This window comes from Bubalus kerabau, chromosome 6, assembly GCF_029407905.1.
Source record: "Bubalus kerabau isolate K-KA32 ecotype Philippines breed swamp buffalo chromosome 6, PCC_UOA_SB_1v2, whole genome shotgun sequence".
Lineage (NCBI taxonomy): Eukaryota > Metazoa > Chordata > Mammalia > Artiodactyla > Bovidae > Bubalus > Bubalus kerabau.
The window spans coordinates 26,506,883-26,578,637 of NC_073629.1; the positions used below are offsets into that span (position 1 = coordinate 26,506,883).

The 71,755-nt window shown below is 47.2% G+C and overlaps 1 protein-coding gene and 1 long non-coding RNA gene across 3 annotated transcripts; both read right to left on the reverse strand.

Annotated features, from left to right (window-relative positions):
• Window positions 1-3,578: 3,578 nt before the first annotated feature.
• LOC129654872 (uncharacterized) lies at window positions 3,579-8,464 on the reverse strand. Its single transcript, XR_008715632.1, has 2 exons — window positions 8,354-8,464; window positions 3,579-3,860 (listed from the first exon to the last, which is right to left on the reverse strand). It is a non-coding gene; the product is annotated as an uncharacterized LOC129654872 (long non-coding RNA).
• Window positions 8,465-30,317: 21,853 nt separating this feature from the next.
• Window positions 30,318-54,591, reverse strand: TENT5C (terminal nucleotidyltransferase 5C). Of its 2 annotated transcripts, none has more exons than XM_055584609.1 (2): window positions 54,570-54,591; window positions 30,318-35,865 (listed from the first exon to the last, which is right to left on the reverse strand). In XM_055584609.1, the coding sequence occupies exon 2, from the start codon at window positions 35,837-35,839 to the stop codon at window positions 34,664-34,666; it is 1,176 nt and encodes a 391-aa protein (XP_055440584.1). In that variant the 5' UTR covers window positions 35,840-35,865; window positions 54,570-54,591; the 3' UTR covers window positions 30,318-34,663. The 2 variants fall into 2 exon arrangements, with proteins under 2 accessions (XP_055440584.1, XP_055440583.1); XM_055584608.1 differs by lacking the exon at window positions 54,570-54,591 and adding an exon at window positions 53,961-54,061.
• Window positions 54,592-71,755: the final 17,164 nt, after the last annotated feature.

A 71,755-nucleotide genomic window follows, 5' to 3' on the forward strand; every position in this document is an offset into this window, starting at 1 on the left:
ATTATTTCAGAACAAGAAATGTTTTTTAAAAAGCCCCAACAGTTACACAGAAAAAAAAATCAAAATCCTGAAAAAAAAAAAAAAAAGGTTATATGTATTGTGTGGGTGGTTTTCTTCCTTTTTTCTGAATTTTTTCATTTCCATGTCATAATGCAGGGGAAATACCCACTGCATTTTTAAGGAAGAAATCCTAGATTTTCTCAGCTGGGCCTGTGCCCCTCCTGCCCCAGGCACGGTGGCTGGTGGTTGTCAGGGCCCCACCGTTGCTCTTTCTCTTATTTATCTCTGCCATCTGCCTCCAGACAGCATACTCCCTGAGGCAGGGGCTGGGTCTCATCACCTTTGTGCATCTCTCTCTCCATCTTGTGCCCAGACCAGGGCTTCATACAAGTGTGCTCAGTATTCAGCAATACGTGCTGAACCAAAAAACTCCCCTGGATCCTAGGGATCCAGAACCAATGTCAAGGTGTGTGGAGGCACCATTACTTTCAAAAGGTTCACAGTCTCCAGACGGGTATTTGTGCATAACCCAACCCAGCAAACCTCTGTGCAGGGTGGCGAGAGGATGGTGGGCATAGAGAGGAAGAGCCAGCTGAGCCTTGGTTGCAGGGAGGGCTTCATGGAGGTGGTGACACTCGGCTCTGCCAAAGGGTGAAGAGTCAGCTGGCCACTCAGAAGGGCATTTTCCAGACAAAACCTTGGACAAAAACTTGGGGAAGTAGAAGACCCTGGGAGGCAGTGCACAGACATCTGAATCCATCGTTTTCATCCTGGGATATTTTAATTGGAACTATTTCTAATCAGAATTACATAAACACTAATGACTTTTTGTTAAGAAAGTATTTTCCAGCATAAACTCTATTGAGCCAAGTTATTTTCTTTGTCAATTTTTCTACCATCACACACACGTGTTCAGTCGTGTCCGACTCTGTGACCCCATGGACTGTAGACCATCAGGCTCCTCTATCCAAGGGATTATCCAGTCAAGAATACTGGAGTGGATTGCCATTTCTTACTCCAGAGGTGCTTCCTGACCTCGGGATCAAACCCGAGTCTCTTGCATCTCTTGCATTGGCAGGCAGCTTCTTTACTACCAGTGCCACATACTCAGCAATTAAATAGTTTCTGATTTTTCCTTATTTTTATTCTACCAGAATACTTTTTGCCATCTCCTCTATTTTTTCCCTTCTGCATTTGAACAGAAAAGGTTTCATTTATTCATTAGTCTACTTTGTTCATATCAAGTTGTACTGATTACTGATTAAAGCTTTTGCCATTATGAAGATATATATGCCTCTATTTCTATAAGCTTTGACTTTGCTGGGTCAAAATGTATATAAATAAATATGGCCTAGGATTGTTAAAATGTTATTAATTTTTTGACTAAAAACCGATTTTACCAAGTATTATACAATATTTGCCATGTTTGGTTTTATTTTGGTTAGGTTTTTTCCTGCCAGAAATATTTATTATAAATTGAACATTTTTGAGTCTTAGATTCTCCACAACAAAACTGAATGAATTTGTGAGACACACAGAGAGACAGACGAAGAGAACAATCACACAGGGGTGAGACTGAGAGACGAGCAAGGCTACAGCGTTGCTGGTGGCCTGCCTGCCAAACGCAGGCGCAGGGAGGAGGGCTCACTCTCTCCTTTTGTTTAGAGGATGAACCTCAGTTCCCTTTCAAGGAGGACAAGGACATCCAGCCTCCCTGCAAATGATCATTCACAAAGTGAAGTGCATGATAAGAAATCACTAGACGTGTGAAAAGACAGAAAAATGCAACACTGTGAACAAAAGGAAGAGTGGTGAATAGTTCCCAGTGGACATTTTCAAATGGGGGGGGAAAGGCATCATTGTATATTTCAGAAGGACCACTCAGGTAGCCACTGAGAAAGGACTGGCCCAGGACTGGCCCAGTGCATCCTGTGAGCAGAATATCCTAATGGCTCTGAAGGATGATGATGAAGATACAGACGAGGCCCTGCCTATCTGTGAGTTTTGTGTTTGCATTACAATGACGAAATGTCAGAGCTGAAAACATCTTAGATGGCATTTTATCTACCCCTCACATTACATATAGGGGAAGCAGGACTCAGGGAGGTTAAGTGATTTCCCTAAGATCCCACAGCCTTTTCAAAGATGAACCTGGATTAGAACCCACACCCCATAATTTTCCCATATCACATGGCCTCCCTACAACTACCTTGTGCTAAAACAGGCTCTCCGAGATGACTCATGTGTGTTCTCCAAGTGATAAGTCCCAGCCATAGATAGCACCAAAGTGTCATTTCTTCTTTCTTCTTCCACACAGAATAGGCAGGTTTCCCTTAAGCCATCACATAGAGACCTAAAGTCACCATAAACCTAATATGGTGACGCTAATGCCAGTTACTCAGAGAAGGCGATGGCACCCCACTCCAGCACTCTCGCCTGGAAAATCCCATGGGCGGAGGAGCCTGGTGGGCTGCAGTCCATGCGGTCTTGAAGAGTCGGACACAACTGAACAACTTCACTTTCACTTCTCACTTTCATGCACTGGAGAAGGACATGGCAGCCCACTCCGGTGTTCTTTCCTGGAGAATCCCAGGGACGGGGGAGCCTGGTGGGTTGCTGTCTATGGGGTCGCACAGAGTTGGACATGACTGAAGTGACTTAGCAGCAGCAGCAGCAATTCCAGTTACTACTTTCAGTACGTAGTTGAGATCTGAGGCTTCAGATACTAGAATTTCTAGAAATGGATGTGCTCAAAGTTCACATTAGAGGCAGGAACTATGGCTTTGACTCACTATGGTGCCCAGTTCATGGAATCCAGGGGAAAGGAGCATACATTCCATGACCTCAGCTTGCGCTCGCAAATGACATTGTTGGAAACACTCAGCAGCAACTGAAGGATGGCAGTGGATGGATCATGGCCCCTTCCTGATCCTGAGCATAGACACGAGGCATCCACAGTGGCACTACAGATGTTTTCCTTCCCAAGACAGCTGCCCGTCACACAACTGCTCTAGTCCAATCTCTCAGGAAGTGCTTTCCAAGTGCTTGACAAGTCTGACAGTAAAATGGGCTTGCTCTTGCAGAAGTAAATGCCTTCCTTGTCCCTAGGGCTGGTCAAGCCTGGGCTGCACAGTCCAACTGGGTCTTACAATCCTTCCCTGAGGGTTTGGACTGGGAACTTGGTGCTGGGACTTGGTGCTGGTGTGCTAAGAGGACCAGAGCAGCTCTGTTGGGAGTTGGTCATGACCTCTAAGGCTCCTTCCTACTCTACAATGGACAGAATTCTCCTACTGGTTACAGAAGGAAAGAGGCTATCCTTTACCAAGGACCCTCTGGGTCGTGTAGGTGGCTTTGGTTTTATGCACATCTAATTTAGTCCTAAGGGCTTCCCTGGTGGCTCAACTGTAAAGAATTCACCTACCAATGCAGGAGACGTGGGTTTGATCCCTGGGTCAGGAAGATCCCCTGGAGGAGGGCATGGCAACCCTCTCCAGCATTCTTGCCTGGAAAAAAATCCCAGGGAGAGAGGAACCTGACAGGCTACAGTCCACAGGGTTGCAAAAAGAGTTGGACACCACTTAGTGACTAAACAACAACAAATTTAATCCTAAACACAATGCTGCAAAGAAGACATCCTCATAGGCAGTTTTCATTAGTCAGGAAACCTAGGCTCCAGAGATCTAGTCTTTGCCCAAGCTCATGCAGCTCATCACCCACATCCTGAAGGCGGTGTCCTGTCTGCCACGTCACACTGCCTCCAAAACTACAACTCCGGACGCACACCTGGGGAAGCTTTCGGGTTCCTGTGAGTCTGTAATTGAGTGTTCTCATGACATGCACTCAATGTAATGGGAGGAGGTCTGGAAAAACAAAAATATGTTCATGAGATGTAGCAGCTGACACTTGGGTATTTCTGATCCACATGTTGTGGGGTATTCAAATCTTTACAAACCAACCAGAAAAAAAGTTGAGGGGGGTATGTGTGGTTGTGGTTTTGTGTGTGTCCACTCAGACATGGACCATCAGCACGTGTGTGAACAGTTTGGGAAGCACGTTTCCACAGGTGAACAGTTCATTTATTTCATTTCTCAAAGCACAGAAAATGAAACCAAACCAAAAAAACACCTGCTTTTGTTTACAAGATGGTCTTCAAAGATCTATGTGACTTGCAATTTTAACTTTTTTTCCCTTTGGGGTTTCGAATCATTTATTTAATCGTTAAAAGTTACATGAAGTGGCATATTCTCAGTTCTTAGAAACCAGTCTCAAGGAAACACACATCATGACTTACCCAAGGGAGTAGTAATTAAACTCTTGCTGGTCAGGTTCTCTGGAAATTCTTATCTAGGGTTTGCATGCATGTGTTGAGGCCAGGAAAATCAGACCGGCCCAGCAGGCTTAGTGAGGGCCTGGTAGAAGGGAGGGGAGGAGAGACAGGCTGGTAGATTTCAAGCCAGAAGACCTGCATTCTTTATCTGCTTTCTTCTGGAACTGCAAGAACCCAGCAGGACCCAGGGGCAAGCAGCTTATTTTTAGAAAGTGCTTCAAGTCCTCCGCCAGCATATGCAGGCATGAACAGAAGAGCTTTCTGGTCCAATCAAGAGGCTGCCAGCATCCCCAGAGGGAATAGAGAGTGGGAAGAAGGGGCCACCTGGTCAGGACTGGCAGCCTGGGGCCTCTGGCTGAGGATGCTCTCCTGCTACTGCTTGGCCACTGGTAAGCAGGCTTTGGACCTGGCGCAGAATTCCAACTCCCCCAGCAGGGAGGTGTCCTGGTAGAGAGGGCGCCTGAGTTCTGACCTCCCCCACCCATTCCAGGGCACACAGAACATCCTCAGCCTGCAGCATACTGCTCAGCCCATGGTGGACACCCAACAGGCAATCGTTCCTTTTGACCTGCAGAGCCATCAGAGGAAGCGTGGATATCCTAGTCACTTAAGAGGAGAGAAGTTCTAAGTGGATTCTGTTTCGTTCAACCTTTAATGAAGACGCACAGCACACATGGGTCCAGGGAGCAGAGAGACACAACCGAGTTGTGGAGGTGGTGAGGCGGTGGTCCACCCATGAGAGTCGTCAGTAACTCAGCACAGCCCTTTTCCTGCGGAACTAGAAGCAGCCTACGGGCTCTCTCAGCAAAGCCACTACATGGGATGAGGACTGGCCCTCAAGAGGGGACCTATCTGCCATCCTGATAGTGGTGTGTGCTCTGGCCCAGCTTCTGTGAAAGTTTGGAAAACAAGGCATGAACAAAAGCTCCTGAACTCTAGAAACTCATAACTGGGGGAAAAACAAACACCTGGGGGGCTGAGGGGCCCCTTCCTGCCTGCCTCCCTGACTTGGGCCACCTGCTGCCTGGTGTTGAAAATGAGATGCTTTTCAGCTCAGGAAACCAAGCATGCCCACAGAACCACAGGAGACACTGGGGGTCTACCGCAGAGTCCCCCATCCCCCATGATGGGGTTCTGCTCCTTCGAGGCAAGCTCCCTTTCTCCTATCAGGACCCCAAGCCTCTCCTCTGGGGACCCTGTCACTCTGGGCTGCAGGCCGTGCCACTTCCCCACTCCAGGCAGGCCCCCCTTTGCCTCAGTGCCCACCTTCTCCCGCCCTCACACTAGAAGTGACCAGGTTGCAGTGGCCTTCCTGAAAGCCGCTGGATGCGAGAGTGCTTAGGAAACCCGCACCGAGCTGCTCCAGGGACTGCCTTTGAGCCGTTCTTTGCGTTGGTATAGCTCGGCTTCCCCGGAGGCTGTGGTGTGCTGGAACACTGTGCCCTCAGCAGTCTCTTCAGTTCCTCCAGTGCGCATTTCAGGGCCCAGGGCCATGTGCACACAGCCAGCAGCCTGGGGAGACCCTTGCCCAGGGCATCCTCACAGGGGATCCTACATGAGGAGCAGGGAACCTGGAGCATGCGTACAAGGAGAAGACAGTGTTGTAATATCTGCATTTATGCTGTGCTCAGCACAGCCCCAGGCGCTTTTTATTACCTTTGTCATCATCCTCAAACATGCAGGAAGCCCCTGCCTGGGGCACATGGCTTATGTTATGTGGCAGCTACAGTCCTGTGGGAGAGGCTATTCACATAAAGTGACAAATGCCATCCAACAGCTTCTGTGCTCAGAGCTGGATCAATAGGACAGACACGCACAAGCCCACCCAAGTTCTGGTAAGCATATCAACAAAAATAAAGTCAGAATCTGAATCAAATTCAGGAGGAGAAGGGGGTGACAGAGAATGTGATGGTTGGATGGCATCATCAACACCATGGATATGAGTTGGAGCAAACTCCAGGAGATAGTGAAGGACAGGGAAGCCTGGCGTGCTGCAGTCTACGGGGTCACAAAGAGTCGGACAGGACTGGGAGACTGAACAACTTAATCAAGTATCAGTTTAAGTATCAAATATATCATATCATACTTAATCAAGTATCATATATCAACAGTTGGTATTGCTTTCAGATTCCTTAAAAAGCTAAGTTGACTCTTTTGGACCCCGGGAGCAAAGAATTACTAGGCAAAGTTTTTCAACTTCTTTTTTTGTAAAAAGGCAGTAAATCATTTTATATTTTAAATAATGATTACTTTACAAATGTCAAGTTTTTAAGCATTTGCCTTAAAAATAACATTCTATCTATCAGAGTCTGTGATCTGGACTTTTTTTTTTTTTTTAATAATGGGAGAGATTTAGCTCAGGGGTTAAACTAAAGAAACCAATGGAAATTTGGCATATGGTTGTGTCCACATCTTTGTCAACTCACCGACTCACACAGAACATCAGCTGCATCCCCCTCTTTCTCCCAGTACAGAGACTGTGCCATTTGGACCATGGAATGGGCTGAAAAACAGTCAGGTCCATCTGCTTGTGGGAAACTCAGATGTTCCTGCTGTCTAAAAGAATCATATCCCCCCAGAGGGTCAACTCAGCCGCACACATATTCTCTACAAAGGGCCTCAGAAGCGTGTCCATTGACATGTCTTTCCCTGTGTCAATTTCACCCTGAGTAACCCCTCCTCTCACTTGGGTAATTCCCAGCCACGCTTCAGGTCTCAGCTTAAATGTCGCTTCTTCCGGGAAGTCTTCCTTGGCTCTTGATTAAGTCGCATTTCTACTTTACACATCTGATCATCATTCCTCACATTGGGAGCCTCCAGGTCTATTAGCTATATGTCCTAGAAGGGCAGGGACTTATCCACCTGTCTTGCCAAGGTTCAGCTCTGCATGAATACCACACGGCAGTTATGTTCAAAAAATATTCCATGAGTGAGGGAGTGAATGAATGATTGAGTGAGCAACAGACCTTGAGCCCTGGGTACTCTCATCACTTTTCAGGCATGAGGCTCTCCATGGGCAGATACTTGGGGGCTCTTTTCAGGCAAACATATTTTATCTCCATATCGAGCAGAAAGAAATGTGAATCTGCCACAACATCCAGCCCCAGCACTCTTGAGGGCAAACTCCAGCCCACAGAATAGACTTGTATGGATCTTCTTCCATCTATTCACATGCTGTCTGTAGCTCCTTCCACCCCATGTCGGCAGAGTCAAGTTGCTGCAACAGTGTAGGCAATGAGCTGACTGTTCACTATCCAGGCCTCTGCAGAAAGTGTGCCAAGCCTTGCTCTAGGACCACAGAGCAGATGAGGATCAGAAGAGGACGCTGGGACAAGCAGAACTGGAGCAACGGGCAGCACAGGGGTGAAGGAAGGCCTGGGGACATCAAGACCTCCTCCAGAGAGAGGGTGAAGGTGCAGTGCGGGCAGTGAGGGTGGGAGACTGTCAGGAGAAGTGGTCAGAGCCCAGGTGGAGCCTCCGAAACTCTACATGTGCTGAGAAGAGCGTGAGCTTTGCTGTAAGACAACTGGGCTGGATCCTGACATCATCGTGGTTTACTACTGACTGATCTTAAGCAGGTCACCTCACCATCTGGGCCTTTGATTTCACCTTTCAAAGAGAAACTGCTTACATCACAAGGTTTTGGTTAGAATTTGATGAAATAAGACTGATCAAGTGACTCTGAGGGCTAATACAGTGCTGAGTTTTCCCAGATCCAGGTTGGAATATGACCCTGCCTCTTTCTAACTGTGGGTCCCTAGGGAACACTCTGCCCCCGTGTGCCTGCTTCCGCGTCCCTTAGAGGAGGAGGTCACGGGTCCCAGCAGGCCACTGCTGTCAGGACAGATCGCCAGCCCACACAGATGAGTGCCTAGCACCGAACCCAGCACCAGGGGCCGGCTTCACTCTTAGCACTGAACTCGCTGGTGCAGACCTTGATCCCTGGTGGGTACTCAGAACTGTGATCCCCTCCCAGCCTTCCTCCTGCTGGTTGGCAGGACCTGGTGCCAGGGATTCATGGCTCACCCTGCTCAAAACTTGCTGTGTGACTATGGGCAGCCACAGGGCCTCTCTGAATGGCTAGAACATGTCTTATTCAGTGAAGGGGTTGGTCCAGGTTGTTTCCAAAATCTCCTGGTGATTAAAAAAAAAAAAAATCTCTTGCAAACCTTGGATGAAACATCCAGCTTCCTCAACTTCTCCCTCAGGGATTTTGACGCTGGTGGTCTGGCCTGGGACCCAAGTTGGAATCTGTCATTGAAACAAGTCCTTCAGGTGATCCTTGACATCAAGGTGGTTTGGGAAACATTGGGATCAATACGGCTTCCCTGCACACTCCAGTCCCACAGCCCACGCATGGGTGTGTAGGGTGGGGAGGGGGTGGTGAGGTGTGTCCTTGGTTAATGAAACTGTTAACTGGGCATTACATTTCAAAAAGACTTCAGATTTTGGGTTGTCAGCTTTCGAGAATTAGTCACCACAGGATCACTTTGATGCCCGGGCAGCCAGTATTGCAGAAGAGACCTGTTGGTCTCTGTTCTCTGACTCATGGCTGATTTCTTCCAGGGACCTCTGCCCTCTCCCAGAAGAGTGCTGAGCCGAGACCTGCAGCTGGAGTGTCCTGTCAGCCATTGCAGGCTTCATTTCTTCGAGTTTCTAGAAAACTCACCATCTTTGCAGCCCCTCTCAGCACAGAAGGCCGCATTTGAGGGAGGCAACCCACTCCACTATTCTTGCCTGAGAAATCCCAGGGACAGAGGAGCCTGGTGGGCTACAGTCCATGGGGTCGCCTACAGTCGGACACGACTGAAGGACTGAGCACACAAGCACCCTATAGCCCGGAAGGGAAGCCCCCAGAGGCGAAAGCCCAGTATCAAAGGCAGGAGGCAGACTGGTGGGGGTGGCAGAGAGCAAGAATTTGGAATTAGGTTATGTGGGGGTGGGGTGGGGGGAGGCCATCTGAGCACACACCTGCCCATCACAGCTGCAAGCCTAGGGGCAAGTCTCTTTGCATGTCTACAGCTTCGTCATCTATAAACACTCCTGCACAAAACTGCCATGGGGTTAAAGGGAGCCTGTTTAGAGCTCCTGGGCGAGCCCGTTGAGGTGTCGTGTGCCTGTACCATCTACACACGTCACCACTCTCTGGTCCTCTTGAAAGCTGCACCTGCATGCCACCAAGTTTCTAGTGGCTAGACCTAGTTTTTCTTAGCCCCTTAGACTGTGGAGATGCAAATAGCTGTGCACCTGGAGAGTCATTTAGGTTATGTGCCCCTCCTAGCCCTGTTTCTGACCTCAAAGCAAAGGCATCGAATGTACAGCCTTGTCTTTTGAGGCAGGACAGTCCCAAAGGGTGAGGGTAGATAAGCCATCACTTACCTGAAGAGTGGATGGGGAGGAGACAGCTGGGTGATGGGTGGGTGGGAAGAGAGTTCCAAGCAGGGAAGACTCCTCATAGACAGGCCCTGAGGTTGAAGGAACTTTACATGTTCAAGGGTATGAGAAGTACTCATTGGGGATGGGGAGATAAAAAGAAGCCGCCCACACGGGTGCTCTCCAGGGAGAGCATTGGAGCTGGGGAACAAGATATTTTTATTTTATTTGTTTTTATATAAGAGAGATTTGTTTATTTCACTGCACTGAGTCTCGGCTGTGACACCTGAGATCTTTAGTTATAGCATGTGAACTCTTAGCTGTGACATGTGGGATCTAGTTCCCTGACCAGGGATCAAACCTGGGTCCCCAGACTTCCCTGGTGATTCAGTAGGAATCTGCCTGCCAATGCAGTGGACCTGGGTTCGATCCACTGGTGTGGGAAGATCCCACGTGCCAGCTAAGCCCATGTGCCACAATTACTGAGCCCACACTCTAGAGTCCAGGCTTTGCAACAAGAGAAGCCATCACAATGAGAAGCTCGAGCGCTGCAATGAAGACCCAGCGCAGCCAAAAAGACACCTGCCCCCATTGGGAGTGCACAGTGTTAGCCACAGGACCACCAGGGAAGTCCCACAAGATAAAGATGATCTGGGGGGAACAGACTGACAGGAGCAGGGAGCAGAAACAGAGAGTTAGGTTCTGAGCCCCTTCTCAACGTGCTGTTACTTGCAGCTGTTCATTTAAGTCTCGTGACATCCTTATGAGGTGGCTGCTATTACCCCTGTTACTCTAGGCCTGGGCAGCCATGAAGGAATGGGGCTCAGAGAGGCTGTGGCTTGCCGAGAGGCCACCCAGCTGGTGAGCTGTGGAGTCAGCTGTCCAAGCCGAGGCTCTTGCCTCCTCAAGCCTTACTGCCTTTTCTGTAAATAAAACATCTGCACTTAGCGGTCCTCACCTCCCATTTACTCCTCAGCCCCCTACAATAGCGCTTTGTCCCCCTTTGGTCTCTGCATCTGCCTCTGCAGTCACAGGGATGTGCCATGTCTATGCTCTAATCCATGCCAACCTCTGATGCCGCCAACCAGCACCCCCTACTCCCCTTGGCTCCTGGGACATCACACTCTCCTGGTTCTCCTGGTTCTCCACCTGCCCCTCGACAGCCCTAAGTCCAGCTGCCTGCAGGGAACTGAATTCTACCAACGAGGTGAGCTTGAAGGTGGATTCTTCCCCAGTCAAGCCCCAGATGAGACCCCAGCCCTGGCCACCTTGACTGGACTGTAACCTTGTTAGACACCCTGAAGCAGAGGACTCAACTAAACTGTGCTCAGATTACTGACCCTTAGAAACTGTGAAATAATAATGTATGTTGTCTTAAGGTGCTAACTTTGCACTAATTTATCCAATGGCAATAGGAAATGAAGACATTTAGACTCTTCAACTCTTTAAACAAATGGAGGTGAGCTCTTTTTGCTGTAAGCAGGATGTACCCCTAACAGAAGTGCCCCAACCCCGTGGGACCAGCCCATCTCACTGGCTTCTCCCACACATCTTCCCGTATACCTACTTTTCTATCATTCCTTGAGCCTATGCTTTCTCTGCCTAGAATATCTGTCCCTTTTCTTGACCTGTGGCCTCACATTTATACCTGGACTATCTGAAATGACACCTCTTCCATGAAACCCTCTGAGATTGACCCCTGCTGGGGGATTTCACCACTATCTATTCCCTCCACCCATGTCCTGTGACTGTCTGAGCTGAGATCTCACCCACCACTCAGTGTCCTCTGTCTCATCTTATCATTGTATACCCAGGGCCTATGATGTCATAGGGATGCAATAAATGTGTGTTGAATGTATGCAGAATCCAGCCCAGCATACCTCCTTCACCACGAATACCATTGCCAGTGGGGGAGTCTGTAACCACCTTGAGTAGAAGACAAGGCCTGGCTTTCACCATAGCAGCCCACTCGAGGAGTTAGTTATCATATGATTTTTATGTAAGTGGGGAGAACTACCTTCATAGGAGAGCAGATCTGGGCGAATGAAGGGCTCTTTTGTTGTGCTTGGAGCCAGGATGGTTCAGGATGTGTAATCTGACTCCCAGTAGAGCAGAAGGTAGGGGCGGGGAACAGTGGCAAGCACCGGAGCCCAAGGGGACCACAGAGGTGACACAGACCACAGGAAACTCCAACTGGGGAAAAGCCAAGGACAAAATATCTGATGTTCATTTTGCAGTTGTCAGCATTGCTCTTGGGGAAGGCAATGGCACCCCACTCCAGTACTCTTGCCTGGAAAATCCCACAGACAGAGGAGCCTGGTGGGCTGCAGGCCATGGGGTCGCTAAGAGTCGGACACGACTGAGCGACTTCACTTTCACTTTTCACTTTCATGCATTGGAGAAGGAAATGACAACCCACTCCAGTGTTCTTGCCTGGAGAATCCCAGGGACGGGGGAGCCTGGTGGGCTGCAGTCTATGGGGTCGCACAGAGTCGGACACGACTGAAGCGACTTAGCAGCAGCAGCAGCAGCATTGCTTAGGGTAGCAAGATTTAGAAAAAAATATTTGGGGCATGTTTATCTGAAATAAAGATTTAACTGGATGTTTTGGATACTGTTTGGATATATACTTGCTGTGATATAAATACCCGTTCCTATAAATTTTCAGTCAAGTCTACAATAAATACTGTGCCTTGTATGATTACATGTTATTTGTGCATATAATTAAGTAAAAATCTTTCCCTGAAACTTTTGTTATGAATATATCTCACAGACATACTAGGTTGCAAGGTAAAACGTATTTCTGAGTTGTGATCCAGTTAGTTTGAAGGTCACCAATTCATCAAATGAACACCACAGACCATAACATGGAACATGGAAACTGGAACAGTATTCTTCTTCTTATCATCACCCAGAATGTCAGGCCACAGACGCTCAGTAAATGCATACCGCTTGAAGGAATGAAGCTAGGGGGTAAGAGAGAGGAGGAAAATAACACGTGTCAGAGCACTGATTTGGCGAGACTGAGAGCATGTATGGCCTTATCTCTGAGATTTCTGGGCACTGGGGAAGCAGAAGTCAGGCTGCAGAAGTAAATGGAGATGAGACAATGCCAGCGGAGACTGAGAGGCACTTGTCTTGCTTTGCATTGAAAACATGAACATTCAATATGTGCCCAGAAGTGATGACACAACAGCTGCTGCTGCTGCTGCTGAGTCACTTCAGTCAAGTCCGACTCTGTGCGACCCCATAGATGGGGGCCCACCAGGCTCCCCCGTCCTTGGGATTCTCCAGGCAACAACACTGGAGTGGGTTGCCATTTCCTTCTCCAATGATGAGAGTGAAAAGTGAAAGTGAAGTCACTCAGTCGTGTCCAACTCTTAGAGACCCCATGGACTGCAGTCCACCAAGCTCCTCCATCCATGGGATTTTCCAGGCAAGAGTACTGGAGTGGGGTGCCATTGCCTTCTACTGATACAAGAGAGGCACACTCTATTACTGTGCTGTCCAATAGAAGAACCACTAGTCACATGTGGCTATTTAAATGAAAATTAATTTTAAAATGCAGCTCCTTAATCACAGCTGCTGGGCTTCCCAGGTAGCACTAGTGGTAAATGATCTGCCTGCCAACGCAGGAGATGCGGGTTTGATTCCCTGAGCTGGAAGATCTCGTGGAGTAGGAAATGGCAACCCACTCCAGTATCCTTGCCTGGAAAATTCCACAGAGGAGCCTGATGGGCTACAGTCAGCCCATGGGGTCCCAAAGAGACATGACTAAGCGACTGAGCACACGTGCGCGCGCACACACACGCACACAATCACAGCCGCTAGGTGGCTGCTGCGCTGTGCCTAATCAAGTGTTAAATGGCTACCACATTGCACAGAGCAGGTAGAGAACATATCCGTCATTGCATAAAGGTCTATTGGACAGTGCTGCTCCAGAAAAACATTTGAATTCCTCATGTCCACGCTGGCTTCAATAAAATAAGCCTAAGTTAAACCAGTGCACACTCCAAAAAAAACTCCTCCTACCTGAGACATTCTCCAGAACCTGCAGAAAAACTGTTGGGATTCCATTACAATTTATACACAGTGAAATGACATCAGGTCTCAGTGAGTGTGAGTTAATTCTGGGAGAGTTCAGTGGGGACCTAACAGATGCTGCTGGACCTCAGATGCAGTCTGGGGGCAGTCTGGGCATTCCATGTCTTCGTGAAGTTTTCTCACCAAATCCAGAAAGGATCCGTGATGACTAGAAGCAGCTCACAATCTTCTGGACTAAATGAGCAGGGAAAAGGAAGGCTGGGTGTACTGATGGAAGGCATGAGGGTCTTGCTCAACAGAACAGGTTGGAGCATTCAGGCTGGGGTAGACAGAAAACAGTGAGTAAAAGGCAGTCATCACAGCCAAAGTCCAGTTCTACAAATTCAAGTGACAGAGAACCAACAAATTCTGTCTGTGATTTCCATGTGTAAATTTCATGAATTTCATATGGCAAGTTAATAACAAAAAGAAATGTGATGGAAGACGAGATGTTATTATCCATCAGAGCTGTCCACTGAGGCTCTGTTATTAGGGATCCTCCTGACTTGCTGAAGTAAGAAAGTCACTTCTGAAATTTTCAAAATAAAATTTCCAGTGATATGGGAAAATCTCTCTCTGTTTTTGAAATCACCTTGTTCCAAAAGATATTTTCCCTCTGCTCAATGTATTGGAGAAGGAAATGGCAACTCACTCCAGTGTTCTTGCCTGGAGAATCCCAGGGACAGGGGAGCCTGGTGGGCTGCCGTCTATGGGGTCGCACAGAGTCGAACACGACTGAAGCGACTTAGCAGCAGCAGCAGCTCAATGTAAAGGTTGGCTTTTCATCATAAAAAATTGTTTACTTTTGTGATTTATGACACCCGGCATTATATTCATCTTATCTCTTCCGCAATAAGATAGGAATTTGGAGGAGGCTCTAAAACCATCTCTGAACCATAGTCTGTGATGAGGCTGATAAAAGGTAAGTAACTTGTCCAAAACATGAAAATGACATGTTCAAAATCCCCTGCAAAGAAGAACATTCTATTCAATAATATAGTTGGATCGTGCAAACATTCTGTTGAATGAGAGAGCATGTTCTAAAAGAATGAAATTTTAAATTCATTTCTATCAAGTTCAAAAGCAGGCAAAACTAAACAATGGCACCTAGAGGTACATAAAGAGGTGATAAAACTATAAGGAAAAGGGGAAAAAAACTGTTACAAAGGTCAGGAGAGCAGCGCCCTTGAGGAGGAAGAATGATAAAATTCCGGGTTCTTGTGGGACTTCTGAGGGACCAGCAAGGTTTTATTGGTTAAACTGGGTGGTAGTGTAACAAATAAGAAAAAGTGAAGTATACATCTCATCTCATTGATTAAAAAAAGTACTTTTTAATAGTACAGATGAACCTATTTGCAATGCAGAAATAGAGACACAGACATAGAGAACAAATGTACGGATACCAAGGAGGGAAAAGGGAGATGGATAAGCTGGGAGATTGGGATTGAAATATACACACTACTGTTATAAAACATAACTAGTGAGAACCTGTAGTATAGCACCAGCGGGAAAAAAAGAAGGTGCAGTCTGTCTGTAGGACATACATTAAGTTAAGCTTAAAAATGCATTCCAACATATAGTAGATGCAGACAAATACTGTTTGATTTCACTTATTTGAGATTCCTAGAATAGTCAAACTCAGAGTCAGAAAGTACACTGGTAGATGCCAGGGGAGTGGCAGGGTGGGGAGGGGGAATGGGGAGCTCGAGTTTGATGGGGACAGAGTTTCAGTTGAGGCAGATGGGAAAATTTGGGACATGGATGATGGTGAGAGTTGTATAACAAGGTGAATGTACTTACTGCCACTGAGCTGTACCGTTAAATATGGTTAAAATAGGATGTTTTATATTATGTGACTTCTACCACAATTAAAAGAAAAAAATGCTAAAAAATTACTTTTTAAAAAGCTCATTCATTTGGATACACCTGTCCAGAATCAGTGGGAATTCCTGGGTGGAGCAGGTCATTTTTCTGAGAATTGAACCTTTCAAATATGGGGTGGGTGGCACGTGGGCTTTCATGGGGCTCTGCTTCTTCTGGCAGCGCCTCAGTTCCTCTTCCTCTACAGGGGTTTCGAAGTGCAGTCCTTGGGGAGCTCTGCAGGGGGGAGTCAGAGCTCCTGAAGGAGTAATCAGCACCCAAGTGAGGCTCCAAGTCCCAGACCAGCTGCAGCCCCGCTGCCCGCCTTCCAACTGCTTTACGTGTACTGGGAACCCACAAGGGACTTCAGTTTTAATATGCCTTTTGATGCTAAAAGAAAAATGTAGGAAATCCCTGGGGTATCAGTTCTCCCTTCAGTAACAGACATACTATTAAGAAATACTAAAATTATTTTTTTTAATTCTCTTTTCCAGATTATTCACGAAGAAAACTTCCTTCAGGCTTCCCTCTGGACCCTGGACCCTGAAGTCCCAGGTCCTGCTCCCTGACTCCCAACCTCCTCCACTTCCAACTGCACTCTTGCCGACTTCTGGGCTGACGAAAAGGCTGCTTCCTTGGGGTTGTTGTTCTTGTTCAGTTGTGAAGTTGTGTCTGACTCTCTGAGATCCCATGGACTGTAGCACGCCAGACTCTTCCGTCCTTCAGTTATCTCCTGGAACTTGCTCAGATTCATGTCCACTGAGCCGGTGATGCCATCCAACCATCTCATCCTCTGTTGCCCCCTTCCCCTTTTGCCTTCAATCTTTCCCAGCATCAGGGTCTTCTCCAGTGAGTCAGCTTCCTTGGGGACTGTGGGCCAATTTCAGCAATGCTGGCTCATCCAGTCTTATTTAGGAAAGGTGGGGTTCCTCAGAGGTGGAACTCCAGTCCACCCCAGTCCACATGAGGCAGGGTGCATAACCAGGCCACAGGAGAAAGGAACTGGGGATCAGTTGCAGCCACTACACTCTAGCTTTTGCAGGGCTAAGCCATGTGCTGCTAGGCCTGAGGTCGCTGCCTAGACTTGTCTTGTCGCAGGGCCTCTGGGACTTTCCAGGTGGTACAAATGGTAAAGAATCCACCTGCCAATGCAGGAGGGGCCTCTAGGAGCCTCTGGCATAAGACCTCTGGCCTCCCCTCTGACCTGCTGACTTCTAGAGCTGCTGATATAGGAGTCCTTCACCATGCAAGCTGCCCAATCCCAGCTAGAGTTAGCTGAGCACAGTGAGAACCAGTCATATGACTGCCTGGGAAGCCAGAATGCAAGGGACTGTGCTCAGAAAGGCTGCCCAGTAGGGTGGCAACTTAGGCTGGAAGCTTGCTGGGCAGCCGCACCAACCCAGCCACTTGCCATTCAGAGAACAAGCTCCCTCCAGAGCAACTCGCCCATTGTGGCTCTGAGACTACATTCAAAGTCATGAACGGGATGTGTTATGTAACCAAAGGCAACAGTTCATCTTGGCCTCACTCCAGAACTTCGTTATTAAAAAGAGCTAGGACCATTTACTGAGTTATTACTATATTTCAGTCATTCTATTAAGGGTTTTATGTACATTTCTGGGTCAATCCAAGTCAGTCCTCTCTAAATGTTAAATATTTTCCCCCATTTTAATAATATGGAAACTAGTCCATGGAGAAGCTTGGTAACTGTCAAGATTACCCAGGCAACACAGGTGAAGCCATGTCTGAATGGCCCCATCTAACCCACCCAAGTGTCAACCACCATCACCCTGCTGCATGCAAAGGGTGAGCCCATGGTTGCTGCCATCCATGGGTTTCAACATCCCCACCACCACATCACTATGGTGACATGCTTCCTCTACCATGCTGTTTCCAGTTCCCCTCTCCTTCCAGTGCCCATTATAGCCCCCTGACCTTCACTTTCTGGGGACATTCCCATGTCTTGTTTCTCTACAGGGCCCCATGCAGAGTAAATGTGGCCAATGCAGGGTCCTCACTGAGCCCCCAAGGAGCCTAATTTGGGGGACCCCAGGTCAATTCTCAAACTTCTAGACCTGCCATATGCGTGTCTACATGCATGGCTACAGTCCAATATTATATTTTGGACTACAAAGAAAGCTGAGCATGGAAGGATTGATCCTTTTTAACTGTGTTGTTGGAGAAGACTCTTGAGAGTCCCTTGGACTGCAAGGAGATCAAACCTGTCAATCCTAATGGAAATCAGTCCTGAATATTCATTGGAAGGACTGATGCTGAAGCTGAATCTCCAACACTTTGGCCACCTCATGCAAAGAACTGACTCATTGGAAAAGACCCTGATGCTGGGAAAGATTGAAGGCAGGAAGAGAAGGGGACGACAGAGGATGAGATGGTTGGATGGCATCACCGACTCGATAGACATGAGTCTGAGCAAGCTCCGAGAGTTGGTGATGGACAGGGAAGCCTGGTGTGCTACAGTCCATGGGGTCACAAAGAGTCAGACATGACTGAGCGACTGAACTGAACTGACAATCCAATATTAGATGACCTGGTGGTATTGTTGAGTTACCAAGAAAGATAAAATTGCCCTTGGTGATTTGTGAGCCTCAGATCAATACTGGATCTCCTGTGTCTGTTCCCTTAAATGGTGGCAACACTTGTACAGACCTCACCGGGTTGTTGTGAGAATTATATTAATTAATACAAGCAAAGTGCTTAAACCTGTGCCCAACTCATCATGTTAGGATTATTACTATCATTGGTATTGTCAACTTACTGCTCTCATTAAGGCAGAAAAGTACCTAGTGCATTTTAGAAATAATTCTATCAGGAAGGTAAAATTTTTGAAGGGCTGATACTCAACGGCTAATCTCTGGGTATGTGAGAACCCAGCTGGTCTGGCACTCCTATCACCTAGGGGCAGGATAACTCAGAGGCGTGGCCCCATAAGGCCACTGGAGGTGAGAGATAAAGGACCAGGGAGTCCTGGGGTTAGTTTGATCTTTCTCAAATTGCCAAAGTAAGATTCCCTAAACAGCAATGCCCCTCCATCCAGTGTCTTAAAGAGATTGAATAGCAACCACTTAGAGGAAACTTTCTATTTATTTATTTTTAAATTTTTATTTGTGTATTTATTTTTAAATTTTGGCTGTGCTGGGTCTTCACTGCAGTGCAGAGGCTCAGTAGTTACAGTTCAAGGGTTTCTTTCTAGTTGCAGCACACAGGCTTATGTGCTTCATGGCACATGGGATCTCAATCCCTGGACTGGGGATTGAACCCATGTCCCCTGCACCAGAAGGTGAATTCCTAACCACTGGACCACCAGGGAAGTCCCTGGAGTAAGCTCTTCGATCAGAAAAGCAGTATTGTTGTAATGGTCTTGCTCTCTGATGGTTTCATTGCTCCTTACCCCCATCCTTTTGCTACAGTTTCCAAAGACAGATAGCAGCCTTCTGGCCTTTGGGTGAAATCAAGCACAGCCTCAACTGCTGATTCTCTGGCTCCCACCATGGCAGGTCCCATTGGAAGAGGTGGGTGGATGACATGGGCTTCCTGGCTGGCTCCATCAAAACTGAATCCAACCTCAAGCTCAAGAGTTGTACTCAGTGGACATTATTTCTATCCTGACCAGACTGTTATGGATTCTCTGCCTATGCTGAACATGGCAGGAATAAAGATTTGTTTTTTACTAGTAATTGGTCCAATTCAAAATGAATCTTCAGACTGCCACTTTCAGCTGTTCTTACCCTCTTGCCTGAAACCAGACAAAATATGTGAGAGACACTGGGTGTCAGGCAGTGAAGGGCAGTGATTCCTAAGAGATGAGAAACCAAGGACCTGAGCCTGAGAGGGTGTCATGGGCTTTTAGGGGGTATGTTGGGTGAGGGAGAGAAGACAGCTGATTTGGGGAGAATAGAGATGAATGAGAACATTCCAGGGAGTAAAATACAATGACCGATGAACATAAACAAGTATGCCACATGCCCATGGATTTATAGAACAAATTCTATAAAGCTATTTTTGGTGATGCTCCCATTTGTAAAGGGCTCTGTGATTGTTCTGGGCCCACGTTCACGTCGACACCCACACCCACACCACCACTACAGAGCCTCGCTGGGGCTCTCCCCGCCTCCAGTCTCACCTTTGCCCCTCCCTCCACTGTACAGTGACCACAGTGATATTTGGCAAATCTGATGCTGTCCTCACTGGCTCAAACGCTTTCAGTGGTTTCCTGCAGCTTCCTTGGTCCCCAGAGCACACATAAACTCATTCCATAAGACCTAACTCCAAGGTTGAGTTATTCCCAGTCATTCCTTCCAATGAACCCTAACACTGTACCCCTCCATTTTAGTATGATCCACAGTGTGACTCTTGGGTGCCTTTTTTTTTATTAAAAAAAAGTTTTAATTTTTTTTGACATGGACCATTTTAAAAATCTTTATAATGTGTTACAATACTGCTTCTGTGTTATATTTTGTTTTTTTGCCTGTGGGATCTTAGCTCCTCAACCAGGGATCAAACCCATACCGTCTGGATTGGAAGTCTTAACCACTGGACAAGCAGGGAAGTCCCTCTTGTGTGTTTTATACAGTATTTCTCAGGAGCCCACCAGCTCCTCCCAGGCTGCTTCTCATCTGCCCTTGGACCTCCAGAGCCCAGCACGGAGCCTGGCATGGAGTAAGCACTCCTAGAGCACCTACTGAAGAGAGTTGACCCTCATGAGAAGACTGAGCTCAGAGAAAGGCCCCGGGGCACTCCCATGTGCGACATGGCCAAGGGCCCTACAGTAGGTCAGGCCTCCTCTGAGCACCCAAGTCCTTCACAGCTGTTCTGAGTCACAAAGGTCACCATGACACCAGGCTCAGCTTAGACCTGTGGGCTAAGGCCTCTACAGATGGGATGATCCAACACCTGCATTTTGCAGATGAAGAAACTGTGGCCTAGCAGGGGCCAGTGCCTGGCCTGAAGCCACATGGCCTCACATGCCAGACTAGGATGCAGTCTCCTGGGCTCCAGGCCAGTGTCCTGCCAGTTTTTGTACCAGGTTTGATGGGACCAGTGGGAAACTGGTGAGTATTTTCCACATAAAGAGAGAGCTTCACCTCCCTCATCTTCCCTTATCTCCAGCAGTAGAAGGCTAAGGACTGGAAAAATGGGAGGAGACTTGGAAGGTGATGCAAGGCCAATGGTGGAGAATCTAGAGCTTTCTAGAGGTACCAAGGCATTAGTGTAGGCTCTTCAAACAGGCTGACTTAATTGGAACAGGGCTTCCCACTGAAGTAGTGGTCAGTCGTGTCCAACTCTTTGTGACCCCATGAACTGTATAGCCCACCAGGCTCCTCTGTCCATGGAATTTTCCAGGTGAGAATACTAGAGCAGGTCGCCACTTCCTGCTCCAGGGGATCTTCCCAACCTGCGGCATCAAACGACTGTCTTTTGCATCTCCTTCATTGGCAGGGGCATCCCTTACCACTAATGCCACCTGGGAAATGCAGGCCACCAGGGGCCGTGAGGTTGCTGTAGGTGATGGGTCCTGATTTATGGACGCCCCAGCTAGTAGGACACCAGAAAGAAGCAGACTACATCTCACCTGCACATCAAGGTCTTTGCTGGAAACTCTCAGCTCAGAGGGTGTAGAAATCAAGAGAGAAGATCCTGGGTAGAGAGCAGCAGGAAATCTGTCCCTGGATTCTATGGTCTGGACTCAGGAAGGGTCAAGAGGTCAAGGAGGTGACCTTGGAGTAGTGGTGACAATTACTGAGTCCTACCAGTGAAGGTAAGACCAGGAGCCAGTCCCTAGTTGCTGGAGCACAGGACTGGCCAGCCAGGGATGGTGTGGGTTGGAGCCCCAAGGACCTCCCCAGGAACAATTTCTTTAAAAAAAAAAAAAAAATCTAAAGTTAAAATGCAAAGTATTAACAATAGTCAACTAAAACCACAAAGACAAAACCATGTTTCTGCATCTGATCTGGAAGTCTAAGAAAATGACAGGCAGGTTGGTCTCTCTTATTGAATATGGGTGGACAACTGTTTAAAATTCAAACTAATTCTGAGGGTGTGGATGTCTAGTTTATTGCTTTGATGTTTCTGGTTACCCTTTTTCTTGTTGAGAACTGTGACATGTGATCCCATGAATGAGTGTTTTCTGTACCCTGGAAGGTCATCGTAGGAGATTGGGACCCCATTTACGGCTCTTAAGGACCCGCTGGCCATCCCTGTTCTTGTGGTACATCTCCTCAACCCCGAGGGCGTGCGTGCATGTTAAGTCACTTCGTCATGTCCAACTCTCTGTGACCCTATGGACTGTAGCCTGCCAGACTCCTTTGTCCATGGGATTCTCCAGGTAAGAGAAACAGGTTGTCATGCCCTCCTCCAGGGGATCTTCCCGACCCAGGGATTGAACACACATCTCTTATGTCTCCTGCATTGGCAGGTGGGTTCTTTACCACTAGTGCCACCAGGGAAGCCCAATCCTTAGGGCTGTGGTATCCAAATGCCAAGTGATGAGAATTATCTGAGGTTGATTTTGTGGTGTGACCCCGGACCCACTGAATCAGAATCTTGGTGTGGGATCTGGGGAGCCCAATTTTTAACTAGCACTCCAGGTGATTTTACCATGCAATCTGAGGACCAAAATGAAGGCTGAAGAATTGCCCTGTTTACTGAAGAATCACCCTGTTTAAACACACAGTAGATGTGCCTACATACACAAGCTATCACTTATTAACTATCTATTTACTGTTAGGGTCTTTACTAACTTTAGCTCCTTTACACAAACCATAGCAGAGAAGCACCCCTCTTCCTACAGCCAAGGAAAGCAAAAGGCTAAATAACTGACCAAAGGACACGAAGTTGGGAAACAGTGCAAAGTCCATCCAGCTCTTCGGCCCCCACCCACCTCTCATTCTCACTGCCTGTTCCCTCTTGAATGGGAAAGACAGGCACCCAGGAGGAACTGAGCATGCGGGCTGCTGCACGTCATCATCTGCTCCACTTTCTCCTTCCCCAGGTGGTGGGGCTTTGCCCATCATGTTCCACTTAGTGAAGCCCAGCGTCTTTCAGATATTCTCTTCATGTCTTTGAGCCCTCTTGGCTGATTCTTGACAGGGCTGAGCCTGCCTCTCATCATGGCCCCTCCATCACTCTGTCCCTTGAACACCTGAATGGCTGTAGTCACACTGAAATCATTAGTGCCCTCCCATCCCCTTCTGGACTCATCAGTTTTCCCGTTTGAAACCTCCATCCTTCTTGAGGGTTTGCTAGGTCAGGCCATCCCTTCTCTGAACCTCTGATAACCCATGTGCCTGCTGCAGAAGTGTGGGCTGAGCTCCTGGGGCAGGGCGGCCTGAGCCAGATGGGACAGACCCTGCCGGACACCCAACTGAGGTCACAGTTAGCTGCACTTTCAAACAACAGCCCTAGGGACCCCAGAGAGAAGTGGTCTCTGGAGTCTGAGAGTCAGCCCCCAGGATGCCAGAATAAAGGGCTTGTTTTAGCTTCAGGAGAGCATTTTGGGATTCTAGAGGGTTATGGGCAGGAAGGATACATTTGACTCAACACTGAGGGGTACAACTTGAAAGTCTCAAGTCCTCTGAGAGAAATTATAAGGAGTAGAACCAGCCTATCTAATAGGAGTTTCAATATTTGAGGGCTCTATGAAGAACCCGGGCTTCCTTGGTGGATTAGTGGTAAAGAATCCGTCCGTCGGCCAATGCAGGGGACGCAAGTTCGATCCCTGGGTCAGGAAGATCCCCTGGAGAAGGAAACGGCAACCCACTCCAGTATTCATGCCTGGGAAATCCCATGGACAGAGTGGCCTGGCAGGCGACAGTCCATGGGGACACAAAAGAATCGGATACAACTTAGCGACGAAACAACAACAAAAGAACCACCAAGGGAGAAAGTCCAGCCTCTCTGGGAACACAGGAGAAGTTGTGATCCTCATGGGGAGTAGGAGGTATGGTGGAAGCTGGGCCAAGAGGACCACCTGGGGTCAGAGGGCACTGATGTCTATGTGGCTAGACCGCCCCCCCCATTCAAGTTCAGAGTCATGGTGACAGCAACTGACGCTGGCAGGTGCCATGGGTCATCACGATGAGACCCTGAGCAGGGAGCTCGCAAGGAGGCTGTGACAAGGGGGACAGGACTGGTGGACTGCATTTCCATCTGGTTGAGGGACATGGTTGGAAGGGGGGCAAGAAAGAAGAGTTTTTCTCCTGTGCAGCAACCTGTCATCTAGAATAAGAGCTGCCAAACTATAGCCAGGGGCTACATCTGTCTTGCTGCCTGTTTGCTTATAATAACTGGCAAATAAGAATGGATTTTTGCATTTTAAATGGTTGGGGTAAAAAAAAATGGTATTTCACGACATATGAAAATTATACAAGTTCAAATTTCAGTGTTTGGAAATAAAGTTTTATGGGAACACCGTCATACCTGTTTATCTACAGGTTATCTCCAGCTGTTTTTGTGATTAAAAAAAAAATTGAAGAGGAATAATTGTGACAGAGACTGGCCCACATAAACCTAAATGATTGCTAATTGGTGCTTTACAGAAAATGATTGCTGACGCTTCTGCTAGAAAAATCCTTGTAACATCCCCCAAAAGTTATTTATCCAATTGGTTTCCATGATGGTGGGATCAAAAACTCCCCCAAGCCAATCCCACGTGGCTGGGCAGAGTGCCCCCTCCACCTGGCTGCTGATGCTGCTAGAAGCCACTGAATGCTCTCTGAGTCGAAGAGGCCCTTGTCTGGCAGAGAAAACATAATAGTGTGTGGGGGAGAGGAAGCACACGTGTGAAATCTCCAGCTGGGAAAGCCCTGGCTCCCTCCAGCTCCATTTGTGCCACTTCCCTGGGCTGCTAGGTCCCTGTGGGGGAGCAGCCCTGATGGGGGATGAGGGGACTGGCTCTGGGGCTCAGGCAGGAGGAACATCTGAAACAGCAGCTTTGGAGAGAGGAAACACCCCTGCCATGCAAAGTCCTCTTTGTTCATCATCACCATTATTAGAAATGTGCACATCCCAGCAAAACCAGTGGGTCACACAGTTACAAAAGAGCCTACCACACTGGAGCAGGAGGGTTCTGGGCTTTTTCAGCATATAGGTTCTAATTCCTGGTACAGGGAAGTTGTTCAGTGAAAGAACAGAATGACTTCATTGTACAGTGAGTTCACCGTGGTTGTCCAGAACAGTATCTTTCATTCTCTGCTGACCCTCTGCCCAAGGGCGGGGGAAGGAGGTCTGAAGTTCCAGGGAACTGTGTGAGTTGGCAACCCCTCGGAAATGAGGCTCATTGGTTGTACAGCAGGAATTATGATGATATTGCAACCCATGGGCCAATGGGCAACAATGGGGCAGTCTGCCAGGACACAGCACTGGCTGGCACCCCAGCTTCAGTCTAGCAGCTGGGCATGGTCCACATCATCTTGGCTCCAGGTGTGAAACTGTTCAGCCCAGGTTGATCAACCCCTCAGCAGTGGTGTGGGCTGCGACACATCACTTAACATCTCTGAGCCTTGGTTCCTCATCGGCTAAGTGGGAGGTGGGATGAAGAGGGAGAGACTACCCTCACTTACCTGGCAGGGCTATCATAGCATTATCGACAGTAGAGGTGACACCCTTAACTGACCTTGTAGATTTCAATAAATTGTAGCTAGTGTTACCATTAACTTCCTGATGTCCAACAGAACCAGGGAATCTGCAGCACACGTGTTAATGCTTTCACACAGTCTCTCTTAGTGCCCCAAGCAGACTGTAAGCTCCTGGAAGGCAGAGGATATCAAGCAATAGATATCATCTAGGAACATCTGGTATTGGGCTTGGAGTTTTAAATCAGATGCTTGCTTTCCTAATTCTCAGCAACCCCAAAGCGTGTACCACCACCATCGACATCATCCTGAGGAAAGCTGGGCTGGGAGCCATGTATGAGAGCGTACAAGGAGCCGGGGAAGCATACTGAGTTTGGAGCTCTGGCCTTTCTCCTCACCTGGCGTCCCTTGCACCCTGCTAGGTATGGGCCTGGCACTCTGGCAAGAGGCTGGTAGCATAGAGCACACAGCCTCTGATTTGACATTTCCTGAAATAGAGGCTGTGGCCAAGCAGGAGCCAAACTTCTAAAGTCAAAGGCAAGGGAAGAATCCTTTTCCTTTGAGTAGTACCCGCAGTAGGATGGAAAATGAGCCCACTGGAGAGCTGCCTGTAGGACTGAGCTGTAGAGACGGGGGCTTCTCTCCCACCCCACGCTGATCATGTAAAGGCCAAAGAAACTGATCCCTCACCTTGGGGGAGGGACAAAAGGCAAGGACAATCAGGTACATGGAACCAGCCTAACAGAAGGGAAGAAGTGCGGAGGGAACCTGAAATAGCAGGGGTGGCAGAGGAGTAAGCGTCTGCCAGGAGGCTGCTTCCCCCAGCCTCCAGCTGACCCAAGCCAATGTCAAGATTCTTTCTGAAAAAATCCTTGCCTAGCTGGTGTTTATTCAAGGATAAGATGACCCAACTACCACTATATTTAGTGCATGAAAATCTACAGGTGTGTGACTCCAGGAACTGCTTCAGGTTTTGCTATTAGCTTTCTGAGTCCCCTCCCCTGTGGGTTTCTTGTGCCGTAGCTGTGGGTGAGCTGATCTCCTGACTCCTGTACACTCTGCCTGCACTCCCTCACCCCCTTCTTTGGCTTGGGGGTAGTTTAAATACTCCTCTATTGCATAACTTCTTCTTTAAGGGAAAAAGGATGCTGTTTCCATTTTAATTGCGATATTAAACTGTATGCCAACCCCAATCCAGTAGAGGCACCTTATTTCAGCTTAGTCAGTTGGCTTTATTTTTGTTTTGAACTGATCAGTTTAGTCGGTCTCTTCGGCCTCCATTTAATAACATTTACTAACCACAGACTCAGGAGGTGTGCTCTTTGCTTTCCAAACACTCCTGTTGGAAGTTGGGGTATTTGTTTTCCTCACCTCCTCCACATGCTACCCTGTAAAATACAGGTTGAAGGCCAAACAGCATATCATAGAAGGGCTAAAAGCTTGAGTCCCAAAGTTAGACACCCTATAGCCCTGTCCTGGCTCTCTCAGCTGTACGATGGTCTGGTTTCCTCTGTAAACAGAATCGTCCCCTCTGAGTTGTCGTCAGAGTCAGTGCAAATACTTAGCACAGGACACGGCGCTCAGTGACATTCCTGGAACATGGTAGCAAGCCTGCAGTAGGTCCCCCCACCGCCTGTCACCTGATTCACAAAGGAATGGTTGTCTGAGAAAAGCTGCTGGCCTGTCCAAGGAATGCCTTTCCTGCACAAGTGGAAGCAGATCTATTACCAGGCAACTCAACACCTCCTCGGCCCTTAAGAGGGGCTGGCATAACAACTAATATTGTTAGGTGATCTGTGGTTTACAGAGTGCCTTTGGGGGCTTAAGAGGGGGAAGAACAGGGCCTTGGAGTCAGGCTATTGTGAACGGGCTCTGGCTTGGGAGTGCTGGGAACTTCCAGTCCTTGTCTGTAATGTGAGAATACTGCTCCCTACCACCAGGTCGCTGAGGTCCACAAGCTGACAGGCATGTAACGTGGATATGGTAAACACTAAAGCCTTGGTCAAATGTGAGCAACTGCCATTCCATTTTTTCATGGCTTTAGCTTCCAACAGACCCCTTGAGCAAAAACTCAAGACACTACGCATATCAAACAGATGCAAATTGTTTAGGAGAGTCACTGTTCTGTTGCCTGTCTCCATCTCTGTCTGTCTGTCTCTCTCACACACACACACACACAGAGTACAGCTTCAGAGCCCTTCTTCCCAGGTAAGACGTCTAAAAGAAGGCAGGTGACACTTGCGTCTCATGCTTTCCCCTGGGACCCCTTGGAAGACACTTCCTACAGGAAAAGGCAGCCTGAGTGGTGACTCTGATGAAACAGACCTGTGACGCAGCCGTGGCCAGAACAGGTGGGCCGGCTTGCTCCTAGCCAGGTGCGGAATCACCTTCCCAGGCATGAAACCTAGCCTCCCACCATGGCCCAGCTTCTGTGGCTTTCTGGTGGCCCTCACAGCCATCTGCTTAAGAGAGGGATGCCGATCAAGCAGCTGAGAGACATGTGGTTCATCTGCCCGGCCAGCACATTCTTCCAGACAGCATTCACCCTCGGGAGGGGGACACAGCCCTGGGGGGCAGGAAGCCAGCACTGTGGGCCCAGCTCTGGTGCTGTCACTCGGGGCAGGAAGTCACTTGACCAATTCCCCCTTAGCTTTTGGGAGGTGGGGGACCAGACACTCACCTTGGTGCTTTCCACCTCTTTACTATGTCCCACCTTGACTTGCTTCTCCGCATCCTGCGCACAAGGAGGGGCAGGCCTTTTGAGAGGATGAAGGTTTAATAGAGGGCGTGTCACAGCTGCCTGTGCTTCTCCCTGAGGCACAGGATAAACCCTCTCAGGTGTTGTTAATGCTCTTAGCATCTTCCAGCAAATGCTAATCCTCAATTACGTGACTCTTCCAGCCAAGTCACTCCTTGGAAGGAGTGAAGGAGGAAAACTGCCCACTAATTACAAGTGTGCTCCTGGAGATCCTGGGTGGCCATGGGAGCAGTCCTCCAAAGCTGAGGAATTACCCTCAGAGGTGATTCAGGAGTTCTACTAAAACACCATAGGGGAAAAAGTCTGTGGGGGCTATTAGGTGGGTGGGGAGTTAGGAAGAAAATAGCAGAGTGTGAAGTTTGCAGCCGCTAAGTATTGACCTTGTTTAGGAGGTCGAGAGCTTGTGGTCAACGGTGTTACAGCATTCGGGAGATAACTACTCATTCCAGAGAACTGAGCACCGCCACTGTCCACATCGGTTGCTGTGTGTATAAATATTGGTCTGGACGATGCCTGGACTCAAATGTCTCCTGGCATGAGAATGAGGCATGATAACACATCCATGTTAGTATCCAGGATTCCGCCTCCTGGTTGCTAGTGGCCCAAGTTCAACTCCTCTAGGGGCGAAAAAAAAAAAAAGCGAAGTTCAACATTTGCACAAGTTCAATCTCTGCCAGTTGTGTGGGAGGCAGGCTGGGGGAAACGAAACAAGCAGGTGTTCACAATTCAGGTGAAGAACTAATGTAACCCAGTAAGTAAGCGAGTAGAAACAGAAGCGGGGGAAGGTGGCCTGGGAAGCCAGGAAGGTTCAACAGCTCAGCTGAATTCAGGGGCTCTGGGACCAGAGGGAGGCCTGCTCAGCAGAGGAGGTACTGATACAAGGCTGAAGCTGGCTTGTATACAAGGTGAGGGACTCTCCCATCCTGGCACAGCAGAACCTTAAGCAGGTTTTAATGTTTGGGAGGAGCAAAGGCAAGTCTGTTTTAGAAACAGCCCTCGGATGAGTCAAGAAAAATGGAGGGGAGACCAATGACCTGACTCATGAAATAAACCAGGCGAGAGGTGGAGGCAGTGCCAAACATTTCAGAAGGAACACTCAGTGCAAACGAGGAGGAAAAGGATCCTGGTGCTGGCTGGTAAGCAAACAGAAGAGTGTAAAATTGCTCTTTGACGGATCCTGATGCCTGTGGCCATGGAGGGAGCAGAGGGAAAGTCACTCTAAGCCTCATGAGCAGTTCGAGGCCCAGACCAAGTCCAGCCAGGGTGCGTTGGTAGCTAGAATGGAGGTAGTCTTCAGTTCAGTTCAGTTCAGTCACTCAGTCGTGTCTGACTCTTTGCGACCCCATGAATAGCAGCACACCAGGCCTCCCTGTCCAACACCAACTCCTGGAGTTCACCCAGACTCATGTCCATCGAGTCAGTGATACCATCCAGCCATCTCATCCTCTGTCGTCCCCTTCTCCTCCTGCCCCCAATCCCTCCCAGCATCAGTCTTTTCCAATGAGTCAACTCTTCGCATGAGGTGGCCAAAGTACTGGAGTTTCAGCTTTAGTCCTTCCAAAGAAATCCCAGGGCTGATCTCCTTCAGAATGGACTGGTTGGATCTCCTTGCAGTCCAAGGGACTCTCAAGAGTCTTCTCCAACTAAGACGCCACTGATTCGGTGTTGACAGCGCCGGGACGAAGGGGAGGGTGAGGAGGCAACAGGGACGGTGCAGCTGGGAGTCAGGGCTTCCGAGAAAGGGTCATTAGATAAACAAGCCAAAGCAGTGATCTGGGAGGACCACACATAATGGACTCCAGAGAATTCTCATCCTCAGACTGGAAGGTTTAAGAAGGAGCAGCAAGAGGCAGGTTGAAGAGAAGGGGATGAAGGATTTTACACAAAGGCAAGACAACCACTCATCACTCCATCACTTCTACACTTTCAAATGTGAAGAAACCATGATAACACTGGTATCTAGTACAGCTGAGGTTGATTTGGTTCTTATTGAAACAGGTCTGGGGCCAAAGTCAAACTCCAGACAACCGAGCCTTTAGCACTGAATCAAACAAGATGCCATTGAAGGTGGATTTCACCATCTAATGTTAGCCGTTAATAGAGATGCTGTGATCAATAACAAAGCTTAGCTGAAATCCAAATATTGAAGGAGCTACAGCCCCCAAACGTAACCACACATCCCTTCCCATAGAGAAAGCATCATCTTTCAGACAAGTATCCAAGGCTGATCACGTTGATAAGCACTCACCACCATGCTACATACTTCCTGAAACGTAAAATAAGTTCACCATCCAGGAGACACAAAGAAATGAGCAGAGCCGACATGGTCTTTTTAAATAAATCTTTATTTCTCAAACTCAAAGCTTTATTTCATAAAGTTCTAACACATTTTGCGTTGACAAGTGATTTCACCTGCATCCCATGAGAAGGTCAGTGGCCATTACACCAAAGAGGAAACCTCACACAACCTAGGAAATTAATATTGGAAAGGCTATGCAAGTACAGAATAACAAAAAGCTTTCAATTTAGTTTAATTTGTATCTTTTCATCTATAGTAATTTGGAAATTAATGGATAAAGACTTAATTTTCCTAAAGCAGCAATTTTTTTTAAATTCACTAAAAAAAAAAAAAAAAAAGACCAGATGGCTTGAGTTTTAAAATGCCCAGAGAGCCATATTATTTAACGACTTCCTCTTTAGTGGATGGTCTTCTCACCTTCGTATGCAAACACACTTGACGATTTGCACCAACTCCCACTAGCCCAGGCAAAACTCTAAGCAATTTCTTTTGCTTCCACTTAAAACTATTTTTTAACTGATAGTAAACAAGATTTGGAACTTGACCTCACAAAAAAGCATTTTCTTTCCTGATCCTCACCTTGGAAGTCTCCACAAATAATCCTGAAAGGTTGCCTGGTCTTTTAAAATATATCCCCTGCTATACACCCCTCCCTCGGTGCTCTGAATGGAACTGGCTGAACCAGAGTATGTTCCAAAGTCAGCTGTGACATTCTGGTCTCTGCCAGATGAAAAATTCAAATCCAGCCTTGGCAACTGGAAGCTCTTTCACCTCACAGAGTCCACACCAAGGGTTCTTCCCCAGTGTGGAGCCCCAGTCAGATACCCAGGAAGCAACTTCCCTGGGGAGCATCAGGGTCTCTGTTCACAACTACATAACTCTCATTTGTTCTCCGGAAGAGGATGTTTGAGCTCAGAATCCAGCTGCATCCTAAAACAAGGCACCGGGACCAGAAAGTTAACTAAAAAGGAGGTGTTCCTCAAGTTAGGAAGTCGCTTTTGAGTGGCACTATTTCCCAAAGTTCACAAAGCAGTACTAGTTCTAATCTACTGTGAAGGCAATGGGCCAGTGCCAGCAGAGAGGGTGAAGGACAAGAAGATCTGGGCTTTTAGCAATTTGATTACTAATGCATCACCACAAAACACAGGTTTACACACAGCTCTTCTGTTACTCTAATCCCCAGGGGGTAAAAAAAAAAGTCAAACTGGGGGAAAAAAAACAAAAACAAACCTTGAATGCCAAACCACATCTGTTACCACATATTAGGAACCTAGCATCTTACCTACCCACCTCTCTCCATCCGCCAGGTCCCAGCTGTGAGCCATGTCACCTCCCACATGCAGTCAGCAGGAACCCTGATCTGAAGGTGTCAGTGATGTAGTTTGGTTTCAGAGTTGAAATTATGGAGTGAGGAATAGCGTCTCACTGCCAAGGGAAGATTTAAAGGTGAGATGAAGCTCAAGGCCAGGAATTTGATGTGTCCTCTTCTGCCAACGCAAGGGGGGATAGGTACTGCTTTAATCCTGCAGCTGCTCAACCTGACTCCAAGAAGCAGGCTGGGCTAACAAGCTGCATGCCTGCAGAAAGCATCAGAAAACTGCTTGGAGCCCTGAAGCAAAAGTGAGGCTGCTTGCGTTTATATTAGAACTTGCACTTGAACTGTGGTGCCCTTGGCCACTGCCAAGTTTCATATTACTCAATACACAAAGAGGAGGAACCACTGGACTCAGTACAGGTTCTGAGTACCTGGTGCTTGTGTGAGCAGCACGAAAGGCAAGTTCCAGCTAGAATTTCCAGACACCTCAAATTCAAGGTTACCTGGTTTATCCTGAGGCATGCCAGAGGCTCCTAGAGCAGGTAGAGACGCCGCTAACCCAGGAGGTGTTTACGAGTGCAGCTTCGGCGAGTGCACTTTTTTACCCTGGTGGTTCTAGAACACAGGTCTACTCTCCAACTTCAAAATGGCTGGGCTGACCAAGAACTTCAAGTGAAGGGCCATCCTGCAGCGGTGGTAAAGAACTCAGGGGCTTGAGATTTCTAGCAACTTCTGTGCCTCCCTTCATCCTAAAAGGATTAGTACCAGACAGGAAAAAAACAAAAAAAAAAGGAAGTAGAAAGAACTCCAAGGTCAAACTGGAAATTTAATTACTTGATGCAGTTCTGACCCCATCTTCATCTGGACCCTGGTTACCCTGATCCATGAGCCTTCTTCCAGTAGAAGCAATACTGACTTCTGTGAGCAAGTGCTTATGTTGGCGGCTTCATCATATTTCAAAGCTTTGATTAAACAGATCTGTTATCTTTGTGTAAACATGTTGCCATCTGACCACAATGGCAGCCTTTTAAGGTTGTGGATGATCACCTAGTTTTTAAAGCTGGGGTTCACTCTTCATTGCCCTTTTTAACACTGAAGCACCCCAGGGCTCCCTCCATGCAGAACCAGTCTTGACTCAAAGCCAGCAGAGTCAACTGTAACTATCAGCTCACAGGTAACAGGAGCTAGTTACACTAAGAAGTGGCTTCTATTCACCTTGTCCACAACAGGGATACCAACTAAGCCCTGGGTTTCAGTCACACTTGATCTGCTGTCCAGAGGACCAAGACATCACATTCCAGAACAACAACAAGAACAAAAAAACCCTGAAAATATAATCTTTAGAAAAAGGTAAACCACTCCTTTTCTACTAAACATTATTGTAACTTCATTGCTTCAAGCAAGGGGAAAACAATCACTCAGGGCTTGGGATTCTTATGGCCACAGGAAACCATCAAAATCAGGAGTATGGATTTGATTAAATCACTTAAGAAACCAAGCTGGCTGGCACTATGGCGTTTCTCTGCCCTTGATACCCTAAAGTGATGCTTTCTAAAAGATCCCACAAAAAGTCTCAAAACACAAAGTCCCTTATCTAAACCTACTGGGAAAGCAACAGTGGCCTAGAACTCTCCCATTTACTAAGCTTGCTTCAGACTAGAGAATAACACTGTTTTCCTTCTAAAGTGCGAGTATAAACAAGTACAGTCAATCTACCAGCGTAAGGAAGATTCTTTTTCATTCTCTCAATTCTTCCCAAATACACCAGAAATAATCCTCTCGAGGTGCCTTGGGGGCTCGCACGCACACGAGGCCCCACCAGTGGAAGGAGTGTCCACCTCCCACGCAGCACAGGGACAGCAGGTACGAATCTAAAGCAATTTTAAACCAGGTTCTGAGTACCTGGTGCTTGTGTGAGCAGCACAGTCCGCACATGTGCGGAACGTTCCACAGGTCACTTGGATCTATTGACATTCCTGCGTTCACCTGCTGTCCAAAAAGCCTGGAGAAGGAAACCACTATTTTTTGAAAAGAAAACAAAAACAAAAATCAGCCAGAGTACTCCAGAAAAAAACAGCCAGTCATACTTGGAATGTGACCAGAATGGGTTTCCAATTAAAACATGGGAAGCCCCTCATGTCAGTTACTGCAATGACTCTAGACTCGGCGCCATCCTCCGTCTTGGGAAGAGCAAAACAAAAGCGATGAGCTGATAAGCGGGGGGAGTGTCATTCAACAAGAATTCCTTACTTAAGAAAAGAAAGATTGAACATTCACGTTTCCTATTTACAATCACCCCCCACCACCACAATTCTACTTAACGTTATGTTGCATATTTTATTTTGTTTTTCAAGTTACATTTCAAGAAAAGGTCATTTTTTTTCTCTCTCAGCAATACCTCACAATTCCTCGAGATAGCATAGCATCTAAACCATAAACCATATCCAACCAGATCATAAATTCTCCAGCTAGCGGCTTTGGTTATTGAGACAAATCCTCAGCTCCGCTGACAGAGAATAAACATAAGCAATTTAGCCCCTTGAACAGAAAATTAAGCCACAAGAGCACCCTCATGTTTATCATTTTTTCTGCCTGACTAAAACAGATACAAGAGAATAAGACCATCCGCACGACTTTCATGTTAAGTGCTGAGAATTCCAAGTGAGGGCTGACATCGCCTCCCCTAGGCTCCAGTGAGGAACCCAGCAACTGAGGCTCCGCTTGCACTGCCCACGTGCTTCCCAGTCTCAACAACTGCCCGGAGCTCAGACGTTCAGAATGTGGCGTGTTAGTGTCTGTTTTGGAAAGATGTGGAGAGGTCATACTTCCTTTAGCATTTTCCGAAGTGGCACTGGAATAGCAGGTCCCTTGGCTCATGATACACTGGAGACCCATTCCAATGGGCACACAAAGAAAAAAAAAAAAAGCCGAATCAGAGCTGAGTTCTGCTTTAAAAGCCAAACACCTACATCTAGAAGGAGGCTCCCCTACCTGAGCCTTGCCCTGCCCGGGGTGGGGGTGGGGGGTTCCCCCCTGTGGAAACCCTCAGGTCTCAAGGTTAGTTACAGGGCAGCCAGGTGGGGTAGGGCTGGCTGTAGGTGAGCGGGGGGTGGGCCGCGTAGTAGTTGCTGAAGTTGCCGTCGCTGACGTAGGGAGCAGGCTGGTAGTAGCACGTGACGGTGCTGGCGTTGGGGATGATGTTCTGCTCGGCCAGCACGCGCAGGGCCAGCAGGGAGATGAGGTTCAAGGTCTGCCTGCGCTCATGGCCCATGAGGCACACGGTGCTCTCGTTGACTACCCTGCGCAGGGTCATGAGGTAGTCGTACTTGCTCCTCTCCTCCTCAGCGAAGTGGTTCTGCAGGTAGGTCTCCAGCTTCCTCTGCTGCTCAAGGATGTCGGGGAAGTCGATGAAGAACCGGGAGCACATGTAGCGCTCCAGGGTCTTGATCTCATCCTGGTCGGTGGGCCGGAAGTCCCGCACCAGGAGGTTGCTGTACTTGAGCAGCCCCCCACCCCGGATCTCCTCGGGGTTTTTGGTGGCGATGAGTCTGTTCTGCAGGTGGTCCAGGGCTTCCTCAAAGTCCCCATACACGCTCTCCCCAATGACCGTGGGGTGCAGGTGCTCGGACAGGGGATGGCCAGAGCAGTCGTAGAAGAAAAGCAGGGAGTCCAGAATGATCTGGAATGAGTCCACGCTGAACTCGAACTGGCGCCGGATGGAGTCAACGAACTTGAGCTCCACGTTGCGCCCGTTCTTGTTGGAGAGGGAGATGAGGCTCCAGCGGTCAGCCTCCGTGCACACCTTCACCAGCTTCTGGACGTACGCCTCCTTCAGGGTCGTGGGGCTGATCTTGAGCTTGTTCACGCCCTCCGGCAGGAAGTTCAGGAGAGAGCACAGCACCACATCCCTGACCAGCTGAAACTCGGCCTCTGTGGGAAGAGCCACGTGAAAGATGAGGTCCAGGTCTTTGCAACCCAACCCATTGTCTTTGACCAGGACATGGCCGGCCGCAGAGCCGTTCAGCCGGACATCCTGCACTTTGATGCCTGCCTCCTCCAGCCGGCCACGGACAGTCTGCACGATGTCCTTGAGTGTGATCTCCAAGGTGGGGAAGTTGCCTCGGCCATGGATGGGCACCACCTCAGTCAGGACCTCGTGCAGACGGCTCACCTGGTCCCAGGTGAGCACGCTGAAGGACACGCAGTCCCTGGTACTGCTGCTCTCCTCAGCCATCTTGGGGGATGTTGTTGCCAGGGAAACTGAAAGGGAGGGGGGAGAAACAGAGTTAGGGTTCACTTCTCTGTGTCAAAGCAGCTCCGGGGACCCAGAAACGAGGCTGGTTTCTCTCTGAACATCCTGCTTACTGCCAAGTGGTAAAGTGTACCTGCTGTCGGGTGCTGTGGTGAGGATTAAATGAGTTAAACACGTCTAGAACGGTGCCCGTGTGGAGCGAGGTCAAAATACACATCAGCTTACCCTGTACCAATCCGACAACTTGAGCATTTTGCTTTCTATGCGGTGTGTTTGTTTTGCCCATTTTGTCTTCATGAAGGTAGGGTGGGGGTAGAATTTGTGTGTGAGGGCAAGCAGACAAACTTACTAAACCAAGTAACCAAAACACAGCATTATTCAACAGATGGTCTATAGGTTTTGCTAATTTTGCCTCTCCTGTTTTTGGCTCCCTATCTACATCCTGAGCTGGCTGACACCCAGGCCACAATGCCAACACAGAACACAGGAGCCACAAAAGAAGATTTCTTCCTTCCAGGAATACATGGATTCTCAACTTTAGGCTTAGTCCTGCTAGAATCAAGTATGCTGGTACCCTCTTCACTTTCAGGACCCGTCAGCCCTGTAACAAACACTCCTGTCATCCAGGGCTGGGCCAAGAAATTGTCTGAAAGACAAGATTCCTGAGTAAGAAAGGGTTAGGTCACCTAAGTACTGGAACTGCTGACCCAGCAAGGAGGCCCCACCCAGGATGTGGAAAACCTCCTCAGGGAAGTGTGATTTTTCAACTCTATTTTGAAAAAGAATCCCTTCAACTTACCCAAGGAAAACAAAGTTAGCAGTCAGTACTAGGAGAAAAAGGTTTCCCAGGTGGCTCAGTGGTAAAGAATCCATCCACCTGCCAATGCAGGAGCCACAGGAGACGCAGGTTCGATCCCTGGGTGGGGAAGATCCCCTGGAGAAAGAAATGGCAACACACTCCAGTATTCTTGCCTAGGCAATCACATGGACAGAAGAGCCTGGAAGGCTTCAGTCCATGGGGTTGCAGAGTTGGACACAACGGAGCACGTATGCACTAGGAGAAAAGCATGCTTCTTCACCATCGCCTGCTAGAGCCACAAAGTTACCCCGGCAACTTGCAACTAAGTTATACTGTTCAAAAAACAAAAACAACAGATCCCTGGAAATTCTGATGTGGAATGACAAAAACAGATATATTAGAAAGTCCAGGTGCCATGGCTCCACATGGGTCACGCATTAGCTAGATGGATGGAAGAGACTGAGGTGCTGTCCTCAGACTTCGCAGCAAACAGAGAGGTCTGCCACCCGCTTCACTTTTCTGACTTGCTAGATACACAAAATCCATCCCAAGGACCTGCAGCTTCACTGACTGGAAGCTGCTGCCTTTGCAAGCACACCCAGCACGCGTAGTCCTGGGCTTCCAACTTGGGTTTTCGGTCCTGTGCTGGTGGTGCCCAGGGCCCTTGCCTTATCTACAGAGCTCAGATTGATGGGATGGCTGTTGGTCTGTGTTGGGGGCACTAATGGACACACCAAGACAAGCAGCTTTCCAGGAGCTGGCCAGCAAGAACGAGAGTGAGAACATGACATCTCAGTATGAGAAAGAAAATGTAATATGAAGGCAGAAGAAAGAAGTGTCAGTTGACTGGGGCAAACAGGAAGGTCACAGAAAAGCTCCTTTATGGGGCAGGGATATGAGCCAGCAGAAAGGCCACAAGAGTGCTCCACTGTGGTAGAAGGCAGCAGGCAGTCAAGAACCTGGTGAGTTGTCCAATCTGGCCATCATGCGCCTCTCTCCTCAAGTCAGATCACAGGCTCCCTTTCGTAGGGAGGTTAGGGGACTGAATTTCCTGGTTGGCAGTGGGAAGGTGGATGATCATGTGATCAAAGTAGAGTCCAGGAAGACCGGTGGAGGATGGGTGCCCTTCTGCTTGTTGCTGAAGCATACTTGCCAAGGGGAAGATGAAACTTTCCCTGCAAACCTGTTTGGACAGCGTTAGAAAGCCCTGGGCTATCTAGATTATGCTATCAATACCAACTGAAATTTGTGATGAAATATTTGACGTTTACTGTGGCTGGCCTTTGGACTCAAGTCAAATTTGGGACAGTAGAGATCTCTCTTTAACATGCTCTTATATACACTTGGTTCTTTGTGGCCCCTTTAATGATGATGGGCAGAGCATGAAGTACACTTGTGCCAACTGTGCAGGACGCCACACAATTAAGTCCAAATGATTATAGAAAACCATGGCTCCAACTCTGCTTTGACACCCTGCTAAATTATGATTTGGTGACACAGATTTCTGCCAGGTACACTGACTTACCTATAAAGACACAACTTGCTTTACACTGTGTATCAGATCTTAGTGTGTTTCCAAGGTTCGTATTTCTGATATGGGCATGAGAAGTCACAGCAACACAGGAGCTGAGATTCAATCAGTACTTGGAAAAGGAGGAACAATTAATTTTAAGAAAATCTCCAGGAAGAAACTCAATAATGCTGTAGAGGTGAATAGGTGTAGGAATCACTTTTGTCCTCACTTTTAAGGACTTGTTTCAAAAAAAAAAGTCATCTAGAGTTAAAGTCAGGACTGTTCCACCTCTAGAACAGTGACTCTTAACATTAGAACTAGGACATCTTAGACCTGGGAGAATATGAGGAAAGCTATCACCTGTTCTTGGTTGGGGGGGGGGGGAGGGGAGCAGTGGGAAGGTGGGGGAGTACATATGCATGAAAATGTTCATATATTTTTAAATCTCTGAACTTGCCATAGATTCAAAGTTAGAATCTATTTTAGACTGAAAATTTGTAAGGCTCTAATGGGAGGAGGGGCAGGAGCAGTCAAAAAAGTTATGAAAAAATGGAAAGAGATCTACTAGCCTGGTAGGAGATATGAAGCCACAAAAATTGAAACAGCATAGTACTGACACACAAAGATGGACAAATTTATAAAACAGAATTTTTAAAAATCAGAAGGAAAATCTAGTACATAAGGGGATTTACCGTATAATCAAGAAGGGATTCAAAATAGAAAAGGGAAAATTGAGACATCTGGATAGTTATTTAGATTTAAAAAATAAGATGGCTCTTAGCTTGTGTCAATCTAAGATCCAGAAGATGAATCAAAGACTTCATCTTCTAGTGTAAAAAAGATGAAGCCCTAAGAGTACTAGAAAAAACATGAAATTTATGTAAATTTACACAGAATAGGTATTCCTTTCTAAATCACACAGCAGTCACAAAAATTGATGCATTTGCCTATATAAAAATTAAAATATCTATATGGTGAAAACACTATAAAGAAGTGAGAAGACAAAAGTAGAAAAATACTCATAATATTAGACAAAGTACTCACTTCCTTAACGAATAAGGAGCTCTCATGCATCAGAAATACTAGAACCCCAGACAAAAGAAAGGGCAGAGGATATAACAGTGGCTCAGACACCCATAACATATTCAACCTTACCTTAAGGGATGGGCAAATTTAGACTTCATGCATCAGTTTTATCTATCAGACTAGCAAAGACCAATAAGCAGACACTTTTGGTACACTGCCCATGGGTTCCCTCTGAGGAACAATGTGGGACTCTCAATTTTAAGTGGACCTATTCTTTGGCATGCAATTCTACTTCTGGGAAGTCTACCCTGGATTTTATTCTATGAGTATACTTGCAAGTATGCACAAGGATATTCACTGAAGCATTATTTATAAAGCTACAAATACTCATCAGTAAAGAAGGTTAAATGACTTGATGCATCTATACAACAGGATACAAATGCATGCAGTTGTCCCTAAGAATGGTGGTAGCTCTATCTTTATGAATATGAAATGCTTATCAAGATTAATAAAAAATCAAGTCTGAAACTGTGTGTGTAAAGGCACAAGTCTATGCTTATGCAATCAAAAATCCCTGAAAGGATACATAAGCTCAGCTTACATCAAATACCACTTCCAGGCCAGGGTACAAAGAAAACTTGTTTTATTTCTTTTGAATTTGGAACTTACATATATATTAATTGAAAAAAGTTAAAATCTTATGAGCCATGTTCCAAAATCTCTCCCCTAGGAAACGTCAAATCTGCTACCTGTTTAATCTCTTTAATTCCTTTCCTTGAAGCCCATCCCACCATCCCCATACCCATGTATCAACACCAAATGCACTTAGAAGCTTCCCCCACTTTCAGCCTAAAAACTGATCTCTAGAGAGGCAGGATGAGGAGGAGGGACAGTTCTGATCTGGAAGGGCTTTTATGCAATTTTCTACTTATGCGTTGTCTAAAACAAGACGTCCATTGTGGGTCTTTTACAAAAAAAAAAAAAAACTTTCAATGGGTAAGCCATCTCATCTAGTGTCATTCTATTTAACATACAAAAATGTTTTCTGTAGTTTCACAAGAATTACTGTTTCCCATTTCAGATGTACTATAGCTATGTCTACACACATAGCTATAGTGAGAGAGCTGTATGTCTATAGCTATATGTGAGAGTTGGACCATAAAGAAGGCTGAGTGTTAAAGAATTGATGCTTTCAAATTGTGGTGCTGGAAAAGACTCTTGAGAATCTTTTGGACTGCAAGGAGATCAATCTAGTCAGTCTTAAAGGAAATCAACCTTAAATTCTGAAGCCGAAGCTCCAACACTTTGGCCACCTGGTGCAAAGAGCCGACTCACTGGAAAAGACTCTGATGTTGGGAAAGGTTGAGAGAAAGAGAAGAGGGCGACAGAGGATGAGATCATTAGATAGCATCAACTGACTCAGTGGACATGAATTTGAGCAAACTCCGGGAGAGAGTGAAGGACAGGGAAGCCTGGCGTGCTGCAGTCCACAGGGTCAAAGAGTTGGACACAACTGAGCGACGAAACAACAGCAGCTATCCTCATGGTGCTGCTGATTATTGCTTGCAGTTGCAAGAACCTTAATAAATGCAATAAACACTTTTTCAGGAACCCAAGATGCCTATGGTTGGCATCTTCCATGTCAACAACTTCTGACACATATATGAATAATGGAGTTAATTCTCAGAAAAAAACAGTGTATATAAAAGCATGCTACTGCCACTGCTAAGTTGCTTCAGTCGTGTCCGACTCTGTGCAACCCCATAGACGGCAGCCCACCAGGCTCCCCCGTCCCTGGGATTCTCCAGGCAAGAACACTGCAGTGGGTTGCCATTTCCTTCTCCAGTGCATGAAAGGGAAAAGTGAAAGGGAAGTGGCTCAGTTGTGTCCGACTCTTCACGACCCCATGGTCTGCAGCCTACCAGGCTCCTCCGTCCATGGGATTTTCCAGGCAAGAGTACTGGAGTGGGGTGCCATTGCCTTCTCCAATATAAAAGCATAGTGTGGGACATATGCTAAGTCCATGATATAGCTGTTGTTTTTTTTTTTTTTTTTGCTAGCCTTGAATTGGTCTATACACATTTGTCCATTTAGTTACTCTTTAGATTCAGTCATGAAGCCTGAGGTTTTCTCTATTTGTTGCAGATAGATACATCATTTTAAAAACAGCTTTTATTTATTTAATTATTTGGCCATGCCGCTTGTTATGCAGGATCTTAGTTCCCCCACCAGGAACTGAACCCATGCCCTCTGCAGTGCAAACAGAGTCTTAACTACTGGAATGCTAGGAAAGTCCCCATGGTATAGTTTTTAATTCTCTCGATTTACCATGACTTAGATCTGGAGAAGCTCTTGAAGCTATTGAAAGTTCAAATTTAGGTTGTGTTTGTATTTGTGGTTTAGCTTATGAGAAGTGTCCCAAATAAGTTAACGATGCCTATTAGAAATAAATCCTTCGTTTTCCCTCATCCCTCCAAACAATTTCAAATACCAAAGCACATTTACAAGTTACTTAGACAAATGTGGGATTACTAGAATAAATCTAAGTCATAGGCCCCAGTGCTTAGATTACACACCAGAACTTTGTGTAACAGTAGTTTTTAACTACTAGAGATCAACACTGATATAATCCCCATATAAGAGAATTACTTGAAACAGTCTCAACTCATGAAAGGCCCTGGTTAAAGGCAAATTCTAATTAGCAGAATTAACAAAATAGTAAACAGAACACGAAATAATTTGAAGCCTGGTAAATTCAAACTACTTTTTACTGTCTTCTTACTGTCTTTACTGTCTTTTTACTGCCCTTTTACTGCCTGAGAAGCAAATTCATTGAATTTGCTCAATAGAAATTGGGAAAGCTGGCAACCATGATTTCTCATTGATTTGAAAATTTAGGCACCTTTTCAGGCACAAATGAGGATGAGCAGTTGCCTGCTCAGTTTAAGCTACTTAATCTTCTAAAGTTTGGCTCATGATGAACAACTATCTTCAGATCAGATCAGATCAGTCGCTCAGTCGTGTCCGACTCTTTGCGACCCCATGAATCACAGCACACCAGGCCTGGTACCCTTAAATTCCCTTTTCTTTTAGCATCTGGCTGCAGCAGCAGGATAAAATACACACACGAGTGGAAAACAGCTTTGCAGAGACGGCAGCATAAGGTAAGAGGAAAAGATGAACTAAAGCCCAAAGATGAGACCAAGCTCCCTGAGGACAAGAGGATGTCTAACTTATCTTTGCTTCCCACTGCCTGGCACACTCAAGGCAGTTGGATCTGAAAACCACTCTGAGCCTTCATTAAAAAGAAAAGAAAAAAAAAAAAGCTATTTCCAGTCCTGGTGGTTCAGAGGGTAAAGCGTTTGCCTGCAATGCGGGAAACCTGGGTTCAATCCCTGGGTCGGGAAGATCCCCTGGAGAAAGAAATGGCAACCCACTCCAGTACTCTTGCCTGGAGAATCCAATGGACGGAGGAGCCTGGTGGGCTGCAGTCCATGGAGTCACCAAGAGTTGGACACGACTGAGCAACTTCACTTGCACTTTCAGTCCTGTTCCCTAGTTTATCTAGACCCCAGAAACAGGAGTGACAGAGACTATGAAAGCATGATGGGACTTTGGGCAAGCAGAAGGACAGGCAGGTGGACAGGTTGGAGACAAATGCTAAGAGCACTGTTAATACTTTCAAGCCTTATGGTCGAGGGCTAGTGTCAAATCAGCACTGATTCCTCTGTGCGCCCGGCATTACAGGAAGAAGCACCCAGAGTCCTAGCACGTGTGGAGAGGTCCATCTGTGAAGTTAAAGAATGGTGTGTATTTAAGTCTAGGTCCCGACACTTGTCATGGACGTCCCAGAAGGTTCTGTGGAAAAACTGCAGTGTGAATCAGGGTGCTCTCGGCTGTGGCAACCTCTCCATCCAGCCCACAGGCATCTGAGCGGCGCCTCTGCCCCGGACCCCGCTGTGGGCTCAGAACACAAAGACACTCAAACACTGTTCAGCATTCCTTTGACGACAACATGTCCTCATACTGTTAACCGGGTGTTACCTCAACGGTCTGGATCTTCCTCATGACCCTTTCCAGCTCAGGGTCAGAGACTCGGCCATGGACAGTGGACCAAGCCTGCTGTCAGGGTCCAAGGGAGGTGTGTGTATATGGAACAAAGACCCTCACCACCGCTGGTTCCTGGCCCTGGGGAGACCCATGTGCCCATGGCTGCCATGTTCACATGAACTCTTCTCCTCCGTGGACAACCGAGGGCACTTTAATCAAAAAGGAACTATTTCCTTGCTTATAAAATCCTAGAGAATTTAAATAGAAGTGAAAGTAGATGGCAACACACATCATAACATCCCATCCCACCTCTTCCCTCATCTAGCTGAGTGAATGGAAACCACAGCTCTGGGCCTATTACTTTTTTCCTATAAAATGAAGGTATACAGGTGTGCGGACAAGCAGACAGAGAGCACTTAGTACAAGCCACTCCATGTCCAAGCCCATTAATCCGTACAAGCACTCTACATGAAAGTGAAAGTCATTCAGTGGTGTCTGACTCTGCATGGACCCCGTGGACTGTAGCCCACCAGGCTCCTCTGTCCATGGAATTCTCCAGACAAAAACACAGGAGTGGACTGTCATTTCCTCTTCCAGGGGATCTTCCTGACACAGGGATCCAATGCCAGTCTCCTGCATTGCAGGCAGGCAGATTCTTTACCATCTGAGCCACCAGGGAAGCCCACACAAAGGATAAGGATCAGGAAAGATCAAGTGAATTGACCCCAGGTCCTCAACTCTGGAGCTAATGTTCTGACTCTCAGAACTGGTGGCAAATTCCAGGCAGGTCGAGTTCTGCCAGTAGTGAGTGGCAGGTGGGAGCGGGCAGTAAGCTCATGCTACACACCCACATGTACACTGGGATGACCAGTTCTTGCTGCTACCAAAGTGATCTTTTCTGAAACATAAATTTTATTGGTCTTATCCAAATAAGGGAGAAAGCTGCCTTCTGCTAACTATGCTAACCGTGACACCTTGTCTTCCCATCACCACCATATACACTAAAGACAGCAAAGCTTCAGTCAACCGGCCTTCACTGCCAGGTTGAGCGCAGCCTCCAGCTGAGCAAAAGATGTGAGTCAGGATTCGGTGGCTTAGAGGTGCCCCTCAGAGAGGCACCAGTGAACCGAAGCCCTTGCCAGGGTGCAGGAAATCCCAGGTCTCAAGGGGGGGTGCCTGCACATCAGCTGTTTCATAACAGAAACATTTAACTAATTCTCAACCACATCCTTTCCTCACTGGCTTAATTTTACCATATGCTTAGATGCTCTGGCCAGTACTAAGAGGTACAGAACCTTCCAGGGGCTCTTCCTATAGAGAGGGCCCCAGGTAGGTGCCCTATGAGCCACTAAACCAAATATCTGGCAATGTCCCAAACAGACGGCATCATCTACTCAATGGACATGAGTTCAAACAAACTCCGCGAGACAGTGAAGGACAGGGAAGCCTGGCAAGCTGCAGCCCATAGGGTCACAAACAGTCGGACACAACTGAGCGACTGAACAAAACAACAAACAGGCAGCAAAACAGTGCTGGAAGTTCATCTGGGTCAACCTGTTTGATTCCTTAAACAATCCTGCAAGAGAGATACTATTTCCTTACTTTTAAAGGTGGGGAAGCTAGGGAACAGAGAGACTACACAGTGTTAACTGTCCAAGGACACATCACTCAGAAGAGACAGAAATGGGACTTAGGAGGCTTCCTGGGAGGCAGGTAGCTTTGGCATACATGCTGGGGTCGGAGCACGGATTTGAAGGTAAGCTGGTTGCTCAGGAAGTTGTAGGAAGAAGATGGCAATAAGAAAAGAGAGAAGAAAGGTATGAAGCTTTGTTATAAGATGGTGGGAAAGAAGTTGCCAGAAGTGCTAAGGCCCCCTAGGTGGAGTAATACCATACAGAAACTGGCAAAGCAAGGCCTTTAGAACCAAAGTATCTAACAATTGTCAGCACAGAACTCTCGCCCTCAAAAGCATCATGGATGTGAGGGTGTATCCAGCCTGGTGGGAGCCACCAGAATTGAATGTAACTAAGTACAGACATGCTAAATAGTCATGAGAATGAGTGTTGTAAAGGAACAATGGCTGAGAGGTGAAGGCCTGGGATACTCCCTTCTGAGGAAGCTCCAGGATGCTGGCCAGGTCAGGAGTGGTGGTAATTTCAGAGAAAGCAAGTCAGGAAGGGAGAGGGAAGCCAAGAATGGAAGGAGCTGGGGCAGTCAGCTTGCTGAGCATCAAGAGGAAACAATAATAGCGCAGGAGGGAGCTTTTAAGAATGAGCTGATCCAGGTCTGGATCTGCAGCTAAGGTGCATGCCCCGCTCACAGAATAAAGGAGCAGCCTTTGGGAGTCGCTCTGGTGGCTGGAAGATCAGGACTGTGAATCTGCTGACGAAGCAACAGAACAGGATACTCCCTGCAGACAAGAGGGCGATTTGATGGGATCTGAGAACAGATAACCCCACTGGAGCTGCAGACAGGAGGTAGACAAATTGGCAAGAAGTGACCAGGACTCCAAGGGCTGATGCAGGAAGGAGAGCTGGAACACACCTGAAAACAGAAACTCCTGGAATAGACTGACAAACGCCTGCACATTGAACCTAAGGCTGGACACCTGCCTCTTTTCCCATCAGCATGTAGTCTGACCCCTGACAACCTTTTATCCTCAAAAGAGAGTCATGTGCTTGGAATGACCATGGACTTGATATATGCTGCAGCAGATAAGTGGGCAGAAAGCAGAAAAACCAGGGTCAACAGGGATTCAGTCTTCTGCAGTGAAATCCTCCTTCACTCCTTGAATTCCTAGGGTGGTGAAGGCCGAAGTTATCTAGGACCAGGGGGCAGCCTGAGGAAGCCTTTTGTCTGCCAGCCCCTTGGCAGGCCTCCAGGTGAGCCCAGCACCTGCAAGGCAGCCACATTCTGGAAACTCTCCCACCACCCCAAACCACACTACAAAGTCACAGATAACCAAGATGCACACCTGTGGTTTATGTACATGGAATAAGAGTTTACATTAGTAGACAGCCCAGAGCAACAGAACCAGATACAATAATGCCCTGTTTATTAAAAGTATAAGAAAATACATTCTTTGTTGACTTTTTCCAAGAAATTATGTTTACAGCTGAAGTTGTGATGTTGAAGCTGAAGCTCCAATACTTTGGCCACCTGATGTGAAGAGCCGACTCATTAGAAAAGACCCTGATGCTGGGAAAGAATGAGGGCAGGAGGAAAAGGGGAAGACAGAGGACGAGACGGCTGGATGGCATCATTGACTCAATGGACATGAGTTTGAGCAAAGTCCGGAAGATGATGAAGGACAGGGAAGCCTGGGTGCTGCAGTCCATGGCGTCACAAAGAGTTGGACACAACTGAGCAACTGAACAACAACAACGTTTACAGTTGCTTTCTCAACTACCCGCAGACACACTCCACCTCAGTCAGAAGAAAAAGTGCCCCTTGCCTCAAAGCCATGCCCAGTTCTCGGGTCAGTGATACAACAACTCAGCAGGTGGTCTTTTCTCATTCAGCCCCGGCACACTCAGCCAGAAGCCTCAATCTATTTTCTCAGAGTTATCAGCCTCCTCCTGGCCATTTAGCTCTGATGTTTACTAGAGTCAAAAAATTTGGTTCAGTTCTCACAGTGACTGCGATGCTACCTGAGCCAAAGGCAGAGTGTCCCAGGTGGAAGCGGAAGCAGGCACAGAGGCGAGTGTCGCCTCGCTCTGCCCAGGTTTTCCCGGAGAGAGGCACCTACCAGCCGCCCCTCCCCACTGATGCCAACATATAGTTTTCCTAGCTATCGATGCCTGGGCCCCACCCACAGACACCCACCCTAAGATGACTCCCAACAGAAAGCTCGCTCCTGTCTTTCAAAATAGGACGCTTAAGCAAGTGTGGCTGGAGAGATAACGCTGGAAGAAGTCATGCTGTGGCAGCAAAACAGCATGAGACAGAATCAAAACACTGGCCCAGATGTTATAACACCACAGAAGTTCAAGTGCTTAAAGGAATACCCTGAATCGTGGCAAATGCAAATATTAACAAGATCAGAACATAGATATCTTTGGAAGGGAGAGAGGCATAGAAGCCTTGATGTTTCCAAGGTGTCAGCATGATTATACTACATACACAACTGGAACTGGAAATAATCCTTGTTGCTACTGGGTACCTCCCTCCCTCCTACCAAATGCCTCTTTCTAAAGCAGAGATGTTACTGGTCTGAACTCACTTAAAGAGATCCCCAGAGCCGGTCCCACAATTTCAGACATTGACTAGGCTGAGAAAATAGGACGATTCCAAGGAGACCTTACAGTAAAGATGAACAAGTTTACATACAATCCATAGTTTAAGGGCTGAGAGCTTCCAGGTTTTATCAACGGTTATGTCCACAAGCTACTTTACCATCTAACTTTCTGGTTCAGAGCTTTAAACAGTTGTCAGTTGTCCAAAAGGACAACTCAGTCAGCTAAAAGCCCCATCTCATCACAAACAGCATACTTGGGCCTTATCAGCAAAGGGACAATCAACTCTCAGTTGCTCAAATGCAGCACAGCACTTCTCTGACTCTGAACACAGACACCCCCTTCACTGATACCTAGCAGGAGCTGCCTTCATTTCCATGAGGATGCTAGTTACATATACAGTTCCATGCCAGTTTTAGTTTTGCACAGATCCTTCCCTGCACATAGCAGGTATCTGACCTCCAGGTACTGAGCATGGTGGCGGCCAGAGCAAAGACCACCAGGCTCAGTGGCCCCTCTGATACTGCTAAGAACAGAAATTTATTAGGTGGGAGGATGGGGAGGTGGGGAGGGACTGAAGGGATAGGATTTAAGTGAAGCAATGAGACCATGGAGTGATGTCTATTTCTGCACCAAGGGCCAAACCACCCCCTTGTCTTTGGTGTCCCCTATTGTGTGAGCCTGACCATGCATATGGCTCACTGGGATGCTGTCATCAAACGAGCACTTACCAAGTAGCATCAAACAGCATCATGTGTTGCTGTTATCAGGCATTTTGTAGACACCTTTTACATAACAGCTATTTCTTCTCCCATTTTCAAGTTTTAATTGTTGACTAATTAAATTTTGGATTCCCGCTCCCCAGCCAGTCTCAGAAGATTTTTACCTGCAATTCTTTGAAATTCTATAACGTTATGATTATTCTCTAGGAAACTATAGAAAAACAAGAGAACAAGTGCAGGACTGGGACTCAAACATCCTGTATTTCAGTGTCAGGTCTGACACACACAGTGAATGATTAGATACGCCACAATGACTGAGCTTCCTTTCATTCTTTCGGATATCAGAGTGCCTACAGCATTCCGAGCACTGCTCTAGGAGCTTACAATCCATGAGGAAGCAAGAGACCAAGATATCTGCCCTCACAGAGCTTAGATTCTAGCTCACACTCCTTCTCTAAAACCTCCTGTTATTAACTCTTGACTCCCACACACAGGGAATCAGGATTTGAGAATGAAACATTTCTTGCAGATGGCCTGGATCTGTGCCACCCAATAATGCACCACAAGCCGTCGGGCACCTGAAATGGGACAAATCCAAACTGAGATGTGCTGTCTACATAAAATATACACTGGATTTCAAGCACTGCGTACAAGGGGGAAAAGTAAAATAACCCATTCATATTTTTATATTGATTACACATTGCAAAATAGTACTTGACATGATGGGCTAAACAAATTTTTTTTCACCTGTTTATTGTAATGTGACTACTAGGAATGTAATCATGATTCATATCTCTATTGTCCTTCTTACAATGAAGAAACTAAAGAGGTCAAATCTGAAGAGACAGTGGTGCTTCCAGGGCCAGAACCCAGGTGTCCTCACAACTAAGGCGGCTTCAGAGGCGGGGGAGTGGGTAGGGGGAGTGGAGGAGGATGAAGATAACAAAGGGGCTGGGCAAGGGAGACAGCAGAAGTGTCCATGCCTCATCCAACACCCTCAGGCCAGCACCTGGTCACACAGCAGGTGCTCAGTCAGCACCCAGTTCGTCTCTGTGTCTGGATCAGCACCCTTCCCAGGGCTGGCCAAGCCCACGCAGAGTCAGTTGGCTGCGGTGGTCCTGACACCCTCAACCATCACAAGCATGGGTCAGGGGTAAACAGGGTATGTCTGGGGGAATGGGGTGGCATTCCAGGCAAGGATCAACCCTGCTCCCATTCTAGTAAGGACTATGCAGGGCGAGAAACGCTTACGACACTGATACAAGATGGGGGGAGCAGTTAGTTCAAGGTTCATGGATAATTTTCTTCTCAAAATGCATTTACAGGGAGTGAATATAGAGACAGATGTGGAATTTTCTGTGCTCATCCAATGTTAAGATCAGGTTTGAAAAAAAAAAAAAAAAACAGAAAATAAGGTACAAGGTAGAACTGAAAAGTACTGATGAGGAGGGGATGGGATATGGGCATCCCCAGGTGGGGTAAGAACATAAGTTTCTGAGAAGGGTCCAGAACTAGGTCAAAACAGAATATGGGGAAGGAGGAGGAGCATTAGCTTGTTCAAATATTTGTGTGTTCCATGAGGTAAGGGAGGGCAGTTAGGAAGGGGGGTCAGGAACGAATGGAAGGTGGAAAGGTACAGGTCCCAGAAGAAGCCAGTCTTTTAGAGGGAGGCGTAGTTCCTATGAGCTTGTGAAGGTGCTGGAGGTGGTGGGTGGAGAGCTGGCCGGAGGGAGAGAGAGGCTCTGGGCTGCCGCTCTAATGAAGCAGCGGTCTGCAGACCGAAACCAGGTCAGCGATGGCAGCGGGAAACAAAAAGTTCAAAAAGAGAAAGACTCAGCAGATCAAGCAGCCGAGTGAACATGGAGAGAAAGGCTGAGTGAGCACTGTGAGGCTGTGCTGGGTGGATGGGCAGAGGGGAAGAGCTTGAAGGGAGTGGGTTCTGGAGCTCGGCCTGAGGACTTCCAGCTGTCGGCCAATTAGTCGTCACTGCCCATGGGCTCCAAACCTACACCCTGGAGGCCTCTGTTTTTAAGAGGCCCCAAAGCCACCCAGCATTTTGGGCCTGCAGCTTTCGATCCAAAAATGTGTTCCAGCACCTTGGCCCACCAGGACACCATCCCCTGAAAGGTGCTTCCCTCTCTGGGAGGAATGGCAGTGGATCTATTAACAGGCACACAGGCCTGGCATCCGGCATTCAGCAATGAGCATAGACTCCTGCCTTCCTGGGGCTCACATGCGAGTGGCTGCAACAAATCAGCAAAATCCGAGTGCCCGAGGACATTCTGAGGCTGGCCCAGCTCCATTTGCATCCAGAGCATTTCCACGGGCCTTTTCACATACCATTCCCTTGGCCTCCTTGGCACCTGGCACAAACGCCTGCCTCGGAAGCACTTAACCACTTACGGACTCGGTCACTGTTATCCAAGAAATAAACACTTTATACACTTGGGTGACCAAGACTCCCAAAGGCTCCGAGACTAAAAAACATCCTACATGGAGAGTTGCTTAACGTCAGCAATTATTTCTTCACATTTGTTTTCCCCTATTGTTCCAAGAGGTTCTGCAAACAGTTCTAGAACAGGCTACAGGGCCCAGCTGCACAAAATCTATGAATTCTAAACAATTCATAAGGATTCCTTACACAGTTGGGCTATTTGGCCATTCCCATTTAGAATTCCTCTAAACAATTTAAACTCCAAAACTGACTTCCTCATTAATCATGTAGTGAAAGGATAAAAAAGTTCGAGACCAGAAGCTCCGGAAGCATCACAGATCAGCACTACTTCTGTACCCAAATGGCTTTAAACACATAAGCGTTTCTTGAAACACAGAGGTTTTGGCTTCATCACAATATTGCTTATGCCAATTTATTTAACATGTTACAGTCAAAACACCAAGATGGCAGAAAGCATTTTTCTATGTTGTCTTGTTTACCTCAGTGACAACACAAAAAAGCAATGGACCTTATCTAACCGGAGTAATGTTTTATCCCAAGAAACACCTCAGATTCTGCGTTGCTTCCCTTTAAGTCCCGCCCCCATCCCATAACAACAAGATGCAGCCTAGAGTCTGGGAAACCCAAACACAGAGACTGAGAAACCCAAACACATCACAGGTTTAACTTAACTCATGAAACTAGTCCTGGGTATCTACAAGATGTTTTCTTGGTAACACTGAAAGGGTTTACCACATCCGTTCACTGTTCTTGGCTTGTCATTCTTTAGGGACTGACACCATACACATAACATATCAAAGATGAAAATGCAGACAAGGGTACTACATAATTGAGCAGCTGAAAAAATCATGACATTTTCTAATTTTGTATCGAATGTGCCAAGTTTCTGGCACTGGGAGAACAAGGACGCTATAGTCCACAGGAAGTTATCTTTACTGCCAGGCAGTTCCTCAGACTCTCATAAGTGTGAGGACTTCTCTGTTCTGATGGGCAGTGCTCAATGTGTACAAGCCGGCCTGGCTTTGAACAGGACGACGCAGACTCAGTGGGCCACTGCTGGGGGTGGGGGTGGGGCGGCGAGCGGCTGCAACTCAGGATGTGATTCGGATGGCTACTTGCACTCTCAGGAGAGCTGAGGATGCTAAGTAGGCAGAGCCGGGCGCTCGACTAAATCTGACAAACAGGCCAAGTGCCAGCCAATCCTTTCCTTCAATTGCCTCAGCTTAATCTCTGGATACAACGTAGGTATCCTGCAAGAAACTCAAAGAGTGCTGCTGCTTATTCCCTGCACACACAGTAACTTAGGAAATTTGGGACTGTTGTTTGAGTAACAATTTAGAGGCAGAAAAAAAAGTTGTTGTTGCTGTTGTTTTTTTACTTTGATGTTAAAGTTATCCACAGCTACCTGAACAATTATATACAATATACCCAAATCTGCTTTCCAAAAACTTCTTATTGAGAATAACTGGACTCTAAAGGTGTGGGTATACCTTAAGACACAAGCTTTGAGTTATCTCAAGTAAAAGCTTGACTCCAGAGACACTAAATTTTCTATCTTTACAAACAAGAATGTCAAAGGGCAGAACTCCTGCTGGCTCACCTCCAAGCTTCCCTGAAAGGGAGAGAGTCAGCGTTTTCCAGTGCCCACCCCACCCCCTTGGATAGCAGGGTCTCAGGGTCTCCAGTTCGGGACTCAGTTCCTCCATAACACCTCTGCGGATTTAAGAAGGCGCAATTCCTGGTAAGCACTCCTACCCCCCTGACAGCTCTGGCTCACTAGCCAGCTGGCTTCCCTGCCAAGTTACTCACGTTGAAAGGTTAGAGTAGCCAACAATGGCCACTCACATCCCACCCCCACCATCACCACCCGCTGCAGGCAGCTGGGCCAGGCCAGGAGCCTACTTCAGGAGGATTTAATAATCTTCACTTTACTTCCTGGGGAGCTTCAGGTTCCCATCCCACCTACCAAATCTCCTGAATACCAACTGTCACAATACAAATGATTACACGGTCTTTACAAAGGCTTCCTGTAATAAGTGTCCTGCAACACTCCACGGTGTGCATGTTATAACTCCATTACAAACAAATGGACATTTAAATGACAGCAGGTCCCTACCTAAAACAAAGATTTAGTCAACCCTTCAGAAGCCTCCCTTCGGAACAAAAAGAAAAAAAAAAAAAGAAGGGGTAGTGGGGCAAGGCAACTGAGCGGATCCCTCCCGCGGGGTCCAGCCCTAACAGTCGGTTCCAGTGAGCCCGGGTCATCTCGCATTCTCCAGAGAAACTCGCCAGTCATTTCCCTGGAAATCCTCCCTTTCCTTCGAGGTAGCTCCGTTCTGTTTTCTCCAGCAAGTGTTCTGCCTTTAGGTGTGCAGGTTACCAACCTGTATCTCTTCAGGATCGTCCCCCTCGTCCGACTCCCTCCCACCGCCGCGATCTGGACTGCGACACCTCCCGGGCACCGTGCCTCTAAGCCGCCCGCGGCTCCGCTAGCCGAATCGACTGACGGCCGTGGCTTTCAGTAGACAGGCTAAGCAAGTTTCACTCCTACCAGGGGAGGAACCAGATTACCGACGCAGTATTCCCGAGGAGTTTCCGAGAGAGGAGCAGCGCACCAGTCACTCGCTTGGATCGCTTTGCGGCTCTCAGTGTCCCCAGTCTAGTGAAAACCCAGGAAAAGTTAGGGATCTCCGCCCTCTCCCTCAAAACCCGGCTCGGGCTCCCAGGCCAGATACAGTCACCGACCGCTGCGTCCCTAACTGCGCCTTCCGAAACCGCCGTATTTGAATTCTCTCTTGACCGGCTGGCCGAGGTATGCACGCCCGCGGGAGCGCCGGGGCGAACCCGAATGACCGCAAGGGAGGCAGGGGTGGCGCGGGCGCCATCGGACCCGGGGAAGGAGCCGAAGGCCCCCATCACACACTCTTCGGCCGTCAGGCCCGCGCCCGGCCACTGCGCAGTCAGCGGGACGCGCGCAGCAGGAACTCGCTGAAGTTTGCCAGCCCCAGCCGAAGTCTCTGGAAAGTTGTAGCTACCTCTCGGAGCGTCTCGCCTGGCCCACGGGGTTGGTCCGTCTAGGGGGCGGGGGTGACGTCGCGGGAGCGGGAGGGAAAGGGAGCATAGGGGCCCGGCACCTGTCCGCACCTCCCCCTCCGGCCCCGCGCCCCCACCAGGCTCGGCGAAGACTAGAGCTCTGCTGGGCCGGGGTAGACCCCCCACCCCCCCACCCCACCGAAGGCAGAGCGCGCGGCTCTCCGGGACTGCGCATCCTCGCACCTTTAGAGGAGGGGGCCGTGGACTCACCTGGGCGGCGGCGGAGACCACAGAGGCAGGTCCTTGGCGTGGGCAGCCCCCCAGCAGGAGCGGCGCGGTCACTACAGCCCCCGGGCAGCGGCACTGAGTGAGCCGTCTTGCCGCCGCCCCCTCCGTTCTTATACGGCCTAACCACGCCCCCGCCCTCCGCCACCACCCCCACCCCCGCCCCTTAGCCTGCCCTCCCGGGGGAGCAAGGGGCGGGGCGGGGCGGAGCCGGCGCCCACAGGATCCTTCCGCCTGGGCGCTGACGGCAAGGGCAGGGCGAAAGGTGCCCTCTGATTGGCTCCTCGAGTGAATGGTTGCTGAGAGACGAGTAAATCTTCGGCGGCGGGAAGCTGCCGGGGTGCCCAAGGAGGTAGCACTGCGCAGGCGCAATAGACAGGGGCTGCGTCGACAACCCCATAACTTTGGTGTTAATAGGACTCCTTTCTTTCTACTTTCCGCTACCCTCTTTTCCTCCATTCCTATCATAACTTCTCACCCAAGTTTTTTCCATCTATATTCTGCTCCCTCGCAGGCCTGTTTTTCTTTTGCTGCTCTGTGGATTTTCGCTTTAGGTCTCTCTCCAGGAATGGAGAATGAAACCCCCAAACCTACCTCCGACGTGTGTTTTGAAGTCGGAAAAAACTTCTGATGCTGAGCAAGGAGAGCCTTCCTGATTCCCCACGCAAATTGCCTGGAGGTCGTTGGGAAAAGGACCGGCACAGTTGGTTCTCTGGCGCAGTTACCACCTGTGTGCAGTTAGAGGTACTCAGGCCCTGAAGGAATCCATCGCCAGGGCTGGCAACTGCGACAGTGTCAGCCCAACTCGGAATGTCACAGGGCTCAGCCGTGTATGTTATACAACATGCAGGCGGGGCTTGGACGCCGTCCAGGCACTCCATAGCGAGTGGTTTCGAGTCCAGATTCTAAATTCAGATTAACTGAATCTCCATTCACCACCTATCTGTAAGGCCCTGGGCAAGTAACTTAACCAACCCTCCATAAATCTCCGTTTCTTCACCTGTACGGTGGAACTAAAAATCAAACAGCTTTGTAGGGTTATATAAGTAGTAAATAAGAAAATGGGAAGCTAGCGGTGCAGTCCTGATATAAAGTGGTTGGTAAATGTTATTTATATCAAGTGTAGCTGTTGTTATTTATCAATAAACATTTTTGGAGCTTGTACTAATCTGCTAGGTTGTGGGGAAAAGATTACTTCCTACACGCAGTATTTCTCTACCTTGCCCCTTCCCTCCGTGCCTGATACAAGTGTGGTTCTCACTGTCTACGAGGATAGAGCTCTCAAATATATGCCTTCCCTGGGGAGGGAAAGGTCCCCTGGAACGCTAAGGAAATAGGATATCAGTATGAATGCTTGTAGAGAAAGCCACAGTGACTATTACTGTACATGAAATCAGGATGGATGGTCTAGTTCTCTTTTTCTTTTTGTTTTTGAGGGTATAAATTTGGTTAAGTGCTTATGTGCACTGACAATTTCTACGCATGTGTCAGTTCAGTTCAGTCGCTGGGTCGTGTCCGACTCTTTGCGACCCTATGAATCGCAGCACGCCAGGCCTCCCTGTCCATCACCAACTCCCGTAGTTCACCCAGACTCAAGTCCATCGAGTCAGTGATGCCATCCAGCCATCTCATCTTCTGTCGTCCCCTTCTCCTCCTGCCCCCAGTCCCTCCCAGCATCAGAGTCTTTTCCAATGAGTCAACTCTTCGCATGAGGTGGCCAAAGTACTGGAGTTTCAGCTTTAGCATCATTCCTTCCAAAGAAATCCCAGGGCTGATCTCCTTCAGAATGGACTGGTTGGATCTCCTTGCAGTCCAAGGGACTCTCAAGAGTCTTTTCCAACACCACAGTTCAAAAGCATCAATTCTTTGGCGCTCAGCCTTCTTCACAGTCCAACTCTCACATCCATACATGACCACAGGAAAAACCATAGGCTTGACTAGACAGAACTTTGTTGGCAAAGTAATATTTCTGCTTTTCAATATGCTATCTAGGTTGGTCATAAATTTCCTTCCAAGGAGTAAGTGTGTTTTAATTTCATGGCTGCAGTCAACCATCTGCAGTGATTTTGGAGCCCAAAAAAATAAAGTCTGACACTGTTTCCCCATCTATTTCCCATGAAGTGATGGGACCGGATGCCATGATCTTCGTTTTCTGAATGTTGAACTTTAAGCCAACTTTTTCACTCTCCACTTTCACTTTCATCAAGAGGCTTTTGAGTTCCTCTTCACTTTCTGCCATAAGGGTGGTGTCATCTGCATATCTGAGGTGATTGATATTTCTCCCGGCAATCTTGATTCCAGCTTGTGCTTCTTCCAGTCCAGTGTTTCTCATGATGTACTCTGCATAGAAGTTAAATAAGCAGGGTGACAGTATACAGCCTTGACGTACTCTTTTTCCTATTTGGAACCAGTCTGTTGTTCCATGTCCAGTTCAAACTGTTGCTTCCTGACCTGCATACAAATTTCTCAAGAGGCAGGTCATGTGGTCTAGTATTCCCATCTCTTTCAGAATTTTCCACAGTTTATTGTGATCCACACAGTCAAAGGCTTTGGCATAGTCAATAAAGCAGAAATAGATGCTTTTCTGGAACTCTCTCGCTTTTTCCATGATCCAGCGGATGTTGGCAATTTGATCTCTCATTCCTCTGCCTTTTCTAAAACCAGCTTGAACATCAGAAAGTTCATGGTTCACGTATTGCTGAAGTCTGGCATGGAGAATTTTGAGCATTACTTTACTAGCATGTGAGATGAGTGCAATTGTGCAGTAGTTTGAGCATTCTTTGGCATTGCCTTTCTTTGGGATTGGAATGAAAACTGACCTTTTCCAGTCCTGTGGCCACTGCTGAGTTTTCCAACTTTGCTGGCATATTGAGTGCAGCACTTTCACAGCATCATCTTTCAGGATTTGAAATAGCTCCACTGGAATTCCATCACCTCCACTAGCTTTGTTCGTAGTGATGCTTTCTAAGGCCCGCTTGACTTCACATTCCAGGATGTTTGGCTGTAGGTCAGTGATCACACCATTGTGATTATCTGGGTCATGAAGATTTTTTTGGACAGTTCTTCTGTGTATTCTTGCCACCTCTTCTTAATATCTTCTGCTTCTGTTAGGTCCATACCATTTCTGTCCTTTATCGAGCCCGTCTTTGCATGAAATGTTCCTTTGGTATCTCTGATTTTCTTGAAGAGATCTCTAGTCTTTCCCATTCTATTATTTTCCTCTATTTCTTTGCATTGTACCCCCTAATAATTGCCACCCAGATCAAGATATAGAACATCTCCAGCTTCTTCGTGCCCCTTCCCATTCAGTGTCCCACAAAGGTAACCACTCTCTGATCTCTGTCACCAACATCTGAACTTGATTTGGATGGATTACATAGGATGTGCACTTTTGTGTCTGGCTTCTTTCACTCAACAGTGTCTGTGAAACTCATCTATGTTGTTGCATGTAACAGTGGTTCATTCTTTCCCATTCCTGTGTATTATTTTATTATGTAAATATTCAATAGTTTATGTACATATTCCACTGGTGGATGTTTGAGTTCCATCAGAGTTTTTACCTATCATGAATGAAGCTGCTGCAAACCTTTTTTTTTTCCAGTTTTAATGAGGTATACAAAAATTGTATATTTTTAAAGTATACTACATGTTATGTTGATATACATGTACATTGTGAAGCTAGTTAGCCAAACTAATTAACTTACCCATCATTTCACATAGTTACTTGTGTGTGTGTGTGTGTGTGTGTGTGTGTGTGTTTAAGCACAGAGAGAGGTGAGAATGATTAAGATCAAATTTCAAGTATATAGTACAGGATTATTAACTATAGTCACCATGGTGTTCATTAGTTCCCCAAAACTTGTTTTGAACCTCTTTACCCTCTCACCTACAAACATTCTTATATATGTCTTTTAGTGGACATAACATCCATTTATGTTGGGTTTACACTCAATGATTGGAACTGCAGGATCATATGAGGCTTTAAGTATATTGCCAAACATTTTTCCAAAATGACCTAACAATTTATATTCACATTTAGACCTATGATTCATCTTGAATGAATGTTTTATGTAGTCTGGAATCAAGGTTTATTTTTCCCATATGGATATCCAATTAGTCCAGCAATGCTGTCCAGTAGCTTTGTTGAATGGTTGAATGAATGGATAGTTATTGAATGAAAAATTCAATTAAAAAAACAAAGTGATCAGTTACTTAAAGTTTAGAATGCCCGGAAAAATCCAGGATATATGATCATAATAAGTTGAATGCCAATTGTTATATTACATTGGCCCTAGAACGATTTCTATTTTTTGGATATGTCATGCATACCATTAGCACAAGTAACCTCAGAAATTCTAACCTAGAATTTGATCTAGCCTGATTTGGTTATACCTTTGCTTAGATCAAATTTTGTTCAACTCCCAGACCCTTAGTCAGTTTTGTGGTAGGAAGGAGGGAAGAGCCAGAAGAGAAATTCCTTATTTGTATGTGTATATGTATTTTTCTTTGAGCCCCCTTTTTTTCCTGGGGCATTACTTGACTTTTATAGAATTTTATTTCTATTTTTAAAATTTGTTTGTTTTGTTTTTGAAAATATATACTATTCTTTCTACCCCATGTGGCATCCTGGAGCTTAAGAAGTCACCAGGTACCACCCGTTGGACACAGAACCACATATTGAAACTGTTGTTCCAAGACTCGTCCTTACCAAATCAAAATGGTTTAAACACCCTTGCTTTCTGAGCAGCTCACTGATCTGTACCTAGAAAAGTTGAGAAGAGGAAAGAAAAAGGAGGAAATAGACTTTAAAATGCAGGCGTGACTCAACTTTGGCCATGACATTGGAAAAGTTGCATGTCTCAATAGGATTTAATTTAAATACTTAAGGAAACAAAGAGATGCTGTCATTAATCCTGTTTTTTAAGGCAAGAAAAACCTTTTGTATAGTGCCCAGCTATCCTCACTTAGCAGTTTTCTGAATTCTTGTGTATTTGTATTACCTTATCCCAAGATGGATCACCTCAATAAGCATTTATTAAAATGCCCTTGTCTAAATATCTTATCTTAAAAGGATTCTTAAAGTTTTCATTGACGTAAAGAGAAGCACATAGAGAAGCACACAGATCGCAAGAGCACAGCTCAATGAGTTTTCACAAGCTGAACAAGCCTACCACTAGCACACAGATCAAGAAACTCAGGAGCAGCACAGCACTAACAGACCTGTTTTAAAACCACTACAATGGCGTTGTCTACATCCTTGCAAGTCTCTGGTGGAGCCAAGGCATGACTTAACTTTCCACTTCCCACCTGGAACTCTCACCAGTAAACCCCTGTTTCTTCTCAGGTTTCTTTAGGCCAATATTTTTCTTGGGTATTGCAGAATGAGCGCTAGGTTAGATTACAAGGTGTGAGTTTTATTGGGAGCAAAGCACAGGAGGAAAGGACCTAGAATGTCAGATCTCATGGGGCAGGGAGGAGAGGATGGCTGTGTCTTTGGGCAGGGCTATGACAGCAGCCTGAAGTACAGCATGGCAGGGGAAACGCCGGGGCACAGAGGCAGCATGAACCAAGAGAGGGGACCAGAAAGGGGAATGGAGTGATGGTGGCTCTGCCAGAGAAGCAAGCGCGCCCAATACGAGCAGAGCTGACCTCATCTCTCTGAGCTAGTGACTCTAGACACCCTTCCCACTCAACACCCTAAAGGGATCCCTGGAGAAAGGATGTAAGATGTATCCAGAGGGCTAGTATCTCTTTCAAATGGCTTAACCCCTCTGAGTCTCAGCTCCCTAATCCAAAAATGGGAAAGATAACGAACTTCCCAGCTTCATGGAGGTCTCTGTGTGTGCTGATCAAGTGAGGTAGTGAATGCATGTGACAGCAGTTGCCGTGCTCACAAAATCGATCTCTTTGCCAACCTTGGACTCTTTTCTCACTTTATTTAGAAGAGCTGGGCAAGCAAGTTGGATGAGAGCAGAGGAGGGTAAATTCTCAATGCCTTCCTGTGACTGCCTTTACCTCTAGGGCTCCAGATCTCTTATCTAAGGATTAATGTTTTCAAATGTCCCTTCAAGGAAAAGGGATTCCATTAAAGTGTAAATTGTTAACTGGCCATTTCGTATCTGTTCTGAACCTGCCTTACATTTAGGCCCCAGATGTCTGTCTCGCCAGCTGCCATAATGCGCGAACCTCCCAGGGCAGGAGTCTGTGTCTCCTGAGAAAGAGGCTCTTGCCATTCTGGTGCAGCTTGCCAGAGGAAGATGACGCCCACCTGCTAGTAATGTCTACCTCACCTCCCAGGGGATCGCAAACATTGTCCTCCGGCCTACATATTAGTCCAGATTTTTAGTTGCAAGCAATCACAAGTGACTCTGGATGATGTAAGAAAAATCAAATTTATTTTAAAGATTTGGGGGAGCCCACAGAATCAGCAGAATGGCTAGAGAACTTGGCTGATTGGCTGTGCTACCAGGAACAAGGCTTAAAAATCATACTGTAGGGAAGTAAAAATCATACTGTATGTCCAGGGAAGATGCCATGATGTCACCATAGATGTAGTCAATGCATGTTGCTGCTGCTGCCTCTGGAAATGATCTAATTGTCACTCTGAACACTGCTGCCACTGCTGATGGATGGAATCTTTGTGTCCCATAGCTAGTTTCTGATTCCAAATCTGGGTGAGGGCAGCTGATCAGCAAAGCCAAGATCATGTGCCCAAGCCCTAGTCGCAAAGAAGGCTCAAAACCTTCTGATTACTTGATGTTTTCACCTTTAGCTCTGAGAAGGGGGCTCTCCCTCTTCAGGTAGGGAATTCTCCAGACAGAGGAAGGAGGTCCAGATGCTAGATGGCCAGAACATGTGCCTCTTCCTCCCAGCCTTTACATCCATCTCTTGTGAGCATGTCTTGAATGAGTAAGCATCCTCTGGTCCATCTAGCTCTGGGACACAGATCCAGACAGATTTGTGAAGTTCTTAAGTTGGAGGACCAGGAAATGGATGATTGGGAAGTTTTGGGGATGGAGGTCATCCAGCTGGCCCCACCTTGCTGATACTCTCTGCTCTTGGTCCAGTGATACTTTTCCTCTTCAAACTCCTTAAAATAGATCCTGAGTGGATGATGTTCATTAAAAGAAAGACAGAAAGAAAGAAGGGAAGGGAGGAAAGAGAAAGAAGGAAAGAAAGAAAATACGGAGGGAGGAAAGGAAGGAAGGAAGGAGCCTTGAACACCCATCCTTCCCCAAGTCTCAGATTTTGTCCTTAGCTCTGCATTGCTTTAACCACTGCTCTGGGCCTCAGTTTCCCCATATGTTAACAACAACAACAAAAAGGAACCCAGTTTGGCTCACGCTCAGCACCTCCAGCTCCAGCCTCATCATGAAGGAGGTGAAGAGTGTGTGGCATGGCTGCCCAGCACACCATGGGCTTGGTTTTGTATAATGACTGTCCCAGAGTTGGCGCTTGTGTAACAGGCGGATTTACCGAGAGGGTACGACTGTTTGCTCAGCAGCTGAGAAGTCTATAATTAGACTGTCACAACATCAGCAAAAGTACAGGATCAATGTAATCAGAGAAGAAATGGAAAAGAACACGGCATCAGTCAAAGTCTCCAGTGGGTCCCCGTGGTTTCCGGAGCACTAATCGCCCAGGCGGTTCAATGTCCCACTTGTGGGTTTCCTTCTGGTGATGACCAGATTGGTTTGGGCATGACTGCCTCTCAACACCACAGAGCTCTCCTCCTCTTCTTCCCCTTCTCCCTTCCTCTGCTCTTAGGATGAGAGTCTTAGGATGAGAGTTTGAAGGAGGCAGAAACGGTGCCCCAAACTCAGTGGCTGGGGCACCTTTATTCCTTGTGATGTGTATGTGTGTGGAAGTGGAGGGCAGCCAACTATAGAATGCAGATGCCTCAGCCCCATCTTGGCTCTATTGGGTAAGTGCCTTAGAATCTGCATTTAGCACATCCTCAGATGCTTGTATGGGCTTCCCTGGTGGCTCAGATGGTAAAAAATCTGCCTGCAATGCAGGAGACCCTAGTTCAATCCCTGGATCAGGAAGATGCTCTGGAGAAGGGAATGGCTACCCCCTCTAGTGTACTTCCCTGGAGAATTCCATGTACAGAGGAGACTGAAGTGCTATAGTCCATGAGGTCACAAAGAGTCAGACGTGACTGAGCACACACACACACACACACACACACACACACACACACAGATAGTTCTGTGTGTGCTGAATCTTGTAGGCTACCAGGCTGAGCCATCCTCCCTGCCCCATGACAGCCCTGCCCTCTTGCTTCTACTCTGCACCTGGCTTGGTTATAACACCATCAGGATGGCAGCAAGATTCAGGGCAGCCAAGATTGAAGGGCCCTTCCAAAGCCAAAGAATGATAATGGGACTCTTATTTTCTTTTTAATCACATTAAGAATTCCAAGCTGCAGACATGTTTATCTCATTAATCCTCACGACATCTGATCTACAGGGCAATGGCCAGTGTTTTTAGTTTCTTTCCATCAGAGTGGATCATGGCTCAGCTCTGTCCCCAAAGGATCTGGACCTGATGGCTTCTGGTCTCCCCTGACTGAGCCCAGTCCTCCTAGATAGAAACCACTGGATCTCATAAATCTGTGAATATTCATTTTTCACACAATTTTTTTAATATAAATAATGCACATTGCCTTGTATAAAAATCAGAAAGTGCAGAGAAACAAAAGAAAGAAAGAAATCATGGCTAGTCCCACAGCAACAATTCTGTGAATACTCTTGTGTTTATCTTTTCACACTAGCGTGTGTAACACACTCTCACACATGTATGCTGTCTCTGCTTTAGTCAGGTTCCCAGAGAAAACAGATGGCACACTCAATCATGGTTCTTGAGGAGAGCTGGATGAAGGGACCATTTACCTGGTCTTGGGCAAGGTCCAGGGAAATCTTAACAAGGGGTCGGGGGCCGTGAAGGACTAGCAATGAGCCATTTCCACACTACGCCTGAAGGGATGAGAAGAGGGAGGGAACCAGAACCTGGGACAGCTAGTAGACAGACACCTAACAGGAGCTGTACCCACTGGTTGGACAGCAGTCTGCTCCCAGCAGGAAGGGAGCCAGAGGAAAACCACCTGACTGCTCGTTCCTCATGCCCGCCACCCTCCTGCCGGAGCCTCCCTGTGCCCCGACTCAACCAGAAGGCAGCACCCCTCCACCCCGTGATGCAGAGTGGAGAGTTATTGATAGAAGAGTGGCCGGAGGGTCTGGATGGGCAAATGGACACTGTCCAACACACTTTCATAAGTGCACTTATGAGTGTGACGATTGGTTTTGAATTTCTACAATGCCAGATCTAGGAAATGCGGTGTTCTGAGTTAATTCTCTCTTTGACCACAGCCAAAGAGTGAACTGTTGGGCCTTTCCTGATGGTCCAGTGGTTAGGACTGCACGCTTTCACTGCAGTGGGCACAGGTTTGATCCCTGGTCAGGGAACTAACATCCACATGCCATACAGCCAAAAAAAAAAAAAAGAGAGAGAGAGAGGGAGACTTTCTTAAACAGAATAAAAATACAGTATATCAACTTAAAATTATATGGGAAAAGTGACAAATTAAAAAAAAAAAGTGAACTGTTGTTGTGGTATCGCTCTCAATACAGTGAGTTAGGAGCCTGGCAGCTGGCTCTGACTCCTCTATTTCTCATTTGAAGCAGAGTCAGTTATTGACTTCTGCAGCCAGTGTGGCCTCCTCCATGACGTAAGACCCAGTACTGGAGACTAAGGTAGACTTAGAGCAGACTGGCCCCCATGAACCCACATGTTCACAGGGAGCTTAGGGTCCCAACAGCAGTATCATAAGCCAGGCAGAGGGACAAGTCCCATGGGGACAGCACAACCATCTATACTAACAATAGCGAGATGGTGATAAAAGCTAATGTTTTCAGCCAATAGCAACTAATATTTATCAATAATAGATAATGTTTACTATATACTAGTCTGTTCTAAAATGCTTTATAGGTATTTGTTTTATTTAATTTTCCCAGCAGCCCAAAAAGGCAGGTCATATTACTAGCCCAATTATTGAGCTGAAGAAACAAGTATGGAAAGGTTAATGAACTTACAGAGAAATTGAGGCATGGTTTTTAAGCTCAATTAAGAAATTGAGCTTAAAGGGTGAAGCCAGAGGGTGAACCCATGCTATCCAATTCAAAAAACCCGCTCTCTCAAAATCGGTGTTCTATTTCAGTGAGTCTGGCACCAAAATGATGTTGATGATGATACTAAGCCATCATTTGCCTTTTGAACTCCCATCTTCTCATGAATGCCTAGGGAAGCTTCCAGAAGCTGCATAACATGATGACATTGGGATCATTGGGATGCTATTGGGATGTTCTTTGTTTTAAAACTTTCTCCGTTTGAGTTTCTGACACAGTCGATACCCACAGACAGAACTCACATAACTAAGCTCCTCCATGTCTTCAGCTGGGTCCTGCAGGGTCCTTTCAAGGAGTCTTGAGACCAAAAAGTTTGAGAACTACTGCAGTACTGTTTACCTGTGGGGTTCAGAGGAGGGCATCCCGTTGCATTATGAGATCAAATTTACTATCACTAGTTTCCTTGCCTAGCTCACAGGACAGTATAAGATAGATTCTACCCTAGAAAATGATAGAACCTGAAAGTCCCCAGAGAGGTCAACAGTCCATTTTCTTGGTTTGAGAAGATGGCTCCAGCTGGGCTGTGAGTTTCTCTGCCCCTGGTTGCCATGGGGGCTTGCTGATAACAGAGAGTGCCTTGCTGGTATTAACCAGGACCCCTGGGCCAAGTCCAGATCATGTCAGGGTTTGAAATTCTCCAGGGGAATTGAGAGCATCTGGTTTTAAGACCACACAAGTAGTATTTGTGATCTCATTTGTGAACAAGAGTGGAAGCTTAAGGCTTTGTGATTTTTCAGTTCAGTCACTCAGTCACGTCCAACTCTTTGTAACCCCATGGACTGCAGCACACCAGGCTTCCCTGTCCATCACCCACTCCCAGAGCTTGCTCAAACTCATGTCCTGTGAGTCAGTGATGCCATCCAACTATCTCATCCTCAGTCGTCCCCTTCTTCTCCTGCCTTCAATCTTTCCCAGCATCAAGGCCTTTTCCAATGAGTCTTCAGTAGAAGAGTATAATTCTAATTATCTGTCAAGATTTATAAAACATGACTGCAAGGTACCTTATTTTTTTTCAGTCTATGAAATGGGGAGTACATAATAATAATAATTGCTTTTTAATTAGTTGTTTTTGTTGTTTAGTCACTAAGTTGTGTCCGACTCTTCTGTAACCCCACCAGGTTTCTCTGTCAATGGGATTTCCCAGGCAAGAATATTGGAGAGGGTTGTCATTTCCCTCTCAAGTGGATCTTCCCCACCCAGGGATTGAACCTGCATTTCCTGCATTTACAGGCGGGTTCTTTACTAATGAGCCACCAAGGAAGCCTTTTTAATTAGTAGATAATAGAAATTATAGCAAATGAAGTTTAACCGATCATGGGGAAAGACTAGAATCTAACACTCGGGATGGCATAAAGTAATTGATGTTCCTTATTTAAAAGTGAAGAGATGATAGAAAAATGTGTATAGTAGGAATTCAACACTGGTGCCAAACATCCATTTTTCCTTTCCCAGCTGGGAAGCCGCCGTGTTGTTTGGGTTGAACTGATGTGGACATCCCAATGTCCTAATGATGGACCTATGGCCATCAGCAGAATCCTACCCCTTGCCCTTGATGAGTCAGGGATGAGAAGTTATCTCAAGTTCATGTTCACCAAGCCACAAATTCTCATCTCTTTTTGGACAGGATGGTATGCAGATGAGTCCTGGAATCTTGTTGCCATTTAGCTGCCATGAGAGAAGCCAATGTGTGAAGAAGTTTATATGCCAGAAGGAGCAGAGCCAAAGAAAGACCCAAGGACTAGCAGCCAGAAGACCACACTGCCACTGAGCTCTTCTCTTCCGGAAGCCCATGATTCCCTGTGTTTTACCCAAATTAATTATTTTCTGATACTCAGCAAACAAAGCATGTGATATAATTAAATACCTTTTTTTCCAACTTAAATACTGTCAGATAGAAAAAGTAGGACTATCATGTTGACCAGTGCCAGATCTGACAATTTAAGGACAATCAATCCTGATTTTTCTATCACCTTCACTCAAGCCCACCTTCTAAACCTTCCACTGTCCCAAAGTGCCCTGGCCCCATCTTCCACATAAGCATTTTGTATTTCAGTCTTTCTTTCCAAATACAACACTCCTTCCCTCTTTTCTTGTGTAGTGACCAAGTATCAGATACTTAAGTCTCAACATTCAAAGCTGATCAAGTGCAATGGAACACGGGGGCCTAGAAGGACAGCACCACATGTGTCATGAGCATCATTTGAGATGAATTCTCTGCAACAGGATGGATGCAGCAGGGCACGGGGCAGACTCATCTGGCAGTTGAAAGCAGGGGGTGGGGGTGGGGGGCGATTCCTGGATCAGACCTGCTGGCTTCAAGCTCTGCCTTCTGTCCCTCTGGGAGAATATTTGACCTTGCTAAGTAGTCTCAGCTTCCTTATCTCAAGATAACAAAGATGGTAATAATAAGAGGACCTCTCACCTCTAGATGTATCGTGGATTAAATGAGATAATGGATGTACTGTGCCTTTGTGGCAACCAGGAATTTTCCCCAAAATGTCAGTTAGACACAATCCAAGAGACTTCCCCTCCCTGGGACTCAGGCTCCTCTCCTAGCGAAGGAGGAGGGATGTCCAGGGTCCCCTCCAGCTCAACGTGCTGCCCTTGGCAGAGACAGGAGCCAAGGGTTTTCTGGTTGGGCAGCAAGGGGCCCGAAGCAGATGTCTCTCCTGCAGGGAAGTACCCCCTTTGCCCTCAGAAATGACGCATGGGCCATCCGTCAGGTGACCTTCTGGGCCTCTGGAAAGACACCAATGTTTGTTTGGTTTTGGTTTTAAGTGTAGAGGCTGCAGCAGAAAAAACAGGGCAGTCCATGCTGATCCTCATGTCCACAGCACATCAACAGCAGGAGCAAGCACGCAGAGAACATGGGTTCAAAGGTCTAAAATACTGTGCTGTTCATTCTAAAATACTCTCACGTCTTTCACCCACGTATAAGGACACCCTTTCCGTTGCTCAGAGGCACTGTGTTCATTATAGAAGATAAGCCACGCAATGTGGGAAAAAGCCTGTCACACTTTGGTGCTTTGGTGTCAGCGCTCTCCCTCCCTCTTTCTGGAGCCCAAGGCCACCAGCTGCCACTTCAGAGGGGAAGAGAGCTGGAAAGTGCCCCCACTGGGGGTTCTGCTGAATAAGCTCTCTAAGCTTCAGGTGGAGAGTTGCTGGGATCCTGTGAAGGCAGGCATCTCACTGAGACCCCCACCAGGGAAGAGCTGAGTCTGGGTCCTCACGGCACCCAGGATCCAGTGTGGGGTCACACATGAAGGGGACATCTGGGACTCACATTCCTCATTGCCCTCTCAGCAGTAGATTAATGATTCTGCTAGCTCCTGAGACTGGCAACTTTCTTTTGGCTCAGCTGGTAAAGAATCAGCCTGCAACACAAGAGACTTGGGTTCAATCCCTGCATTGGGACGATCCCCTGGAGAAGGGAAAGGCAACCCACTCCAGTATTCTGGCCTAGAGAATTCCATGGACTGTATATAGTCCACAGAGTCGCAAAGAGTCAGGCACGACTGAGCGACTTTCACTCTCCCTCCATAAATCCCCAACTCCTATGCTATTTAAAATTCAAACTCCCATAGATGGACATGTACACACTGCTATATCTAAAACAGATAACCAACAAGGACCTGCTCTATAGCACAGGGAACTCTGCTCAATGTTATGTGGCAGCCTAGATGGGAGGGGAGTTTGGGGGAGAATTAAGTACATGTATATGTATGCCTGCAGATGGTCATTGCAGCCATGAAATTAAAAGACACTTACTCCTTGGAAGGAAAGTTATGACCAACCTAGATAGCATATTCAAAAGCAGAAATATTACTTTGCCAACAAAGTTCCGTCTAGTCAAGGCTATGGTATTTCCAGTGGTCATGTATGGATGTGAGAGTTGGACTGTGAAGAAAGCTGAGTGCCAAAGAATTGATGCTTTTGAACTGTGGTGTTGGAGAAGACTCTTGAGAGTCCCTTGGACTGCAAGGAGATCCAACCAGTCCATCCTAAAGGAGATCAGCCCTGGGTGTTCTTTGGAAGGAATGATGCTAAAGCTGAAACTCCAGTACTTTGGCCACCTCATGCAAAGAGTTGACTCATTGGAAAAGACTCTGATGCTGGGAGGGATTGGGGGCAGGAGGAGAAGGGGACGACAGAGGATGAGATGGCTGGATGGCATCACTGACTCGATGGACGTGAGTCTGAGTGAACTCCGGGAGCTGGTGATGGACAGGGAGGCCTGGCGTGCTGCGATTCATGGGGTCGCAAAGAGTCGGACACGACTGAGGGACTGAACTGAACTGAACTGATATGTATGACTGAGTCCCTTTGCTGTTCACCTGAAACTATCACAACATTGTTGATCAGCTATACCCCAATACAAGATAAAAAGTTTTAAAAAAAAATAAAATTCAAACTCCGAGAGGGAGAATCTGAGGGGGAGGCTGGCATCAGCCGTCTCCATGTGAGTGCCTCCCCTCTGGTGGCCTGCCTGCACCAGGCGCTCTCAGTCGAGGTTGCAGGGATGGGATCACAGGTACAGGTGATCAAGGGGCAGCAGAGGGGGGCCAAGAGCCTGAGGCCCCACAGCTGAATGCGGCTGCAGGGATGCAGAGCGACACAGCTGTCACCAGCGTCGTGCCTTCCCAGGGCTGCTTCCTCCCTCCTTCCTCCTTGTCTCGTTCTGGGACAACTTCACTCCCAGCCAAACAGCCTCTCCTGTCAAGGTGGTGCCATCCCCAGAGCTAAAGGGATCATGCTGCGAGAGCCTGGAAGCCATCGTAGCTGGTCTCCCTAAGGGCTTGTTTCTGTATGAGTAATCACAGACCTGGTGCTTGCAGACTATGATGGTGACGATTTAGTCGCTAAGTTGTGTCCGACTCTTCCCGACCTTATGGGCTGTAGCCCACCAGGCTCCTCTGTCCATGGAATTCTCCAGGCAAGAATACTGGAGTGGGTTGCCATTCCCTTCTCCAGGGGATCTTCCCAACTCAGGGATCAAACCTGGGTCTCCTGCATTGCAGGCAGATTCTTTATCAACTGAGTCACCAGGGAAATCCATTTGCAAACTATACCAATCTGTTGGCCCTGATCTGTACCCAGTGGTAAACCAGAAGATGAGATGCTGCTGTGGCCTGGCCTGTGGGGGGCAGGTTTCCTGCCCCGGTGTTTAGAAGTCTGTCTCTGAGCTGTTCACAATCATGCACACAGGCTGAGCTGACCCCTCTCCCTTGTTCTTGCAGGTGGGACTGGGGCAGCCTAGATAACTGAGCAGCACAGCACTAAGGGATGGCCCCCTGTAACCATGTGGCAGAAAATGCTGTGGTCATTGTGCTGAGCCAGCATGCAGAACATACGACTGGGGACAAGCCTGCGCCTGTGAGGAGGGGGTGGCCACATAGCAGGGTGGGATAGGGAAGAGCTGTGTGTCTCAGGCTGGAAAGAGCTGAGCTTCAGGGAGAGAGCCCATCCCTGGCATCTGGACCTCAGTGCCTAGAGAGGGCATCCCATCTGTGGGCATCAACTTTGCTCCTTCAATTAGGAAACTGTTCATCAAACTTCAAGACCTACTGTTAGAACCCCTCAGGGTATTGTTAAAAAGGCACATTTCCGTGTTCCAATCCAGAGGCTCCTATGCTATAGCTCTGAAATGGGACCCAGAGGTCTTCAGACTTGACAAACACCCCTAGGAGGTCTGATCCAGATGACCATGGACCACAACTAAAGAAACCTGGTCTAGGCACTTTCCTGGTGATCCAGTGGTTAAAAAAAATCTGCTTCCAATGCAGGGGACATGTGTTCAGCCCCTGGTCAGGGAACTAAGATCCCGCACGCTGCAGGGCAGCTAAGTCTAGACACCACAACTACTGAGCCCACTTGCTTTGTGAGCTGTGATGAAGAGCCCATGCACAGTCGGAAATAAATATATAAAAAGAAAGAAGAAAGCTGGTCTAAGAGAAAGGTTTGGGTGTCAGGTGGGCTTGGATTCATAGTTTGGCTCTGCCGCTTGCTTGCTGTGTGGCCTTTGGTGAGCTCTTTAATCTCTGTGCCTCACTTTTCTCTTCTGAGAAATGGGAACAATCATGTCAACCTCACTGAGGCAGTAGGGAGAATAAATAAAGTGAGGTGCTGCTCTCAAATTCTGGGGAGGGTGGGCAAGGATGATAGAGCCTGACCACAAGATCACTTGCAGAGCTGTACTTGTCAAGGGACGCGTTGCAGGAATGAGTGGTAATTCGAATGTCCTGAAGAAATGCCAGCCCTGAAATGACAGTCTTCATTGATAACAAGGCAATCCTAACACACGTCACCCCAGGCACAGGCACAGCCTCCTCTTTTTCTCTCTCAGTTGGCCAAGCCCTCCATCTAGAAGCCCAGCGCCCCACTGCCTAGTCCATGGTCTACCCTGCAGCCCCCAAACAGACCACCTGTCAGCAGGGGGCCTGTCTTCTGTGCTGACCTCCCAACTGTACAGCCACCTTGAGTACTCAAGTCTTGGACTTCTGGTTTTTTAGATAGTATTCCAAGAATGGGTATCCAGCTTTTGGAGAAATAGGATATTCTCTGTGGTCAAATACCTGGGCACCTTGAGAGATGGTACAGTCAGTTTTTTTTGGATGATTTTATAGACATTAATATGTGAGAATAGTTACTTTATACAGACTTTGCTGACAAAGGTCCATATGGTCAAAGTTATAGTGCTTCCAGTAGTCGTGTACATGTGAGAGCTGGACCATAAAGAAGGCTGAGCATGGAAGGATTGATGCTTTCGAACTGTGGTGCTGGAGAAGACTCTTGAGAGTCCCTTGGACTGCAAGGAGATCAAACCAGTTAAATTTAAAAGAAATCAACCTTGAATATTCACTGGAAGGATAGTTGCTGAAGTTTAAGTTCCAATACTTTGGCCACTTGAGGCAAAGAGCCAACTCACTGGGAAAGACCCTAATGCTGGGAAAGATTGAAGGCAGGAGGAGCGAGCGGTAACAGAAGGTGAGATGTTTAGATAGCATCACCGACTCAATGGACATGAATTTGAGCAAACTCTGGGAGACAGTGGAGGACAGAGGAGCCTGGTGTGCTGCAGTCCATGGGGTCACAAAGAATCAGACATGACTTAGCGACTAAAGAACAACAAAAACAACTATATATAGAGTATCTGGCAGCTCCCAAACTCCTCTAAACAAATTGAATGTTCAAGTTAGAAAGTTAGAAAGTAAAAAAAAAAAAAAAAGAAAAGAAAGTTAGAAAGTTACATTAAAATCTTCCAAAGTTCTGTTGTTCTTATTAGGAATTATGATTATTATTGTATCGGAGAATCCCGAAATGGCATTTCTAATCATTAGAATTCAGGGAAAGCCAGCTTCTACCTCATTAAGCCTAAAGCCCTGGCAGACATCCAAGAATTATATCAACCCCAGACAAACCAGCTGAGGACCCGGGTGGGGAGGTTTCAGAGACCTGGGTCCCCATTCTTGGCTCTCACCTTGCTGTGTGACCTTGAACAAATGTCTCTGAGCTTTGGGGGCTCCCATCCACACACCGAGGGGGTTATCCCTCAGTCTCATACCTTCTAACCTAGAGTCTGTGTGTCTGGGTGAG

What these genes read in the sequence shown, in the direction of transcription:
- TENT5C (XM_055584609.1), bottom strand. Translation starts at nt 35,839, where the DNA reads ATGGCTGAGGAGAGCAGCAGTACCAGGGACTGCGTGTCCTTCAGCGTG.